Source organism: Apium graveolens, chromosome 4 (genome assembly GCF_009905375.1).
Source record: "Apium graveolens cultivar Ventura chromosome 4, ASM990537v1, whole genome shotgun sequence".
Lineage (NCBI taxonomy): Eukaryota > Viridiplantae > Streptophyta > Magnoliopsida > Apiales > Apiaceae > Apium > Apium graveolens.
The window spans coordinates 246,638,847-246,710,935 of record NC_133650.1 but is presented as its reverse complement, the minus strand read 5'-3'; the positions used below and the strand labels follow the sequence as shown (position 1 = coordinate 246,710,935).

The following is a 72,089-nucleotide window of genomic DNA, read 5'->3' as shown; positions in this document are numbered from 1 at the left end:
TGTGATTTGATTGAAGACGGTTCTGAGTTCTTAATAAATATAAACAATGTTACCACTAAAACTCATATCTAATTTTCTTTATTGAGTAATTTTGTTTAAGTTTGTTTAAACTTCATGTTTACGGGACAACTCCAGCTCTAATTAAAACAAAGAAAGAAAGTGCAAATAGAAAGCCTGGAACTATTCCATCCGTGTACCAAAGAATTGAAAATGCTAACAAGTCAACAAACATGCCATGAAATGAAACTAACAATGCGTGCACTCCTCTCTTTTGAAATTTTATAAAATATAATGCCGCATATAAAACAACAACGCGTCACAGCCTTAAAATATTAAAGATCATTCAACAACCTTTTATTAAACATTTCTAAGCCAACAATATAAATCTTCTTCCGACAGATGTAAATATTTTTTAATAGACTTCTTTTAAAGTTCGAAACATAATAAATTTCAATTTCTAGGCTTTAATTAACTTTTAAGATTATGATGTACGGTAATGTTTTTTTTATTATCATGAAAATTCAAGATTTCAAATTCATCACTGTCACCAACAAACAAGAAGATAGAATGCTTCAATGGCATATTTTAAGATATAAACTGGATTAGTTAAATAAGTTAGTTTATTTTTTATTTTTTTTAATTTCCCCAGAGAATTCTATGCATAAATTAGCAGTGTTTTTATATTCGTCGTCCACTCTCGATTTAGGAGACTTCCGTTTGGCTCTAGAAAGTAGCTCAAAGACCAGAAAATTTATTTATTGATGTAGTTACAACTTACGGGATTGAAATTAGAAACATGATAGCTTGTACTTGAAAATTGTAATATACATCTTTAATAATAATGGATCTGTTGAATGAAAGGTATAAAATGGGATTAAATTATAACAGGAATAGGGTATCTGTTACGAGACTCCGGAAGGCATGCATATATGCATGTTTTTTGTCAAAAAAGCATGTCCAAATGGCATATCAATTAAATATAATTAAATTTAATAAATAATTATTATACTAATATACTGTGAATTTGAATATAAAATTAAAGTTAGTTGACAGTAACAACTAAATACCATCATAATACTCATTTAAATTAGTAACCTTTTAGATATTAAAATATACTAGCTTTACAACCCGTGCGATGCACGGGTCTTCATTAATATTTTTATATTATTTAAAATTATAATAATTTTTTTGGATCATTACCTTATTAGTATATTTATAAATATTTGTTGTTGGCAGGATTCGAACCTGAATTTTGGGTAGTGTATAAATAATAATTTAAATGTTTGTTGTTCGTGGGGTTTGAACTTGAGAGTTTTAGTATTGTATAAATAATAATATAAATATTTGTCATTGGCGGGGTTCGAACATGGGAGTTTAAGTAGTGTATATTCTTTTAGTATTTGAATCGAACGGTCCTTATCACTTGATTAAAAAGATCCAACAGTCATAAATGGGGATAACCAAACCAACCAAAAAAAGGCATACCAAATTATACCTCATTCCGGTTATTATATTATAGTATAGATGTAAATATTTTAAAATTATATTTGTTATTTCTGGATATTTCTAATATTAAAATATTTATTAAAAAATAAAAAAATAGTAAAAAGACATTCCGAATCATGAAAATGCATGTCTGGCTAAATAACGTTATGACATGCCCATCTTGGCATGCACGTTCCGCTATGACATGCACCCTAAGCAGGAGTATCTATTATTTCGATATGATGTACATTATTTCACACGAGTGAGATTGAGCGAGAATGCTGATACCCGATGTGGCATAAATTTTTGAGAAAAATTAAATTGAAATATACATAAAATGAAATATTTGTAAATGATTTGAATTATTTTTTTCATAAATAACCTGTATCCGCTTTCTTTTGACATTTAAGCGAGAAACATAATTATAAATTTTTCTCCCATGAGATTCAAACCTATGACCAAACCAATTGAACCAAACCTTGGAAAAGTTAGTAGACGTTAAAGAGGACTAATTGGTTATAAATAATTTATAAGTCGATTATAATTAGAAATAACAAACTAATCTGATGTGACAAATATCCAAAATTTAGATTTACTGAATTTAAATTATTTGAATTTAAATTTGTATATACATTTCAAGAGTATCGAACCGACGATCTGAAATTGAAAATTCAATTCAAACCCAAAATGCAACAAAAATCGGATATATAAAATAATATATACTATATTTCAGTATATTTAATATTTTATATGTAAGATATATATTTTATATTTTTTTATTTGAGTGCTAACAGATTAATAGTCAATACTTATTTAATAAATTATAACTCTTTTTCTAATCTCAAATTTATTATTTAAGATGTAATATTTTTATTTACAAAAAAATTCATTTGTGAAAGAATAACTAAATATCAATTTTTTAACTTATCTCTAATTTCACTCATCATATATATTAGGGTTAACTAATTATTGACTTAATTTTTTAATTTTCAGTATCGTATAAATTTAATAAGGTATTAAATATTAATCACAAACCTCACCAAAAGAGGAGTCTCTCATCTCTAGCCCTTCCAAAAATTATTAAGTCAATAATTTTTAATTATTGACTTAATTTTTTAATTTGTTGGTTGATTATAATTCTAATTTTTTTATTTTCTGTCGATTTTTGTTTTCTTTTCAATAAATGTCTCTTTTTATTAAGAGTATTAGTATACCGTTAATAGATTTCTTTCCACCCATATATTGGGTTTATTCTCTTCATATGAGAGTCGGTTCATTTTAGTATTTAGTATTGTAAATATGTCGGAATTAATATTTTTTCATTGATTTGGATCGTAAAAATGTAATCAATGGTGTTTACTTGTATAAGCGATATTAAACTTTAATATATTATTTGCAATTTTAGATATGAAAGAAAAAATTAGATCCGATTCAAAATTTGACAAATTTTTATTAAATAATCTGAAATATTTGTACGAACCCGAGCCAAATCTGAGCTGTTGCCATTTATAATCAAAGCAGTATATAATTAGAAAAATTGAAGATAACACAAAATTGTGTTCCTCAGCTTTTTTGTGCGTAAAATTTGGAACTTTTTTTTGATAATATGTCTAGTTAAATATTTTTTGGATATCATGATTAAAAAAACAATTAAAATTTGATGCGATAATTCTGTTATACCTGCCGAGTCAATACGTTTAAAGGCGATGGGTGTCAAACTATTCCCTCCGTTTTTTATAATTTGAGAAAAACTAGCTCACTTTCTTTATAACTTTTATGCAATCAATTTATCTTCAGGAGAATTTATGCTCCTTATATCTGAACGGAATATTTTTTAGAGAGAGTGTTGGGTCTGTTGGCTATATGTAGTAACGTGGATAAGGTTCTTGATCATCACCGATTGAAGATAAAATTTTTCAAAATTAAACAACCTTGTTATATATGATCTGTCCGTCAGAATAATTAAAATTTGATGCGATAATTCTGTTATACCTGCCGAGTCAATACGTTTAAAGGCGATGGGTGTCAAACTATTCCCTCCGTTTTTTATAATTTGAGAAAAACTAGCTCACTTTCTTTATAACTTTTATGCAATCAATTTATCTTCAGGAGAATTTATGCTCCTTATATCTGAACGGAATATTTTTTAGAGAGAGTGTTGGGTCTGTTGGCTATATGTAGTAACGTGGATAAGGTTCTTGATCATCACCGATTGAAGATAAAATTTTTCAAAATTAAACAACCTTGTTATATATGATCTGTCCGTCAGAATAATTAAAATTTGATGAACAAAATATAACATAAATAAAATCAAAAGCTTTTCACCAAAAATCATAATCCTTGCGCAAATTTCGCATAATGCATCCCAGATCCTACATTTATATTGCTGTAGTGAACATTTTTAATTAACGATTATTTGTCAAAATATAAATTTAATCAATTGAAACATATTTGAAAAAATAATCAAAATTATGAGTTCATATGTAACTTCTTTGCATATTTTTTTTGTCAGGATGTGTAACTCCTTTTCAGTTAACCAATATTGCGATTATATAGTCTACAATATCACGTTCAATAAACGGGTAGAGAAAATAAATAAAAAAATCTCAAAAATTTATTAAACAAGGATAAGCCGAAAATTAAACAATAAAAAGGAGCCTATCCCTAAATAGATAAATAAAAGGAAAGTGAAAATTTTACTGGAAAATAAAAAGTATAGTAACTGTGATCCTCGATCTCTTTTTTCTTATCCATTTAACAAAATTTACCTTTTATTTAATGAAATTAATCAAATTGATAATATTCTCAGTTATTAATTAATTTTCAAGACTATCCCCAATAATTTAAATTTTTAGTGATTAATTTAAATTATAATTCCACTCATTAATAGTAAGGGGTCGGGGTCGGGGTCGGGGTCGTTTGGATCAAATGTTTCAAGGAACAAAGTAGAGATTGGTTTTTTATAAATTAAGGCGGTAACCAGGGAGTGTTACGAGAATTAACTTTAATTCTATTATTTTAACTTTTATTTAAGTGATTAAATGTAAATTATAATATCAAGATAATCTATGAATCAAAAATATATTAAAATATAATAAAATTAATATATTTAATTAAATTAAAATTATTAAATAAAATATTTTAAATTATAAATATTTATTTAAGCATTCAATCAAACATATAATATCAAATATGATATCTCATTCTCGTATTATAAACTTATTGATGATTTCAATTCAATATTTACCATTAATTTTTAATATGGACAACATTGCTGGAATTTACATTAATAAGTAATATATATTATCATAGTTGTAAAAATATTTGGAAAAAAATCATGACAGTGAAAATCAATCCTTTAAAAAGTTGTTATGATTCTAAGTTCCACCAAAATGATAACAATATCAATATTTTAACATATACTTCTTTCTTCCGTGTTCCAATCCAATTATTTACATTTTAAAAATTTTTAAAATAGTAAATTTTTATAATATAAAAATTAATTACATTCACAACATTCTTTTACTAAATTCATTTTATACATTATATATTGACTGATTTTATCATTTTACTCATTTCTTTTTACTGTTTCCCACTAATTTATATTTTCTTAATCTTTATACTCAAAATTAATATAAAAAATTGAGTGTGACGGATGGAATATATTATTATTTATTATATTATTATATAATAAAAAGATGTATAATTTTTTTTTGAAAGCAAAAAAAAAGAGATGTATAATTAAAATACACTAAATTTTATGCGCATTTTTAATTATTTGGCTCAATGTGATTGTTGTATAGATGCGTAGGTAGAAGGAGCCGATCACGTTTTATAAACCGCCTTGCTAATCTATGAGCTTGGTTTTAATGTGTCCTTGGGTATCCGATAAATGTTAACACTAAATTAAAACATGACAAAAAAATATATAAATAATGTGTTCATGTGATTAAATTGAAGTACGGGAAACTTCCTAGTACATGTTTTTCGACTTAAAAGTTAAAAGTTACTGTAACAAATTGGAATCAAATATCTGATTGTTTCAAACGATACTTGCACCGGTTTTAAATGATAGTTGCACCAGTATTGCATCAGTGTTTTGATAAGTTGGGATCAGTGCCGTAAAAATCGGGAATCGGGAAAAATCGGTCGAGTTATCGATTTAGGATTAATTGAAAATCGGGGATTAATCGGAATAAATATCGGATGTCTTATAATATTAAATTATATTTAATATATTATTAGATTATATTAGTTATTTATTAACAAATATATATTTATTATATCATAATTTCTATAATTATTCATTTTTAAATTAATATAGTTTTAAATTTTAATGAATAATTATATATACTGCAATAAAGAAAAATTCGTAAAAATAAATCGGATTTCAAAAATCAAATCAATCAAAAATTTTGTAGGGAATTAATCGGGAGTTTTTAGAATAGTTGTCGGGATACATTGATCTAATAGTCGCACCCGCGTCTGCATTGAATATTGCTTGTTCCCAGCCTCTTTAAATTAAGAAATGCCACTTCACCTTCCTAACTTTTCTTTAAATTGAGGAACGAACGGATGACATACACTAGCCACCTGAAACATGCTTATATTATTTTTGCGGTCAACTTTAGACTTCCATCTTACCAAAAACCGTAGCAATGACATGTTTATTATCCGAGTATATCCGATAGGGGTTGTCAAAAGGGTTCTAAAAAATATTCCAAAAATCCGATTTTTGTCAAAATAATCGTATTTATATTCGAAATAAAGATGATATTATTCGTATCCGAAACAAGACGGATATTATCTGTATCTGAATCCGACAATTGCGGATAAGAATACGGATATAGGCATATTCGTATCTGATAATATCCGAATATGAATAAATATATAAATATAATATTTAAATATTTATATAATTTATATTTTATTTTATTAAATTTATAGTGTATATGTGCATATATGTATATCTATATATATATTAAATAATATGTTTATATAAATTTTATATATCAAAAAATTATCCTAGTTCAATAATTTAAATATAACAATTATATTAAAAAATAAATAAAAAGTAATTGTTTATATAAATTATAAATAAGTTTAAATCACTTCAACTTAAATTTTAATTTTTAATTTTTACTTTATATTTTACATTTTTTTTGAAATTTTTAAATAAAAATAAAAAATTTGAGTAAAAATCGGATTCCGATCCAAATATTATCTGTATCCGGATAGTATTCGTCGGATTCGAATCCGGATATTATCCTTTCAATATTTCCAGATTCAGATATGGATACAAATTTTCGGATTCAGTTCTGGATACAGATATAGGCATATCCGTATCCGAATTATCCGTTTAACAGCCCTAGTTGCCAAGAGTTTGTCATTGTTTATTTGACATGGCAACCTAAATTACCAACTAGGGATGTCAATTTGTACCGAACCGATGAATACCCGATCCGTACCAATTCAATCACGTTTTACTGAACCCGAATATTTCGGGTTCGGGTTTATGTATGATTTTTAAACCCGAACTCTTTTCGGGTCGGGTTTAGGTTTAAGACATAACGTTTCGAACATGACCCGAAAACCCGAAACTCATTTCGTTCCGACCCGAATCCGAACCGAAACCGGTGTTAATATATAAATAATATTTTGTATTTTAAAAGTTTTAATATAATATATGATATTATATATTATTAATATTAGTAGTAAAAAGATTATACTTTTTACAAATTATTGTATTAAAATTTAACATTAGTGGACTACTGGAAGACCCTTAGGCTGGATTTCATTTTGGGATCGAGATTCACCTGGCGGCGGCACAGACTATTCGCCAGGCGGCGACAAGGATTGGGCGCCAGGCGGCGACAAGGATTAGGCGCCAGGCGGCCACACGGACTAGTCGTTAGGTGGCGATACAGACTTGAGCTGCTGTGTTTATGTGGGATTGCTGATTGGTCTAAATGTGGGCGATACTGAGCTAGGAGCTAAGTTGGGAGTCCAAATGAGTAAGGCATGGTCAAAACTGTAAGCACATGGGGGCTGAGATACATATACATTATATACATGCACAAGTGCTAGAATATGCACTAGTGGGTTGCTGGGATAACTACCTTGCAGTTATGGTTCAAGACTTGGTGGGAAATAACTGATTGGAGGCATTCAAAATCAGGGAACTGCTTGTAACCACCGGCAGTTGCTTCTGCTGGGGCTGTGTGGGATGCGTGGGCAGTTGCCTTGGGGCTGTGAGGATCAGGCTCCTTTATATAAATAGATAGGCATTGTGCAAATGTAATCTATGCATGTAGGCTCGTATGCAGTAAACATGTATCCATATGTTAGGCAGTAGGGAAAAGTCTGTAAACATATGTTGGGTTGTATAATTATGCTAGGAAGTAGCACAAGTCTGTAAGTATAATCAAGTTATATTCTTTTATTGTTGGTCAATAGAAGGTTGGGCATTCAGGCTCGTAATCTGTTGTGTCTTACATTTTCTTGGTAATTAGACACACTTGCACACACGATTGGTTCTTGTTGTGCGTTGGTTCAATATCATATCCGCTGTGCTTGGGTTTGCTGGGGTTGCCAGTATTGTCGGGGCTGCTGGGGCTGTTGGGGCTGCTGGGTGACAACCTCTCGGGAAGGCTGACTGCTTGGGCTCCTTGGTCGGCGATTGAGTAGGTCGCACGGATCAGAGAATTCAAGGTTGAAAATATGACCCTGTGACAAGTGGTATCAGAGCTGCGTTGATCAGTTCGGGATTTGACATGAGGGCTGGATCATGTGGGAGCAAAGTTGATTTTGCTCGATTTCAAAAAGTTCTGGGCAAGTCCATGGTTAGAAATCTGGTGCCATTGATAAGGAAATGTAGGGCCATGAAGTATGATCTGGGTGGTTTTAAAAATGCTCTTGGAGAGCAGTTTGACGTCTATCAAGGCAGGATGCTGGAGACATTTCATTGGGTGATGATGGAGATCACTTTGGGCTTGAAACTTCTGTTCAAGGTGGGTAAAGTGCAAGGATTGCACAAAAGTCGTCTCTCTTTGGTTGAGGCGCATCTGATTTTTGAGGCAGTCATGGCGACTGTGACGCAGCGTGGGGGCTTTGGCGTCAAGGTTCTGCGATGGGGGCTGGACTATGTTGCAGGTTGGTGACAAGTGTTGGAAACACTAACCACGGTTATGTGGTGTGCAGATCGGTGGTGGATGATTTGTTTATGGCGATTGGCGTGCTTCATGGGTATATGATTCTTCCGGGGACAGGTCTTGTTAAGGAAGAGCGCTGATCTTGGGTTTTGGTTATGTTGGCTTTTGGATAGTTAGCTTTGTTGGTCTATGTTTAGCCTATGTTCGCTTATATGGATTGAAGTGACTTGGAGGGATATGATGATGGTTGAAGCATGTTCATGTTTTGAGATGACTGAGTTCCTATTGGTTTGACAAGGGTAAGAAGAAAATGTAGAAGGTGTGGGCTGTTCAAGTATTGGTCGGCGACATGGTTTGTGGTATCAGATTATTGTTGACGACGCATCTCTACAAGACAACAAACTTAGTATTTTTCTGAAAGGGGGCCTAAGTCAATGTCTCTAAGGGTGGGAGACACTGCTGGAACTTAAGTCAGGACGATATTGGATATGTAGGCGACTGTGCTACTACACATGGTCATCTGAATTTTGGTGATTAAAGGGGAGAAATATTGGAGGTTAATCTAATCAACTGGTGATAGCTGATTGGGTTTGACAGTGGCAGGAACCGCAGACAGATTTGCATCCTTGGTTCATAGGCGCTGGTTTTGATACTAGGGGAGACGAAGTTCTCAAAATTGTTGCTGATTTGATGAGGACATCAAACCCAGGAGGTGTGGGAGGGTTTGTAAGATCCTTAGGCTGGATTTCAGTTTGGGATCGAGATTTACCTGGCGGCGACATGAACTAGTCGCCAGGCGGCGACAAGTATTGGGCGCCAGGAGGCGGCAAGGATTGGGCGTCAGGCGGCCACACAGACTAGTCGCTAGGCGGCGACACAGACTTGAGCTGCTGTGTTTATGTGTGATTGCTGGTTGGTCTACATGTGGGCGACATTGAGCTGGGAGCTAAGTTGGGAGTCCAAATGACTAAGGCATGATCAAAACTATAGGCACATGTGTGTTACTTGGGGGCTGAGATATATATACATTATATATATGCATAAGTGTTAGAATATGCACTAGTGGGTTGCTGGGATAACTACCTTGCAGTTATGGTTCAAGACTTCGTGGGAAATAACTGATTGGAGGATTTCAAAATCAGGGAACCGCTTGTAACCACCGACAGTTGCTTCTGCTGGGGCTGTGTGGGCTGCGTGGGCAGTTGCCTTGTTGGGGCTGTGTGGATCAGGCTCCTTTATATAAATAGATAGGCATTGTGAGAATGTAATCTATGTATGTAGGCTTGTATGCAGTAAACATATATCCATATGTTAGGCAGTAAAGAAAAGTCTGTAAATATATGTTGGGTTGTATTATTATGCTAGGCAGTAGCACAAGTCTGTAAGCATAATCGAGTTGTATCCTTATATTGTTGATCAATAGAAGGTTGGGCATTCAGGCTCGTAATCTGGTGTGTCTTACATTTTCTTGGTAATTAGACACACTTGCACAAACGATTGGTTCCTGTTGTGCGTTGGTTCAATATCATATCTGTTGTGCTTGGGTTTGCTGGGGCTGCTGGGTGACAACGCTGACTGCTTGGGCGCCTTGGTCGGCGACTAAGTAGGCCGCACGGATCAAAGAATTCAAGGTTGAAAATCTGACCTCGTGACAACTACTATCGTTAAACATATTTTCGGTAGTAGGATTTGATACAAGTATACTCTAGGCCAAGATTGTTGTGTTTTTTAACCAACAACTTCATCCTTGGAATTTTGATTCATTACCAACTTTGAATCTTCTAATTTAACCAAAAAATTTCAATATCGTTAGATCTGTGAGCCCTTTGCTCTAATAAAATCCTATTAATCCTTCAATAAAATTTGTGGAAATTAAGGTGCAATTTGGTAGAGATCTATAAATCCGAAACCGAACCCGAATAAAACCCAATCGGTTCGGGTTCGGGTTTGGTAATTCGGGTTTTTTGGGTTCGGGTTTAGTTTTTGTAAAACCCGTTTCGACCTACCCGATTTCTAACCCTATAACCAACCTATTAAATTTATGGGGTTGTCAAGAGATTGGCGATCAAAATTGCCAAAACTTAGCAAATTCCTCATTCAGTTAAATGCAAATTTTGTCCAAAAAAATATATCCAACTCTTTTCAATTTTCAAATTCCCAATTTTTTTTATTTTACTAATGTAGGGACCATATTGACAACTATTGAGATTGCGAAATATATGGAAAATGTTTGGTGCACAAAATTGGATACAAAATTTTGTACAAAATGTCATGTGTTAAGTTTTAATTAGAATGACTCAACAACCCCAATCAAACATCCGACATTAATTGTCTTGTCATTTTGTACAAATTTTTGTACACAATTTTGTGTACCTAGCACTACTCGAAATATATATTTTTTAAAAAAAATTCAAAGATGATACGGAGGAGAGATATAATAAAAAAACTAATATATATATTTACTTGGACAAATTTTTTGGGCAACTTCTATCAAAGATACTCTAATATTATTGTTAATTTTATATCCCGATCTTTAACATTTTCAAATTAATATATTTTTCTTCGCTATTTTATATAGGTTCTAATAATTTATCCACTCATTTTTGCATTTTCATTAACCTTGTTAATTTTGTTCCCCACCCAAATGTTAATAATCGGGTTAACCTTGCAACAACTGCAACTGCACCAAACCTTACCCAGAGAAAAAGTATTTCATCCATCAAAAAATTCTTCTTCCAAAACTTACACATGCTTAACTAAATCTTTCACATTTCATCAATGCAACAGGTTCAATATTTCAGTCGTCGCATCAGACGAATCAGGTGGCATCCTGGTTGTCCTTGGAGATCAGCAAATTTGAACCATTCTGGGAAAAAGGGTAGCATAAGTCGTAAATGAGGTAAAAAACTGACTCTGCCATTGTGGGGAAGTACATAATAATAACAGACCACTAACCGCATCAATTTCACTTCTGCGTAGGCCGGAGGTGATGAGAGTTTCCCAACAGAGCTTAAAAAACTTGAAAAAGGAAAGTATACAATGAAACTAATCATCAAAGAGGTGAATGTTAAGAACAAGATTCATATCTACTGGGCTACCAATATTTGCAAAGATTTCGTAGCAGGAAATGAAGAAAACCAGAAAGCGAGCGTGGAAGATGTTACCATCCAGGTGAACACACAAATATTTCCATTTATTAGTTTACTAACTATTGACCTTATAACCATCATCCAACCTTACTAACCACAAACAATTAGGGTTCAACGTCTTCATACCACTTGGAGGGGATGTCACAACTGAATTTCAACTCGCCGCAAACCATGCCACCAAGAAGCATGTGAACCTGTGTCCCAGAGATGAAAACCTACATTTTGCATGGGAAGCTCTCAGAAGATTGTAAAAACCAGAAATTTTGTCACCTTTAACAAACTTTATGAGTCTCAAACTATGTAACAGCTCACTAACTATCACTGTTTTTTGCATTTACTGGAAAGAAAATGACCGGAATTTCAAGTCCACAAAAACAACAAATTATGTTACACAAATTTCTGGCAGAATTCATCTCCAACATGATTAGTGAAGCAAATATTACATCAATAACTGAATAGAAACTTAGAGATATATTTTAATACATTCATAGATAACCTTAAATAATTTTGGGGCGTTCAACATGGATCATAAAAAAACATTGCAACCATAACAAATTTTGTCTTCAAAGTAAGAAACTACTTCTTATTCTGTAATTTTTTTTAAAAAAAACTTTAAACCCGGCGAAGCGGGCTACAATACTAGTTGGCATACATAATTTGACGGGAAAATGTAAATTTTATTAATTAAATAGTAAAATCTTTGCTTCCCATGAAAAGATTTGAAACAAAATAGAAGTGAATTTTTTCTAGAAAACATGTAAGATTACACTACAAAAAACAGGGTAAAATCGACCGGACATAACTGACCGACATCGATTTGGTCACCTTAAAACCGACCGACGTCAGTGGTCGGTTATATGCCAACTAAACGACATCGTATCGATGACGTGGAACACATAAAATCGACCATCCACTGGTGGTCGGTTTTACCGAAACAAAACGAAACCGTTTTGCTAATGTGTCACTTTAAAACCGACCACCTACATGTGGTCGGTTATATCCATAAATTCTTCAGGTTAAAACCGACCATATCTGGTGGTCGGTTTTGTAGAATAATAAAAAATTAATTTAAAGTACAAAGAAAAGTACCCGTTACATATAAAACAGTGTCGTTTTATTCTTCTGCCTAAAACAGACCGCTAACGGTCAGTTTTAACCTATTTTTTTAATTTTTTTGTTATATCCCTCATTTCTTGATTTTGGGCAAAAAATTAAAAAGACACAAGTGATTGAGGATTGAAGTGGAGGAGTTTTTAGAAAATTGTAAGTTCTTTCCATATTTTATAATTAATGTGTGTGTGTGTGTTTATGTTGGTGTATGTATTAAATGTTGTTGTATGTATTTAATATTTTTATTTTTTTTATATAATGTTTGTTGTGAGAATTGAAGTTTGGTAGTAGATAATTTGTAAGTTAGTTTCATTTATTGCAATTATAGTGTGTGTGTGTGTTTTATGAAATACATAAATAATTATGAGATTAATGATAAATTATTTATTAAATATATTTTTTTTTAATTTTAAAAATATTATTGTAGATGGAAATCATTGATCGAAGTTGGATTGGTAATCAATTGCGAAACGATAAAATTTCATTGACCCCGGAATATAGAATTAGTGTAAATTTTTTTTTAAAATTTGCAAGCGAAAATGGAATGGAAGATGGTACAATGAAGTGTCCGTGTAAACATTGTAAAAATTTGAATTTGGTTAAAGATTGATGATGTTAGATTTTATTTGCTCGCTAAAGGGATGCTTGAGGGTTATACCGTGTGGACGTCGCACGGTGAAAAAATAAGAAGAAAATTTAGTCGAACATCACATCACCGTTATTGTGTTCGGGAACCTTCGAGAGTAGAAGAACCGGTAGATTTGAATGCGATGTTATATGATTTAGCCGGTGAAAATTATCAATATTATGAAACTACTGATACGGGAACTATGAATGTAGAAGAAGCTCCAAATGATAGTGCTAAAAATTGTACAAGGTTATTGTTGAAAATGGAGCACCTATTTATCCTGGAAATACAAAGTACACAAGATTAAGCTTTACCACCAAATTATTGGAATTCAAAAATAACTCGCATTGTAGTAATAATGCTTTTGATAGTTTGCTTAAACTTTCTACGGATGTGTTACCAAAAAAACATACATTACCCGAAAGTTATTATGCAATGAAAAAAATTATGAAGGATTTGAGGGTTGAATATGAAAAAATTGATTTATGTGAGTATGAATATATGTTATTTTATGGAGATGACAAGGATAAAGTTGTGTGTGATATATGCGGTGAAGATCGTTATCGGGATGTTTCTAGGAAAGATGGTAAAAAATCTTAAGACACTTTCCTTTGATCCCTCGATTACAACGCTTATATATGTCGGCACATACATCCGATCACATGAGATGATACAAAAATAGAGATGTGAAGATGGAGAAATACGTCATCCCGCGGATGGAGAAGAGTGGAAAAATTTTGACTGTCGGTATCCTTCATTTTCTCAAGAGATTCGTAATATAAGGCTCGGTCTTGCGACTGATGGTTTCAACCCTTTTGGCCCTACCGGGAAAAAACATATAGTGTATGGCCCGTGGTGATAGTTGTCTACAATTTTCCACCATCGATGTGTATGAAAAAGCCTTATATGTTCATGACCGATATAGTTCTAGGTCCAAATAGTATTGAAAAAGATATTAACGTTTGTCTAAGGCCTTTCATCGATGAATTGATGATATTGTGGAATACCGAGGTGAAGACATACGACCAATCTTTGAAACAAAATTTTACAATGCGAGCGACTATTATGTGGATAATTAGTGACTATCCCGCTATGAGTATGATAAGTGGGTGATCGGGCAAAGGAAAGATGGGATGTCAAGTATGTCTTGGAAGCGTGCAAGGGTTTCAATTAAAATATTATGGAAAATGTAGTTTCTATGGAACGAACCGAATATTCCTTGAATCAAATGATCCACTCCGTCAAAAAAGTAATTTGTTTGATAACGAAGAAAGAAGATTATTTCGTGGTCGTTTGTCCGTTAAGGGTGTTAAGGAATTGCTTGATGGTTTAGTTTTTCCACCACCTGGAAAGACTAATTCGAAGGCAAGGAGTGTCGGATACGGGGAAGAGCATCATTGGACTCATGTCCCAATCTTTTACGAACTCCCTTATTGGTCATCACATAGTTTACGATATTCAATTGACATCATGCATACGGAAAAAAATGTTTTTGAAAACATTATTTTTTACTATTATCAATGCAGCAAAGTCAAAAGATCATAAAAAAACAAGAGCAGGTTGCAAGCATTTTGGGGTGTTACCACATTTGTGGATCGATGAGAAAGGAAAGTCACCTAGAGCACCTTATTCTCTTACTAGAAAACAACGTAAACTTTTGTGTGAATGGATTAGTTCACTAAAACTTCCGGATGGTTATTCCTCAAATATATCACGTTGTTGCAATGTTGAAGAGTGTACATTTTATGGATTCAAATCGCACGATTGTCAAAAATTATTGCCTCTCGCAATTCGTGAACTTCTACCGGCGCCTATTGCCGATGCAATCACGATAATTTCTAACTTTTTCCAAGGTTTATGTTCATCCGTGGTTATAAAACCCGGCTTGGAAATAATGAAAAAATTGGTTATCAAAGCGTTGTGTTTGTTGGAAACGATTTTTCCTCAAAGTTGATTTAATTCGATGGAACACAGGGTCGTTTTGCATGTTGCACAGGGTCCAAGGACAAAACTGACCGAATAGGCGGTCGGTTTTAAGTCTGTTATAAATAAAAAAACCCGTTCATTCTTTCTTCTTTCTCTATCTCTCTATTCTCTCTATTCTCTCTATTACACTCAAAACCGACTTAATTCACTAAAAAACTTCGATTCAATTGCGTTTAATTTACGAAGGAGCCCAAATCATCTCTCATTGCCTCCAGTTTCACTCTCGATGTAAGATTTTCTTACGATTCCGCACATTTTTTACTCGATTGCATATATGTGTGTATGGGTATGTATTTTTTGTGTTTATATATATGATTCGAAGTTAATTATATATTTTTTGTGTTTGTTAAAGTATTATTCTCACTTAAATTGATGTGTTTATACTTTATTGATTTTCAGTTTTTAAATAAAGTTTTGCATGTAAAACATTCGTCGGTTATGTCAATTTATTGAATATAGGTTAAAGTCATAATTTTTGGGTGTTTCGTCGATTTGTTTACTCTTTTTAGAAGTATAAATGTATTTTTAGGGTTAATTTTTAGGGGTTTGCTCTCGTTAACACATAAAAGTACTCGAAATGGATAATTGCACTTATATGTTAGTTTGTAACTATAATTTGATGTATATATATACATTTATATGCCTATATATGTTAGTTTGTAACTTTAATTTGATGTTAACACATTCCGTACTCGTAATGGATACATTTAATATGCATTGTTGTGATTCGAAGTTAATCATATGTAATGTGATTTAACATGCATTTTTATGTGATTTATGTGATTTTATATGCATTTTTTATGTGATTTTAAATGTATAAGTTAATATGTGATTTTGTATGTGATTTTAAATACATTTTGATGTAATATGATTTTAAATACATATCGGCTAATATATTCTTATTATTTATTTTAGGATATTTTTGCTTGGTTGTTGATGTTGATGATGATTAGCCTCGTTGTTTTGGCAATGGCGAGGAAAGGGAAAGGGAAGGAGGTTGAGGAGGATAAGGGGAAGAAGGCCAAGGGCAAGGCCAAAGCCACTAGTACTACAAAGGGCAAGGGCAAAGGCCAAGGCCAAGGGTAAGGGCAAAGCTAGCGTGCATTTGCGGGATGACCCGACGGATTCAGATTCAGACCCGAATGATCCGACTCGGCACATGACAAATGCTGAGGAGCGAGAATGGCGAGGAAGGCGACCTCGATCACATTCGAGTGGCATATATGGAGAGAAACCGCCATTGAAGCCATATCGCATTGATATCTCCGATGGACAGTAACTTAAAAAGTTTTTAAATTGCATTATTCCTATATGTTTATATTTTTGGTTCATTGTTCAATATTGTTATGTGAATTGTTAATGTTTACTATTTTCTTTTGTTTAAATGTAGTATTGAAGATGATACGGCTAATAAAACGCTTTTGGCTATGATTCAGGAGAAGTGGCCTCTTGGGCGTTACACTTATACTGATATCGAAGAACGTCACCCGGGTTGGTTGAATGCAAGAGTTGAGGAGTTTCAAGTAAGTTAAAATTCAATTTTTTTTTTGCAATTGTCATTTATTTCTTGATTTTATGATGCATTTATCTTTATTTTTTTTGCAATTTTAGAAATATTATAGGCATGTTAAGGGGCAAAGCCGTTCAAGGGCCCGAAAAATTGTGGAAGATCACATTAAAGTGACGATAAAAAGGACTTTGAACGAGCTTAAGAAGAGGGTGGAGCGAAAAGCAAGGGAGGAGGGCATGATCAAGTTGTCTTTGAAGCCGCCTTATTGGTCCGTTCCTTTTTGGAAGGACCTTTTGGAGTATTGGGAGAAGAACGAAGGACACTTACACCGGTCATCGGTTGGATCCGCCAACCGACAACAAGTTGAAAGATTGCATAGTGCCGGTGCAAGGTCATTCAATAAAGTTCGGGAGGTAATATTAGTATATTCCATCACACACACATACATACACATTCACCATATTTAATATAATCAATTAATTATTAGGACGTGCTAATATAAGTTGTTTAATATTTTGAAAGGTTTTGATGAACAAAAACAAGAAAAAGCCGACGAGACTCGAGGTGTGGGATAAATGTCATAGGAAAGTTGGATCCGATCCGGAAAATCCTGTCTACACTACACCGGCCGCCATGCGTATTGCGGTAATTTTTATGTGATTTTATGACCATTTTATGTGATTTTAAATGCATCTTTAATAAGTGAATTTATATGTATTTTCATGTGATTTTAAATGAATTTTTATGTTATTTTATGACCATTTTATGTGATTTTAAATGCATCTTTAATAAGTGAATTTATATGTATTTTCATGTGATTTTAAATGCATTTTATGTGATTTTAAATACATCTTTAATATGTGATTTTATATGTATTTATGTAATTTTAAATGCATTTTTATATGTGATTTTATATACATTTTTATGTGATTTTAAATGCATCGTTAATATGTGATTTTATATGTATTTATGTGATTTTAAATACATTTTTATATGTGATTTTATATGTATTTTTATTTGATTTTAAATGCATCGTTAATATGTGATTTTATATGTATTTATGTGATTTTAAATGCATTTTTATATGTGATTTTATATGCATTGTTATGTGATTTTAAATGCATCGTTAATATGTGACTTTATATGCATTTATGTGATTTTAAATGCATTTTATATGTGATTTTATATGTATTTTTATGTGATTTTAAATGCATCGTTAATATGTGATTTTATATGTATTTATGTGATTTTAAATGCATTTTTATATGTAATTTTATATGCATTTTTATTTGATTTTAAATGCATCGTTAATTGTTTTAAATGAATTTGTAGGAACGCTATGCCGCCATTCTCGAGCGCATGCCCGTGGAGGTCATACAAACGGGTGATCCGGATGAGCCGTGAGATTGGTGGATGGAAGCCTTGGAGGTCCCCCCAAGGTACAAGGCCGAAAAAGAATTATGTGATGGGGTTCCCCAATGCTCGGGCCACCGATCTCTTGCCTACACTTGCTACCCGGTACCGAGATTCAACACGGAATGAAGCCGACTCATCCTCACCCGCTCCGAGACAACGTGAAGCCATCCCCGACAATGTATATCTTGCCATCGTGAGGAATGTGCTTACGGAGATCCGTGCTAATCCAAATCAGTTTGCTCGCCAACTTTCCGATGCGGAGATAGCTACATTCGCACGTACCGCTCTCGAGGCCTCAGATCCATCCTCTGATCCTAGCCAAAGGTTGCAATGAAATAACCTTATCGGTGGCGAGATCGTACATATCGTGAGCTCCTTGATTGAAGATATCGTCCAAAAGACGGAAGCTCGTGTTGCGGAGGTATAATTTTTGACCTTCTTGTTTATTTATTTGTTTCATTCACATGTAAATTTTGTTTCTTCTTTTTAACTAGTTTAATTAAACTTGTGTATCTAGGAAAACAATCGGCGTGCTATGGAAGTCGATAAGGATTACACGTCCGAGGATGAGACCTCCGATGACGAGGACTTTGATGATGGCGGCGGTGATGGCGGTGGATCGTCCGATGTTGATTTGTCAGATTAGTTTACATTGATCGGTTTTAAGACTATTGTAATTTGATGGTTATGGGATGTAATATAATACGTTATGATGGTTTGATACTTTGTCGGTTATTTAGGATTGATTATAATGATGTAATGATACGGTTTAATCCTCCGGTTATCGGAGTTTGTGAATGTTTGCGTTGGATTTAATTACTATGGTTTAATTGTGAAATTTACTAGTTTTTGCGAATGATTTTGGGTAGTATAGTTTAATGATTATCATTGTTGTTTGGTTTGGTTGTTTGGTTGTGATTGGATTGGATTTGTGATTGGTTTGTGTATTGATTTGGTTTGGTATACAGGGACTACAGAAAAACCTGCAATTTTTTTTAAAATCAGACCTTAAAACCGACCGAAAATAGGCATAACCGACCACTTTTGACCATTACAAAACCCAGAAAACCGACCGTCTCCTTTAGAGGGTGGTCGGTTTTAGGACGGTCGGTTATGACATTTAAGTTAGCTTCTGAAATAAAACCGACCGATATGCACATTTTGACCACGGTCAGTTATGAGTTCCAGTCAACTTTTTAAAAATAGACATAATCGACCACCTACGATCGGTTATGACTCAGTGGCACATGTTGCCACGTGTACACAGTGACCCCACATTTGAATAAAATGCCCAGGCATTTAACCGACCACTATGTTGGTCGGTTATGAGGGTTAAACCCGACTAAAAGTCATAACCGACCAGGCTAAAACCGATCATGCCCTGTGGTCGGTTATGACTATTTTAACCGACCGTTTTGCCTCTTAACCGACCGTTTTTGACAGTCGGTTTTGTCCTGTTTTCTTGTAGTATTAATAAATTAATATTTTTTTTAAAGAATTTCAGGCTAAAACTTTGTATATGTAGAAGAATGTATATACATGTATCTACATGCTCACCTTAACTGGCTACGGAAAAAAAACATTTACATGCTCACCTTCACGTAGTCGACAATATGACAATATGATCCTAGCTTACCCAATTAGAAAAATAAGAATTATCCGTTAGTTTGAACATCAACACCACACATTAAGATAGTACGCTATCAACATATATACAGTATTAGAATCTTCATACCTAGTTTCTCCCCATGAATAAGTGGCCCTATGTTTTGTAACACATCAACTTAACAACTTTGACATTCCTGTAAATCCTATATCAGTACTATTCTATTCAATAAAATTATACGTTGCAGCCTATCTGTCACCAACTCTTCCTTGGATTCATTCAGCTATTTATAGGGCCACTTTCATCACTATCAATTCCATCCCAATTACAAAATTAATGATGAAGCTTCTCATTTTATTTATTTCTCTTCTTTCGATCCTCTCACTAGCCGCATCCAGTAATCTAAACTGGTGGTGCAACCAAACCCCCAACCCCAAACAATGCAACTACTTCATGAGCCATAACCGCCACCGCAACTTTGAACCTAAGAATAGGTCCGAGTTCCGAAAAATGGCAGTCCAATCAGCCCTTGATAGAGCTCTTAAGGCAGAGACTCGAACCAAGGAGCTTGGCTCCAGGTGCCGCACTGACAATGAAAAGGCTGCATGGGCTGATTGCTTAAAGCTATATGAAGGCACCATATTTCAACTCAACCAAACACTTTCCAACAAGTATGGTACTGAATTTGATAAGCAAACTTGGCTCAGCACTGCCTTAACAAACTTCGAGACTTGTCGAGCCGGTTTTGTTGAGCTCGGTGTATCCAAATTCTCTGTTTTGCCTCTTGTGACATCCAACAATGTGTCAGAGCTAATTCGTAACACTCTGGCTCTCAAAAGTACTAATGATGCCACCGAGACGAAAACCTACAAAGATGGGATGCCAACATGGGTATCCCCACGTGACAGAAAGTTGTTGCAGTCTTCCACACCCGCGGTGAATCTCGTGGTGGCTCAAGACGGTTCAGGAAATTATAAAACCATCAAAGCAGCTCTTGATGCTGCTGCAAAGAGAAGTGGTACTTCTAGGTTTGTTATACGAATAAAAAGCGGTGTTTATAAGGAAAATTTGGAGATTGGGAACAAAATGAAAAATATAATGCTGCTTGGTGATAGCATGAGAACTACCATTATTACCGGTAGCCGAAGCGTAGGAGGAGGTTCTACTACCTTCAACTCTGCAACTGTTGGTAAGTATCCCTAGCTGCACGCCTGCACCTTTTTTTAAAGTTACCATTTTGTCAACTGTTTTACTACGCAAACTGATGTCTATTTATAATTTAACCCTATATAATCTACCAAACCACATCTATTTTGTCAACTTTTGTTTTGGATATGTTTAAGAAACCATATTATTGAATAATATCCAAGTATTTTACTAATAAGGCGTGGTAGTAAGAGAATTATTCAACTTTAACTTGTTTTTCCAAATGACCAAATCATATTTGATGCTGTCCTTACTAATTATTTTTCTTTTAATTAGTCAAATTGATATATAGTTAATTATACAGAATCATCACTTGCATAGTTTTTTTTTTAATTCTTACAGAAATCAGACACCTCCTCAAACAAATTTGATAAAGCAAAACTTTTTCCAACTTTCCTAGTTGGCAGATTATTCCATTAATATTTTAAAATACTAAACCAAAATTTAGAATATGAATTAAATGTAATCTAAAGTTTCTTATGCTGAATTGCAGCGGTAACTGGAGAAGGATTCATTGCTCGTGGAATCACATTCCGCAACACAGCTGGTCCACAGAACCACCAAGCAGTGGCACTCCGATCAGGCTCTGACCTTTCGGTATTCTACCGTTGTGGCTTCGATGGATATCAAGATACACTCTACGTTCACTCACAACGTCAATTTTACAAAGAATGTTACATCTACGGCACTGTGGATTTCATCTTCGGAAATGCTGCCGTAGTGTTGCAGAATTGCATGATCTACGCAAGAAAACCAATGAATAAGCAAAAAAATGTGGTGACAGCCCAAGGCCGAGATGACCCTAACCAAAACACAGGAATTGTAATCCACAACTCCCGAATCATGGCTTCCTCGGACTTGAAGCCGGTCCTAAGTTCATTTAAATCATTCTTGGGACGGCCATGGAAGAAATACTCTCGGACCGTATATATTAAGAATTATATTGAATCATTGGTGGATCCTGCTGGTTGGTTGGAGTGGGACGGAAACTTCGCTCTAGATACCTTGTATTATGGAGAGTATCAGAATTTCGGTCCAGGTTCTTCGACTAGCGGAAGAGTCAAGTGGCGTGGCTACCGTGTTATAACTAGTCTAACGGAAGCATCAAAGTTTAGTGTTGCCAATTTCATAGCTGGCAAATCATGGTTGCCTGCTACTAATGTGCCTTTTACGTCTGCTATTTGATCCATCATCTTGGCTAGGGGTAACTGCGGAACAACATCGCTACTTCTTAAAGTTGGTGTAGGTTTTGTGTACATCTTCGCCCGTTCAATTTGTTAATTACATGTATATCTGTCTTCATTTCTTTGATTTTTTGGCTGTAATTTACGTACCTGCATGCTAGCTTTTCTGTCAAATTATATGTATCCCCTAAATCATAAATCCTGTTGCTAGATAATTTTTCTAAATGACAAAACCTATCCCAGGAGTTCATACTTATTTACATTCCATGCCATTACTACCTCCATTTTACAAATGGTTAGTTTTGTTATATAACGAACTACCTCCATTTTGTCTTCTTTTCTGTTTGGTTTCTTTTTCCAATCTCTCCGCTGTCCTCCTGCAGTGTTTGTCTGGGAATGGAGGTGGAAACAAAACAGTCCTCCAAGTTTGACATGGGTCTTCATCCAATATTTTCCTATCAGAGTAAGTTGAAATTTGAATTTCAAATTCAATTCAGACAAACAATTCTTAGCTGTGTTTTAGTCCTCATCCTCATCCTTATTTTTCATACACTCACATCCTCATTTTCATCTTCACAAACAAATCTGCGAAATGAAAGAGGTTCATTTAAAGTTTTAATGATTCTATTCGAAACAGTGCTTTTACACTCAATTTTGTACTTAATGATTTCCTGATTTTTCAAATTTTCTGTTTCAGGCCAACTACAATCATTTGAAGTTAGATAATTTCTTTTCGTTTAAATCTGATTTTGGTAACGTTTTTGTTGAATTCATATTTTTGTAATTATTTTTAAGAAACTTACAGCTGATGGTGGTTTTGAATGTTCTTTTACAAAATTTGCAAGTCCAAATAAAAAGAGAAGAACAACGAAGGATGATTCAAACAAAGAAAACTCTCTGCACCCTTTTTCTGCTATGTCTAGATGCCAATCTCTATTTCCTTCAACGGGTATGTTTGTTTTCGTTAAATAGTTTTTGTTCTTCATTAGGGTTTGTGAAAATTTTTGGGTGTGAAGAATATTTGGTTAGTGTTATAATTTTTGCAAACTCTGATTTTTGTTTAAACTCTTTAGGTGTTACTGATGATGTTCTGCAAAGTAGCTCTCCAAACTCAACTTCTACCTGTAGAGAACCTTTCACAGACATATCAAACAACCTAAATCAAGGTCGGTATGGCTGCTGTTAATTGAAAGAACTCATTTGTTTTGTTTATGTAGAATTTTTAAGCATATTGTGCAGTCCCCCTTTGTGATTGTGTACTTTATGTAATGTTATTGTTGTTTTAGGTCGTAGCTCGAATAAGGCTTCCAATTTTCGAAGTAGATCAATCAATGAAAACAACATCACAACCCCATCCAGCCAAGGAGGACGACCTAAAGGTCCAGTTTTAGGTGAATAATTTGTTCCTTGAAATATATATTTATGTACCTTTCGATGTTGTTTTACCAGGCAGAATATGATAAATTTATAATATGATATGATTTGTTTACTTGAAAGGTACTGCTCAATCATGTATCACCTCCACTGTACCTACCGATAAGAAACAGAAAAAGATTAAACCGAGCAGAATAAAAGAGTCAGCTGCTGATTTATTTGGTAAAGATGCATTTAGTGCAGAGGTCTCAACTCATGAACAAGAGAATGCTGCTGAGATGTTTGAATTGTTGGATGACGTCGAATTGTGTTTCGAATCTGGTATGCTGGTTCTCCTTTCAAATTGTCCTCTTAAATTTCCATTTTTTAGATCCTTTTTAAACTTTGTTGATGCTACTCATTATGCTTTTTTATAGCTCTTGGAAGTGATAGTGATGAGGAAGAAGTTATATTCCCACATGAAGGTACTCATACAACAGAAGGTATGTGTTATAAAATGAGTACTTGATGTCCAAACTTGGTGTCCTTATCTGTGAATTTTTTAGATTTAGTAATGGTGACAAGTAATTTCATTCAGTGGGTGTTTGTCATCTCCTCAGGTTACTGCAGTTTGGGGGTTCCTTCTGAGAAATGTATGAAATGTGGAGCCATATGTGGAAAGAAGAGAGGGTCAATAAGAATCTGAAAAAGGGTGTGTATGAATTTTCTATATGTTGTGGGAAGGGCCAAATAAAATTACCAGCAACACCTCCAACACCCGAGTATATGATGCAGTTGTATAATGACCCCAAAAAAAGAAACAAGTTCCGACGTTTGATTAGGATCTACAATGCAATGTTTGCATTCTCTTTCATGGGAGGTAAAGTTGACCATTCTATTAACAATGGATCGTCCCCGTATGTTTATCGCCTAAATGGACAGAACCATCATGTCTTTGGTTCTCTTATACCAGATGATGGTGATGATCTAAAGTTTTGTCAATTGTACATCTATGATACGGAGCATGAGGTGGAAAACAGAATGCGTGGGTAAATGTTGTTGATGGTGAGACGGTAGACGCTGAAGTTGTCGAAGGTTTGTTAAGTATGTTGGATGACACAAATGAATTGGTCAAATACTTCCGCATGGCCCGTGATCGTTTCAAAGAACAACCAGTACAAGATTTGAAGATTGTGATGAAAGTTTGTAGGGCTGTAACTGGTTGGGAAAATTTCATAGGGCCGTCAAATGAAGTTGGTGCAATCATGGTTGGAGATTTAGAAGATACATGTGGTGAAAGGGATATAATAATTGAGAGCAAAATTGATGGCCTTGAACGTATATCTGACATACATCCCAAACTAATGGCCTTGCAATATCCTCTTCTTTTACCTAATGGAGAGGATGGTTATCATGATGACATCCCTTATGTTCAGACTAAAAACAATGGCGGTAAAAAGCAAAAAAGAGTGACAATGAAGGAGTTTTATGCCTACAAGTTACAAATCAGGCCTCATGAAGGTATTGCATCCTTCTCAATTGGTGTTAAAATACTCTTCTCTCTGTATTAGGAACATAATTTAAAAATAGATTGTTGCTGAATGAATTATGTTTCTTTTTCCAATAGGGAATACCCCTAGGCTTGGTGGCAGATTATTTCAACAATATATTGTTGATGCCTTCTCAGCCATTGAGCAAACGCGCTTATGGTGGTTCCGTACTCACCAGAAAGTTCTACGCAATGATCTTTACGATAATATTGCCAAAAGTATCAGAAGTGGGGAATCTGATACAACTAACGTTGGAAAAGGTTTCATACTTCCTGCCAGCTTTCTTGGGTCAAAAAGGTATATGCAACAAAATTTCCAAGACGCTCTTGCGGTGTGTCGGCATATTGGTCATCCCGACATTTTTCTTACAATGACCACAAATCCACTTTGGGATGAGATTTTGGAGATGATGAAACACAGTCCAGGTTGCTCTGCTCAGGACTCTCCTGATATAATTGCTCGCGTGTTCAAGATGAAACTTGAACAAATTGTAGAGGATATTAAGAAGAAAGCGTATTTTGGCGAGTGTGTTGGAAGTAGGCCATATTATATGCAAAATGAACTATTTATTTCACCTCATTTAAATATTGTTCTGAATATGTTTATTTCATATGTTTTCAGTTATGTATGTGGTGGAGTTTCAGAAACGTGGCCTTCCTCATGTGCATATGCTCATATGGTTGAGTCATGATTCAAAGAAGAAGCTTAATGCCAATGTAGATAAATTTGTTTCAGCTGAGATTCCTGATCTTATCAAGGATCCCATTGGCTATGCTGCAGTTTCTTCCTTTATAATTCACGGGCCCTGTGGCTTGGAGAACACAAGATCTCCATGCATGAAGAATATGAAATGCACCAAACACTTCCCCAAAAAGTAAGAAATGAACTTCCAACCGTATTATTTTGATCTTTTGCCCTTCTTAGTGAATATGTTCATAATTTGAGAAATGTACAGGTACTGTGCGCAAACTACATTTGACAGTTCCAGATTCCCTGTATACAAGCGTCGCAGAAGCAACATTACTGTGAAGAAGGGAAATGCTGAGCTCGACAACCAGTATGTTGTGCCCTACAACTGTGATCTCTTGGTAAAGTACCAGTATCACATGAATGTAGAAATCTGCTGTCATGCACGGAGTCTGAAGTATTTATTCAAATACTGCCTTAAAGGTCATGATAGGGCGACAATTGAATTATCTAAAAAGAACAATGAAGAGGACCCTGAACATAAATTACCTGTCGACGAGATTAAAGCTTATTTCGATGGTAGGTACATATGTGGTGCAGAGGCTGCTCATCGTATCTTTGGATTTGATATACACTATCGATCCATTTCCGTTCTTCGCCTATCATTTCATTTGCCTGGTAAGCGTAATTGTACATTTCGGGAGAACGAGGAGCTGCATAAAGTTTTGCAAAGGGAGAAATTCAAAAGAAGTCAACTGGAAGCATTTTTCAAACTCAATGTTGATGATCAGACTGCCAGGTGCTACACTTACGATGAAATTCCAAAGTATTATGTTTGGAAGGACACGGACAGTGTGTGGACTGTACGAAAAAGAGGAACACAGATTGGCAGACTACAATACACTCATCACAGTTCGGGTGAAATTTGGTACCTGCGTTTGTTATTGTCCAAGGTTCGCGGTCCAACTTCGTTTAATTTTCTAAAAACTGTTGATGGGGTGCTTTACAACACATTCAAAGAGGTATGCCTTAAACTTGGTTTTCTAGCCGAAGACAATGAATGGAATGAAGTGCTAAAAGAATGTTCAAAATGCGGTTTTCCTCCTCAAATTCGTGAGCTTTTTGTACATATTATGACGAATTGTCAAGTCACGGAACTTGGAAATTTATGGAACACACATTGGAAACATATGAGCGATGATATTATCATGAAGCAACGCAAGTTATCAGGCAATAGTGATCGTGTTTTCTCTGACCAGCACCTTCAGTTTTACATGTTGGCAGGTTAGAGAATTCTACCTTACCAATGTATTTACAAGTTTTACATGTTAACCACACCTATGTGATTATATTTTGTACAAGTTAATAGTTGTATAACTTTGCAATTATGTCATGTAGAAATTGATAAATTGTTGAGGTCTATCGGAAAGTCATTGAAGCAATTCAGCCAGATGCTGCAACCCCCATCCGAGTTTCTGCAATCTGGTTCAGATAATTTGATTATTGATGAACTCAGTTTCAATATTACTGAGATGGAGGAAGAATTTACTAAGTTGTACGAGCATTGCAATGACGAACAACTTGATGTGTACAATACAGTAATGAATGTTGTACAAAGTAATGCTGGTGGATTATTTTTTGTTTAAGGCAGTGGAGGATGCGGTAAGACGTATATTTGGAAGACTTTAATATATAAACTAAGATCCTTAGGTAAGATTGTTCTTCCTGTTGCATCATCGAGAATAGCTGTAACTCTAATGCCTGGCGGAAGAACTGCTCACTCACGCTTCAAAATACCAATTGTATTGGACGAAGAATCTTCATGTGGAATTGCTCAGAAGTCTGATATAGCAGAGTTGATAAAATGCACAAGTCTTATTATTTGGGACGAGGCACCAATGCAACACTGTCATGCATTTGAGTGTCTAGATCGTTCACTCAGAGATATTATGAAATCTGTCAGCCTTGAAAGAGGTCAAATGCCTTTTGGTGGTATAACAGTCCTACTAGGTGGAGATTTCAGGAAGATTTTACCAGTTATTACTTTGGGTTCACGTGGTGATATTGTTGTTGCATGTATTACAAGGTCAAGGTTATGGTCTAGAGCGAAGATTTTTATTCTCAAACAGAACATGAGGCTTAAGCAGGGTCAAGACGAAAGAGAGTGTGAACTTTTAAGAATTTTTGCTGAATGGTTATTAAAAATTGGTGATGGAAAGATTACAGCTGCAGGTGCTGATTTCCCAGATTTAGATGAGGACGATATTTTAATTCCATCTGATTTTTGTGATCCCGAGTCTCCAAATACTGTTGAAAACATGATTGAATGGACATATCCAGATTTTGCTAACAAGTACCAGTGCCCCCAATATTTGAGTGAGCGAGCTATTTTGACACCAAAAAATCATACTGTTGGTCACCTAAATACAGTTATTGTTGACACTATCCCTAGAGAGTCCTATACATATTTCAGTGTGGACAAGGATGAAGATTTTGGCGGTACTGCAACTGATCTTAACTTTGCTTTTCCGCCTGAATATCTCAATTCAATTAACATTCCAGGTCTACCTCTACATGAACTTAAACTTAAGGTTGGTGTTGCTGTAATGCTCATGAGGAACCTAAATCAGACACTGGGTCTTTGTAATGGGACGCGTATGATTGTGATGAAATGCCTGAAAAATTGTGTTCAGTGCGAAGTTATTTGTGGTGCATTTGTTGGTACCAGACATTTCATTCATAGAATGGAATTGTTCCCAACAGAAACCAAATTACCCTTCAAATTATTACGGAAGCAGATGCCTTTACAAATCTGCTACTCAATGACCATTAACAAAGCCCAGGGCCAGTCGCTGCAGAGAGTTGGTCTATTTTTGCCCAAATCAGTTTTTATACATGGACAATTCTATGTGGCTGTTAATATAGTAACATCTCCAAAAGGCTTGAGAATTTTTATAGATGGCGAGGATGGCTGTGCAACAAATTTAACTCAGAATATAGTCTACAGAGAGATTTTTTATAATTTGCCCTATATTTAGATTTCCTGGTAGCCAGATTTTTTGGGGATATAAGCATAATTGTTAGTACTGAAGTAGTTGTTTCACTACATTTTGTTAGTTATATGTTGGAGAACTTTATGGTGCTGCCCACGAATACATTTTTGGAATACATTTATGACATTAAAGCAAAGCGTGTTGAATTTTATGTTTTTTCTACGCAGATTTTAATATTTTCTCCTCCTTTTTTTGTCAGACGAATCAGATTACCAAAAAAAAAAATTGGCGTGATGAACAGAAGAGGGTCTTATATAATAGCACCATGAAGAAAGAGCTACATCCATACATCATAACATAAAAAAAACCCACAAATATGGAGTCATTGTATAATGTAGAATTAGCAGTTTCACATACATAAACTAAACCTACAGATATGGAGTCTCCATTCAGAGTGTAAGTCACAGAGTACCATAGATTAATACAATTTTTGGCATTCAGTCATAATTTCTGGAAATCCCTACACTGAAGATGACTAAACCTGCTTCCTTACTTGAAATGTCCTATCTCCGATATAATGAAACATTAGTTGCTGCCCAAGTAACAAGTTATTTTGTTTTGCAAAACCATCCCAACCTACTCCAAATCTGTAATTGTTGTTTCCACGTATTGCGTTTACTATCCATCATGTCCTTCACATCTGCAATTTTAAAATATTGTGAAATTTCTTTCAACTATTATTTCAGCGTAGTTCTTGGGCGAATTTATATAGCCACCTGGACGTTGTCACATTTAAAAAAAAATATTATGTACGAAATAGTGCGAACAAGTTGGCGGAAAATATACTATCATCTATAGTAATAGTGCAAAGCAAATGAATGATTTAGAAAGACAAATTATTTAAAGCCGAACGTCACCTTAGAAAAGTATAAGGTATGTGCAGCAGTTGTCAAGCGTAGAAGCAGCTATGTAGCTACTTTTCCATACAGCTACTGCAGCTGATAAGGACTAGACATCTTTTTTTGACATTCAAATGTACTAAAGAGGAATGTATTTTCTTTAAATTATGACCAGCAACAAAAACATAGCTGATATCTCCCCATTTTGGACTTCATATTGACCACACACAATGTGAAAAAGACCTTACTTATGAATAAGACACATGCCTTGGAAGTCTACTACTCTTAATTTCTAAATAACTTATTGAAGGTCCCCACTGTGACAACTATAATACTATATGTATACCTATGTATACAGATGTGTACCTATTTTCATCCATCATTGAAGTTTTTTGGCATAACAGATCTCAGCTCACAACAAACAAGTAAACAAACCACTATCTCATCATTTTCTTATGTATGCCTCATTTCTTAATTTTAAGTTATACTGATGCTTGCCTAATATTCGTGTGTTGTCTGTTTGGTTTTAGGTTTTATGTGAAGATATTGTTCAACAAATATGATAAGTTACATAAACTTCAACCAGAAAAGGCAGAGTGGTGCATACGTGTAAGAGCAATGACAGTCTGGAAAGGGATAAACTGCCAGACCCATCAATTTCGTGGATTAAATATTATCTTTATTGATGATTCGGTAAGATCTTTAACATAGAATACTTTTTACCTGTCATATTAATGTCATTTAACATTGTTACCAGTCCAACTGTAAATTTTTTGGTATGTTTACCGTAGAGTTGCCGAATTCATGCATTTGTTAGTGCCAAAATTTATGATTTGTTTGCTGAAGACCTACAAGAAGGAAAGATATACAGCCTTTCAAATTTTCATGTATGAATTTATGGTGGTGAAGAGATAAGTAGAGCTGTGCGTTTTGAGAAGCATATATACTTTTCAAACCATACCAAAGTTGTACCGGAGGAGGAGAATATTACTAACATACCACCCTTTGCTGTTGATTTATTTGACTTACATGGTCTGGACCCTTTTCTAAGTGACAATCGTTTCCTAATTGGTAAATTTATTTACTTTTTTTCCTTCATTCCAATTCCATATTTCCTACCAATGATAATCTCTCTGTTTGTGTATGTGTTATTTGGTTTAAAAATTAATCGAAGCAGATGTTGTTGGCGTAATACAAGACAGTAATGTAAACTTATACCACCACAAGGAGGACCCAACAAAATCACACATCAAATTTAAAATTACTGATGGGAGGTAATTCTTAGATTGTAATTTGTATGTTTGTTATGATGTTATCAACTATATTCATACTTTGTTAAAATATAACTTTGTTCACATACCCTGAATAGGCATGTTGTAAATGTCACGTTCTTCGATGATCTTGCTCTAGATTTGGAAAAGGCTCTGCTCAATGTAAAGGAAGAACAAATTGTGATCATTATTGCAAGTGCAAAAGTAAACTACCATGACGGTATTTTCTCATTTTGAACCTTTGAAGCTAATTTATAGATTTGTAGAGTGATTACTATCTCATTATCCATTTCTGTTGTACACTTTCTAAGTATTAGTTTGTGTACATTTTACAATGTGATGCATGTGCAGGATCGACATGTTTGAACAATTATCCTGCTACTAGATTCTATCTGAATACCAAACACTACAGTGTCAATATGCTTAAGGAAAGGTACAACAACACTACTAAAAATATTCATTCATTTTGGCTTTTATAAGATTTCATTTTTGCAATCTTAAAACTGAAAAGACCACTGCTTCAAGTTAATTATAAGAATGAAACACTCTTTTTCTTTGAATTAATTTTTGCTCATTTTGGTATGTAGAGTCCTTGAAAATTCATCGTTTATGAATATCAACACTGATATTGAAATAGAAGTTGAGGAAACACCAGAATTCAAAACTATTTCCAAAATCAAGAAACTTACAGAAAAATATGTGAAGGTGGAGTAAAGTATATTTACATACAATAGCTTACCATTTATTAAATATATTTTTAAATCCTACCAATGTCTTCTATTCAAATGTGGTTATATATGTAGAAACAAGTCAGATGCCAAGTTACTGTCAAGAAAGTTGACCAAAAGACTTCTTGGTATGACAATGTGTGTACCAACTGTCAGAAAGAAGTAGACATAGTTGAAGAAAGGTATAGATGTGATGCATGTAAACGGAATATCCCGTATCCAGATAAAAGGTATTTTACAATTACAATTTCCCAATTGTATACTTGCTGTTCGTATTTATATATATGTATATATATATATGTAATTAATGAGTCACCTTTTTAATTTAATTTATAGTTGGTATGGAAACACCTACTTTCCTTAAATTAACATACAACGTTCAATGTAGATTTAAACTTGCCACTGTTTGCAATGATGCATCTGGTGTGCTTGCAATTGTGTTTCCTTATGAAGAAGTACAACGAATTATTGGTAAAGATGTTTTCGACATTGAGTTTGATGATAATGAAGTATGTTCTAGAAATCTTTACATCATGTATAAATTTGGCTCTATAAATAATATACGCCAGGAGATGTATAGTAAGAGACATTTGTCATTTTTTCTTAGGTAGGAGATGGTATACCCTTCCCACCCTCTCTACTAGCTTTTGAGAAGAAGGAGTATCTCATCACTTTGAAGATAGAGGAAAAAAATATAAACAAATCATGCAACATCTACACTGCTACTGAAATCAATTATCCTCAAGAGATGCTTGGAAATCACTATCCATGTGAACAACTTACTACCAATAATCCTGTTGTTTCCATCGCTATAGTGAGTAACTTTAGTAATCAAATCACTATCTTCATTTTAAAATTAAGTTTACTTGCTTAATTTAATATTGTTTCATTTAATAGGCTATTGATGAATGTAGACATTCAAAATATAGTCCTCCTACTGGTAAGTCTACAACCAAAACAAGAGCAAGACCTCCCTCTGAACATGTTCCTTACGAAATGGATGAAAATCTCCTTATTGGCAAGTATAAAGTGGTCAAAACAGAAAAGGTAGTCACACATTACAAAATATATACAGTTTTGGTACCCTATCATTTGCAGAATTACTAATTGTTATTTTTCTCTTGCAAAAGTAAGGAACATTACGCTTGCTATCTTGAAGATTATGACCTATAAATGCTCAATGACCTCTCAAATTTAATAAACTCTCTAATGATGTAATATATTATTTTGTCTTGAAATGAACATTCAACGATCTCTGAAAAGAGTTGTTTGATGACCATTGATTGTTCAGTATCAATTAATCTGTACTTTCAAGTGAGAATGAAATTTTATTTAAACGTCTTCAGAAATTCAGTCTGTTATTTAACCATTTTAGTTTCTTTTGCAAAAAGTATATGAATCAATACTGAAAACTCAGCTTCCTCTTAAACCCTTCAACTACATCTACACCTACTACACTGAGGCAATTACTCTGTTATAAATTTACACTTCATACAAATAAATAAGATCAATGTTACTACCACTACAAATAGCATTGAGGTATCACATAAGTCTACATCATAAGACCCTTGATCTACACCCAATTTAATATGGCGAGCAAGAAGTTAGATTATTTCAAGCAGCTAAGGAAAGGTAAATATGATTGGAAGGTGCAAGCAAGGGTACTAAATTTATGGAGAGGTTTCAGCAAAAGTGGGGAAGCTTTCAAAGCATTCAATCTCCTACTCCTTGATAGTCAAGTACGTAAAATTTTATATGTATTGTAAATTTTGAATAACTTATTTCTTCAAATCTATAAACACTAATTTATATTTTGAAATATAGCGTGGCAGAATCCATGCATTTATCCCTGGAAGTGGTGCTGAATTACTGGAAAAAGAGGTAGAAGTAGGAAAAATCTATTACATAGCAAATTTCACTGTCAAAGACTATAAACCCGAAGACAAGTTCAGATGTATCAGGAAAGAAATTCAAATTGTTTTAGGTGAAGATACTGTCATGAAGCCAATGGATGAGGATCTGGTGAACATTGAACAAGCATGGTTTGATTTCTACGACCTTGGTGATCTTAAACCACTAGCAAATTAGCATACCTATCTAACTAGTATTTCTATGAATTCAAGTATTTATATTCATTATTGCTCTATCCTTTAAATAAAGTTTACTACAAATCCATTCGCATTTATTTAGATGTTATAGGGGTAATGGAAGATTACAACCCTATTGGAAGAGTGAAGAACAGGAACTGATAAATACAATCACAGATCAAATTCAAAATAACTGATGGCAGGTTGGTGCACTCCTACTTTTCACGCAAACTGTAAAACTAGGCAATACTCACAATATGACTACTAATGAATTCTTTATGCTATAAGTATTGAAGGACTACTGTTCAAGTAACTTTCTGGGACGAATTTGCTGAGTCCTTTGCAGATGTTTTAACAGGAGAGTTTGAGCACCCAATAATTCTAATTATTGGTAGTGCCCGAATAACAAAGTGGCAAGGTAAACTAATTTGTTAAAAATAAACTGTCATGTTTTTTCTTTATCATTCAAGTTATGTAATGTTTGTGGGTATAGAAGAGGTTATCATTTCACATGTTGGAGCCACTACATTTTACGTGAATTACAACCACCACGGTGTTGCAAAGTTAAGGAAAATGTACGTAACTTCTTACTCTTGGTAGACGTTTTAATTTATTATTAATATGTAATTATAAGCCAACTAATGTATTATATCATTAGGGTATCACAACCCCTTTTTTCACAGCACAATCTATCTACCCCCAAGAACAAATGCCGTAGAATTTATAAATTAAGGCAGATAAGAGATATGGGTCAACCTAATATTCAGGTATTCCATATATAATAGATATCTGAAACACTATCTTAGCTTTAATGTATATTTACTAATTAATTTTACCTCTAACATTTCAGACTGGGGTTATATCTAAAATCAATATAACAAGTGTGGACCAAGTGAAAGGGTGGTGCAGTACTATATATACTTCATGTTACGCAGAAAGTGTCAATTCTGACAACGATGATAAATGCAGCAAATGCCACAGGATTCTCCCGTATGCAGACAAGAGGTTCATATACATGCTTTACCTAATTGCATTTTATCAAAACGCTATCGGCAGTTAGTAATTTATCTCTTTCATAGGTTTTAAATTTATGTAACTGCAAAAGACGAGACTGACTCAATCCATCTTCTGCTAGAAGATAGGGAGGTCAGAAATATGATTGGGAAGTCTGCTTACGAATTAATTAATGAGGTCAGCTATAAAAAATATAACTTCATTCTATTATGTGTAGCAGATTTGGATAACGCAGTACAGTATTTATGTTTAATTAATCCCTGCAGGGGAACAAGGAAGATAGTTGGCCAGTTTGTTGCAATGCCATAGTGGGTAAAGACTATACAGTAAAGATCCATATCAGTGAGGCTAATGTTCTTACCAAAGATGAACTATATATAGCTACAGATATTATGGAAGGTTGGGGCATGTACAACCTAAATGAAATTGGTCAACAAAGCTACCCTCATCCTATTAGCGATAGTGAACCATCAGTAAGTAAATCTTATTAGCTACTACTATTTATAGCGTATAGTTTTAAGTACACATGATCATGATAAATGCATAATATCTGCTAACACATGTCACATTTTCTGGCAAAGCAGGCATCAGTAACAACTGTTAATCTAGCTTCCTTTGGACATTGAAAGTTGGGCAATTTCGAAGAGTAGTCGATGTATGCTTATTTGTGTTACGGTCGTATGTATTATTTAAGTATTTTCGGCAGCTACTACCATTTTCCTAAGAAGTCAAAGGGCTACAACCAGTATTGTAACGATTATGACATTTGTTACATGCTGCATAGACAATTCAATCATCTATTTACCTAGCATTGTTTTTACTAATTCTGTACCTAAATTAAAGACATGAACTTTAACAGAACAACATTACTTGAAAATGATTAGTAATATAACATCCAAATCAATTTTTAATTTGTAGATAAAGAAGAAGGTATTAAACAATAGCAATCTTAGCATAATATGAAATCTTACTGTGCCATTCTAATGACTGTCACAGTGAAGTGACGTAGCGAGTCAATTGGGCATTAAAACAAACATATGTCCCCAACTTGGAGATCACTGTCCTGTCGGAAATCCACCCATCCATATAAATGGTTGTTCGCTTCCAATCACTTCTCCTGCGTATCTGAAGCCTCCAGCTACGGTTGTTGTTGTACACCATAATATAATCAGTTCTACGCCAAACGGATATTAGGCTTCTAAATTGGCATACAACATACTACAACCAAAGATAACCAAACAGGAGTTGAAGAAGTGGCCATAATAATTTGGGAATTGACTCAACAGTAGTAATGAAATTTTGATATAATATAACTTACCACACCATAATTGTAATGGTACAAATGAAAATCTTGCACTTTAACTTCAAATGTAGCATAAACACCACCACTATCAACACTTTGTCCTAAAATCAGACAAATGAAGCAACCAAATATGACAAAGAGTATAACAGTTACATCAAACTTTAATCAACCTATATTAATGAACCAACTGTTAAAATTTACCAGCAACAATTGGTGCTCCAGGAAAGATTAGTTCAACGTTGTTATTGTCAAAAAGAGACACATTGAACAGAATTCCACCATCAAATGTTAACAGCATCATGTGAAATGAATTGAACCCCTAAAATATCGCACATAGACCTAAAATCAACCAACTTACATTTGTCCCGATCATACAGGCCATCAAATTTCTTCCCATTACTGAGTACAAAACGTAAATTTGACTTGATCAACTTAGCAGAACAGTGGTCGAGAAAGGATTTTGGTGGATCCTAATATGTAAATGGACAAATGTCAATAAGTTGTAGCAGTGAAGCAAAAATCATTAGCTACTCCATTATAGTAAATTAAGAAACAACAACAAAATGATACACATACTATTTCATCAACAATAGGTTCCTCTGCACCAAGTAATGTTATGAATTTCCATCCACCACCATTAAGAGTAACTAACCAAAACCAAAAAGTAACACAAAATAATACAATATTAATAGTTGAGCAGAAGTAATAACCAAAACAATTCGGACAAGTCAGAAAATAAATTATTGGGTCAATAAATATAAAGATCACTTCGTAAAAAAGGTTCAAATTATAATAAACAAAATTTATTTATGTAGTAAGTTAGACAATTAATTTAAAAATATAAAAAAAGCAAATATAAAATACGGAACAATCAAAACAAGACAACTAAATCTTCATTATGACATATTTACAATTTAAAACCCATGCGTAGCGGGCATAAATACTAGTCTCAATAAGAGTTGCAGAAACTGTCAAGTTGAATGATAGCTTTTCTGTCAAATTACATGTAATTATGCATATTGGTTTCATCTTCAATTAATATAATTATACCTTCTCTTCTGCTATGTGATCTATCATTCTATCATGTAAAATGCCACTTATACGTAATCAAGAAATTAGATTGTATCAAATGCAGTTGAATCAAGGTATAGTAATTCGTTAATTACTTTGCCAATCTGTGGTTTAAAGACTTCTTCGAAGAATAAAATAGTAAATCATATATTTATTAAATCTATACTTTTTATTAATAAGCAAAATCATGTGTAAAATTATCAAAATATCAAATTTTGGTACTCATTATATTATTATATAATTATTTTTAAATTTTTTTATTATTAAATCTTAAGTACTAACACCAATTAACTTCTGCTCTATGTATACTTTATTTTCTATTAGTTAATATTCATCTCCAGTCAACAAAAAGTATACATCTCAGCGTCGATTTACTTTTAAATTGAAAAATATTTTTTAACAATAATTAAGGTAAATGACTTTATTGATATTGCACAAAAGTACCAAATTATTATATTCTGGTACTCTCTATAAATTTATATAAATTTTTTTAAAATTATATATTATTAAATCTTAAATATTAACATGAATTGACTTTTACTCTCTCTATGCTTTATTTTCTATTAGTTAATATTTATCTCAGGTCGATTTTACTTTTAAACTAGCATAATAACCCGTACGAGTCACGGGTCATTTTCTAAATATTTTTTGTATATCATACAATTATATTAGTAAAATTCTTGATCGTTTTCTTATCGATAAATATTGTATAACGTCTAAAACATATCAAATATAAGTTGAGTATCTATCAATGTGTATGATTTTCATGTAAAACATTAATAAAGTTCATAACGTTTCTAATATATCTCATTAATCATAATACATATTTTCTTGTTTGTGTCATGTAATTTGTATTTACTAGATGAATACAAGCAGGGTAGTCACTATATATGTAAAAGGAAAAAAATTGAAGTTAATCCATCAAATATTGTTAATATATTTATAAAAAGAAACAAAAAATGAACATATACTTATATTGCAGAGTCGAGTAAATTTTTGGAGTTTTAGTCAAATAAACCCGGAGTAATGAGATATTTTATTATTAAAGTCATTACTAATTTACAATTACCTTGCTTAATTTAAAAGGATTAGTAATGCATAATTAAAATGGTCAAGATCTGCAATTGTAATATTGAACAAAGTAAAATTTACACTACAATTAATATAAGTTTATTTTTTAAGAAAATGTTGTTATTCTCAAACAATGCAACAAGAATTACAGAAGGGGGTTGAATGTAATTCTTGTTATTTTTTCTGATTTTAAAACTGTTCTTACTTAATAATATAACTGTGTAGATTTTTCTATGTTGCGAAATGATAAAGATATGAAAATCAAACACAAAGAAATAAAAACAAGGCTTTAAAACTTTCTGGTGGATTTGAACTTATCCACCAGATATATATATTAAGATGATAACTCTGTGATGCTTGAATAGCACACAGCTGTTTACAAGTGAACTTACAGAATTACAAAGAGATGCTTAACATATATAGTCTTTTCTGTCTCTCTGAAAATAATGCTTACTTGCTTAGTTGTTTGTTCTACTTGCTACACTTTGTTTATATACTAACAAGTTACATGATAAAAAGACAAACAAGTAAAACAAAAAATTGTTTCTAGCCTAATTTCATGCTGCTTCATTACACTATCTAACATCTTTGAATATCTTCATAATTGCATGGAAATGGTAATGCTTCTTTATTCTCTAAATCCTGCAATTAGGCTGCCACATTCCATTTACAAACACCAGACGCATGTGACTGTGTTGTCACTGTCAACTGCTCTTTTGAATATGATCATCCGTCAGGACTATGTTGGTCATCCGTCGGATTCCTTGTTGATTATCTGTCGGGAGCCTTTGTAGATCATCCGTCGGGAGCCTTTCTGCCACTTGACTCTATTTTACTTATACAGAATTACAAGACATCTTATATTTACAATTAGCCACCCTATTCTGCATATCAATCTAGTAGTCAACATGACTTAAAGAATCCTACAGCATCTACTCATCTAATGCATTTTTGTTTGCAGACATGTGTTACAAGACTTATTATTATATAAGCTACACTCTCGATGAATGTTCAGTAGTCATCCATCGGGACTATAAAGTTCATCCGTCGGGACTGTTGTAGAACATCTGTCGAGAGCTACAAAAACACTAAGTTAAATCTACTAGGGTATTTTGTTCAATTTATCATCAAGTTCACAACATATTCCTAACAATCTCCCCAATTTATGTCTACTGGAATTGTAGCCATAAATTAAGAGAAACTTGATGATAACAAAACACCCTAAATATACAGATTGAATTATGATAGATAAACTAGTAAGTGCTACAATTTATTTGAAAATTGAACAGAGTAAAGTGTACAAAGAGTTCTCATAATCATTTTCAAGGTGCTCCTTTAGTCTGAGCAGATGTGATCTATCTCCTTGATTGTTTTGATTTCTTCCCAAGATTCCTGTTGTTTTCTTCTATTTGATTTTGGAGTTGTTTGTGAAATTCAAATTCTTCAGCATTTGATATATCCAGCTTTTCTTGCATTTCCAATAGAGTCTCATTGCTTGAGATGCTCAATTGGTCATCCAGTTTGAAGAATCTTCTAACACCTTTTTCATCCATGAATTCTATCATCCAGTAAGGCCTCAAGTGCACTGTATTTCCTGTGAAGGGAATTGATAGAGTCCTTGGGAGTGCATCTGAGGCTTTTCTGCTCCTTAGTTCTTCTATCTTCTTTAGAACCTTTTTCTTGGAAGTCACATTGAATCCAAATTTTTTCTTGAAAGATGAGAAAATCTTTATCAAAACAGAACAACTTTCTTGAAGAATCCTGTGAAGGGGACATATGATCTCTTTCCCACCCTTGTATTTGAACACCAGTCTTTTAGAGAGATTTCTGTGAGCATCAATTGCTCTTACTTCTTCTAGTTCATCCATGTAGAGATTTATATATGAAAATTCCGTGATGTCACATATATATAGAAGATCTCACTTGTTGACAGTTGGTTGAGTTTTGGTTTAGGTTTTGGTTTTCGTTTTGAGACTCACATGCTTGACTTTCTTGATTGCTCTTATCTTTGTCTTCTTTAACTTGTTGAAGATTGGTAAATTTAGCTCAAGAGGAGGCAAGCTATCCCAGTCTACTGGCTCATCTTTGGGAACTATTGGCTCACCATGATAATTCCTTGTAGGATCCACCTTAGATTCCTCCTGCACCACTGAGGGCTTGGATGTTAAAGTTGTAGATGTAGACTGGTTGAGATTGTAATCTTCCATCTCATCATCATTGAAGTCCAATCTTCTTTTGGCCTTGACTTTGTATCTAGGCTTCTTTGTCTGTTGAGGTTCCTTGTGCATTTTCTGATCCTGAGCTTCAGTTATCACAGGTTGCTTCTCAGAAATCTCAGTTGCAGTTTTCACAGCTTGGAGCCTGGCTACTATAGCAGCTTGCTTTTTTCTTCTGTTTGAGCTTCTTAGCATCTAAAGCAACTTGCTTCTTTTCTTGTTCAATTCTCTCATTTTCTTCCTTCTTAGCTTCTGCAAACTGAGGGTGTCCAACCACCACACATATTTCTTTCCTATTCTTGTAGATTTTAGCAATTCTTCTCTTTAGTATAGAGTCATTTGGATCCTTGAAGAATGTAATGGACCTTGCCAACAACTTCTTTTCATCTGGCCTTGGAGTCTCAAATATAAGATCCAAGGGATTCTTGTCAGATGACTTTGGATAATTTCTTTTGGGTTTCAAAACCAAGTTGGCTTTGGAGATTTTATACATGAAGGTTGGCCCTATTCCATATTACCCAGACTCATTTCATTCACTGAGATTTGCTTGACTTGAGAGAAGTGATGAAAGATCTTGCCTGGTTTCTCTATTTGACCAAATTTCTGCTCAATCTTTTTGTCAAATTTCTCCCACTTTTCATTCAGTTCAGCTGCCTTGAGATTGATCAAATCTATACTATCCATCACTGGTGGTTTAGTGAAGGTGATTTCTGGAACAATTACCTTGTTGACATTTATCTTTAGCACTGCCTCCCCCTCACTTGCAACACCTTGACTAACTAAGGTAATTGAGCCTTTCTCCCCCTTTTTGTTAGCATCAAGTTGAGAAGTTTTATGTTTGGTATGTGCAACCACCAGCTGTTGAAGAAGCATAGTTTGACGAGCTTGATTGAGTCTGATTTTAGTGAGCTCACTCTCTAGGTTAATCACCCTTCTACTAACAACATCAATTTTGGAGTTTGTTTTATACTCCTTCCTGAGTCTTTAATGTAGATCTCTCACTGTAGCTTCAGGAAGCTTAGACTCCATTCTGTCAGATACATCCCTCTTGATATCAGCTATGGAGGCTTTGAGTGCATCTACCTCCGGAGTCTGTTTGAGATTTGATATTTGATGTAATTGAAGAGAGTTAAGATGAGCTTGTAACAGACTTTTGGTGTTGGCATCTATGGAGGCTTAAAGAGCTGTATTGGTCTGTTTGATGAGAGAAATCAGGGTTGACTTGAAATGATGCTCACTGTATTCTTTGCTAAACATCCATGATGGAGTGTTTGCATTCCTGCTTGAACCAGCTTCTCCCCCTAAATCCATGGGCTCCTCTTCTTCATCATCTCCACCACTGTCTCCAAATTCACCACTGAGAGAATCATAATCTACACCAGTTGTAATAGGCAAGGCATTGACTGCATCCTTAGCCCTTTGCATAAAAGAAGTTGTGTGCATCAGATTCAAAGTTCTCTCAGTTGCCTCATTGCCCTGTTCAGCTAGAATTTGATAAGCTGGAACAGGATGAGTAAATGCCTCAGCATCAAAAGAAACAGAATCTAAGACAACTTGATAATCTTGCTGAAATAGCTATTTCTTGTCAGATTCATTGACATCCATTAACTCACTAACAATAGGCTCTTCCCAAACTTCAGTAGCTGCATTTCTTTCATGTTCTCTATATTCTTGCATCAAGGGCTCCCCTTGGCTCACCACCCTTACACCCTCACCTTCACCTTCTAAGGTGGAACTCCCCTCACTCACTTTTGCTAAGCTGGAAGAAATAGCCTGCATAATTTCTCTTTTTTCCTCTCCTTTTGCTTGAGAGAAACTCAGCCTCTCACTATGTTCACTTCTTTCCCTCAATCCTTGGAGTGATTGTACAACTACTAGCTCATCTACACTTGTAACAATTGTTGAAAATTCAGCTTGTGTAGTGAGTACCGACGGATGAGGAATATCCATCGGGGTAGTAGTTTAGATAGTCGACGGATGACTGCTGTTAGGCACATCCGTCAGGATACAATCACTAGCCGATGGATGAACAATATCCACCGGAATAGAGGAAATGATAGAGTTTGGAGTTAAAACTATTATGGACTCTGTGCAAATTGATGATAATTTAGGCACATAAGTCTCAATAGTTCCTGAAAGAATTGGCAAGTGAGCCAACAAATCATCTAGAAGATGATGCTCACTTGCACTGAATTTTGGCTTCTCTAACAGAGTTAAAGAAGAAAAATCAGGAATTGATGTGTGAATCATATCCATATCCAGAGAATTGGTGGGAGAGTTTTGCGTATCTAGTGTGTGTAAATGTTTATAGTTAGAGATATTGGTTGTGACTCCACATTTATTGGAGACACATCAAACTGAGTTTGAGAAGGTACAGTGACTAAGTCTTTAGCTGCAATTTGCACTGTGTGTGATCCCTGTGCATCCCCAAGTTTTCTAGACTTCTTCTTTCTTATATAAGTCTGGGGTGAGTCTGTGTCCCTAACCCTTTTATCCTGTGCTCCTGGTTGGGAGCTTGTTTCAGTAGTAGCATCCTTTTGGGAGGATGAAACTAGAGATGTGCTATTTTTCTTATTAAGCACTACAGTTTGTTGGGAAACTGTGGTGTGGCTAGTTTTGGGTACACTCACCTCACCATTTTTATTCTTAGGGCTTCTTAGATGTTCACCCTGTCCCTCATCAATCTCACCACCCTTCACACCCCCTCTTTGTTTTTGGTAGATTTTGAAACTAGCATCTTTTGAGAGACACCATATTGTGGTTTCTTTGATTTGGATTTTGAAATTTTGGATTTTGTGGCTTGGGTAGGCATTTGTTGGGTCATTGAAATAAATGTCATAGCCACATTCAATGGCAAAGAAACTTGAGAGGTAGAAGGAGTAGGGACAGAAGTATTTACCTCACTTACCTGAGTGCCCTCCATGATAGGCAAATAAACAAGGGCACCTCCTTGTGGTGATTGGCTCTATTTAAATCTGCAATTATTCTTCTTTCTTGAACCCAACAATCTAGTTTGTTGGTTGGGTTCTCAATCACAAGATCCTCAAAAATATGGTTAGCAATAATTATAAAGAATCTAGCATAATAAACATTCCTAGATCTCTTTTTAATCTCCCCTAACTTGTAGCCTAACTCAAACATGATAGCATCACTAAAATTATAGTAATTATCAGTAAGCAGCATGTAGAGCATGTTAAGCATAGCAGTATTGATAGAGTTAAATTTGATTATTTTACCAGAAAACACCTTGGTAACTATATCACACAGAAAGCTCCACTCTTTCATACGACCTAGCCTCCTAATTTCACTTAATTTAGTGGTAGGAAGTGCATAGCCAATCGAATTAAGCAAGTTAACTAAATCAGCATCTGTGTGTGGTTTAATAGTAGTGTTTTAAGAAATTTTAAAGCATGCCTGGATAGTATCACTGTTAATACAAAATTCCTTACATTTAATGGAGAGAGTTATAGTTTTGTCAGTTGCCCGATACACAGCAGTAGTCCACATCTCCTCCACAACTTCACAATAGATTGTGGGTGATTTCAGCATGGCATAGTTAAGCTTGCATCCCTTCACAAAATCCATCATTTTATGATAATCTTCAGAGGCTGAAATCTCTTTGTTCACAAGACCCACGAAGTTGTTCTTCTCATAAATAAATCCTGACTGAGACATGATCTTGACTACTGGTGCCATTGTTAAGCAAGGAAAGTTGCAGAAAGAAAGAGGGTTTTGCTTTGAGGAAGAAGAGAGCAGTTAATTGCAATAGAGAAAGATAAAAGCTAAAATGAACTTGATATTAGGCTTTTATATATTCTCAGATAAAATAGGATAAAAATTAAAAGCAAAAATTAAAGACGCAATAAAAATGGCCCAAAATAGCCATTTAAAAGTAAAATAAACTGTCAAAATTCCGTCAATTATCCGTTATGATATACTTACAGATTGAACAATGGTTTTTTCGTGTTGTCAAAGAGTTGTAAGTAAATCCGATGGATAATGTTCAGAACTTTAACGGCTAAGATGTTGACAAATCGACGGATGAGAATAAAGCAATTATCCGTCGGGTTTAAATAATCCAAAAAGGAATTGATTTTTACCAAGCTATTCTATTTTGATGGATGATCAAACTTGATGGATAATGAACATCCATCGAGATGTAGATTATGACTTAGCCAAATCTTCATCCAAAATAGAAGAATCAATTAAATTTTTGGTTGTATTTCAACTTGCAAAATTATCAAAAATGATTAAAGAATAATTAAGCATACCTAACTCACTTACCAACATAATGAAGGTGGATTCATTAAGTGGCTTGGTAAAGATATCTGTAAGTTGCTTTTCACTTGGAACAAAATGAAGTTCCACGGTACCATTCATTACATGTTCCAAGTGAAAAGCAACTTTGTTCTTGAATGCTGTATTGGATTTTCATTGATGGAAATTGCACTTGTGTTATTACATAAAATATCAATTTTGTCCACTTGCAGGCCATAATCCAATAATTGGTTTTTCTTCCATAGAATTTGTGCACATCAACTGCCAGCAACAATATATTCAGCTTCGGCTGTAGAAGTAGAAACTGAATTTTGCTTTTTACTGAATGAGGATACCAACTTGTTTCCTAGAAATTGACAGGTTCCTGTTGTACTTTTTCTATCAATTTTACAACATGCATAATCTGCATCTGAATAACCAATTAGATCAAAACCAGAATCTCTTGGGTACCAAATTCCAAGTTTTGTTGTTCCCTTAAGATATCTGAAAATTCTCTTAATAGCTATTAAATGAGATTCTCTAGGATCAGCCTGAAATCTAGCATAAAGACAAGTAGCAAATATTATATCTGGCCTACTAGCTGTTAAGTACAAAAGTGAGCCAACCATGCCTCTATAGCTTGAAATATCCACAGACTTTTCAGTAGTGTTTAATTCAAGTTTAGTTGCAGTGGCCATAGGAGTTTTTGCAGATGTGCAATCCATTAAATCAAACTTCTTTAAAAGATCATAAATATATTTGGTTTGACTAATGAATATTCCATCATTAACTTGCTTAACTTGTAAACCAAGAAAGTAAGTTAATTTTCCCATCATGCTCATTTCATACTTTGCATCAATTTGGCAAACGTTTTGCAAAGTTTTTCATCTGTAGAGCCAAATATAATATCATCTACATAAATTTGAACAAGTATGCTAGAGCCATTAACATTTCTAAAGAATAAAGTTTTATCAACAATACCTCTTGTGAAATGAATTTATAAAAGAAACTTTGACAAAGTATCATACCAGGCTCTAGGTGCTTGTTTCAATCCATAAAGTGCTTTCAAAAGATAATAGACATATTCTGGAAATTTTGGATCTTCAAAACCAGGAGGCTGACTGACATAGACTTCCTCCTCTAAATCTCCGTTTAGAAAGGCACTTTTGACATCCATTTGATAGACTTTAAAATTGCCATAGGCTGCATAGGCTAAGAAAATTCTGATGGCTTCAAGTCTTGCAACAGGAGCAAAAGTTTCATCAAAATCTATTCCTTCTTGTTGACAGTAGCCCTTAGCAACCAATCTAGCTTTGTTCCTGACAACTATGTCATTTTCATCCATCTTGTATCTAAATACCCACCTGGTGTCAATAGGATTCTTTCCTTTAGGCTTGGGTACCAGCTTCCATACCTTGTTCCTTTCAAATTGGTTTAGCTCCTCTTGCATAGCTAAAACATAATAAGGATCCAACAGAGCTTCTTCTGCCTTTTTATGTTCTTCCTTTGAGAGAAAGTTGCTATATAGACATTCTTCTTGAGTTTCTTTTCTTGTTTGAACGGTAGAAGATGCAACACTTGTAGAATCCAGATCAACATTCAAAATTATTCTGAGAAACGATTTCTTATCAGACAAAATTAAACCATGATATAACTTGTAAAAATCATAATTAATTCATACAAGCACATAAAATTCTGAAATTTTTACCACAGATCTATATGCATAGAACCTATGCTCTGATACCATTGTTGGATTTTTAACGCAGCGGGGGCATGGAAAAACACTTTTACACATACAAAATCCAAATAAAAGCATATAAATCGTGAATAAAAATTCGAGGGATCGAATCTAACCTTTAAAAATAATTCGGAGACAACGATCAGAGATCCTTAGCAGTTGCTCCTCAAGTGTGAAGCACTCCACCGGTATCCACCAAGAAAACGATGTTAAGGAGGAGGAAGGAGGTGGAGAGAATTGGGTTTTCCAAACTTTTTCGGTTTTCGGGTTCGATGTGGGTTAGAATAAAATAGGGTCTATAATAGTGTATTTATAGGCAAAATTTTCAGCTGAAATTTTCCCATAAATATTATTATTATTATCCCATTTATTATTCTCATTAATAATTAAAACACCTTTTAATTATTAATCCTTTTTCTAAATACTTTAGAAATAATTCTCTCTCTTGATTTAATTTCCAAAAATTAAATCCTTTAATTAATAATATTAAGAACTTTTCTTAATTAAATTTATAATCAATTAAATCTCATTTAATCAATTAATAAATTTGCCAATTAATTATTTATTTCATAAATAAATAATTATCAGCCATTATTAATTAATTCCTCCACCATTAAATCATTCTCTTTTTATGGTGTGACCCTGTAGGTTCAATATTAAGCCGGTAGTAGAAATAAATAATAATAAAACTATTTTATCATTATTTATATAAATTCTCTAATTTATTAAATATGATTAATTAATTAATCACATTTATTCTACATCGTGAGTGATGCTTCTCAACATATCGCGACTATCCGGATAATATGAATTCACTGCTTAGAATACCAAGAACCTGTCAGTGAATAGTTACCGTACAATAAACTCCTTCTACCCTACAATGTCCCGATTAAATACAAGGCATGGATCTCGTGTCAAGCCTATCTAATTCAATCACTTGCTTACCATTTACTATGCGTAGTTCTATGCAAATTAGAAACTCCTTTCTAATTTCATTCACTCTGGCCAGAGATTCCTGAACTAGCATAGGTGGATCAGCCTTGAACATTCGCTTCCTTCACTGGAAGGGGTAGATCCTTTATTGATCATACACTATCTTTGTGTACAAATTCCTATACCCAGAAGAGCCCTAATAATTGTCTCTGGAGACTAAGAACTAAACCAAAGCATAGTTCAGTGTACACAAGATGACTATGATGACCTCAAGTCTAAGGATACTTGTACAACTATCACTATGTGAACAACTGCTGACACGTGAGTGAACTCCATCAGTTGTTCAGCTGTGCGAGTCATGTTCAGTGAACTTATTCCATAATAAGCACCTACATACTAGCTATAGTGTCACCACACAAATGTCTATGAGAACAGACATCCTTCATAATGAAGCAAGCATAGTATGTACCGATCTCTGCAGATTATTAATTACCAGTTAGTAATCCTATGACCAGGAACTATTTAAGTTTAGAGTTATCATCTTTTTAGGTCTCACTATTATGATCTCATCATAATCCATAAAAAGCTTTACTCTAAACTATGGTATATCTTATTTAAACACTTAAATAGATAAAGCCCGTAATAAAAACAAAACAAGTCTTTATTAATATCAATGAAATCAAAACAGATTACATAAAAGTTATTCCTAAATCCTAATACACGATTGGACTTAGGACATATTCCTTTCACTTTGTATCCCGACGGGCGAAGCTGATTGTCTTCCGACGGATGATGCATTTTGTACCTCGACTGATACTGAATTTTGTGCATCATTGGAGATAGACTTTTCTGCATTATCCTTAGCCACTATTTCTTGATCACTATCATTATCACTGTCATCACAGATTATCTCAACATTGTCAAATTTGAGGCTATCATGGAAACCTTAATCTTCTAGTCCTTCAATATTCTTATCATCAAACACAACATGTAAAGATTCCATAAAAATGTTTGTTCTAAGATTGTAGACTCTATATGCTTTTCCAACATCATATCCAACAAAAATTCCTTCATCTGCTTTAGCATCAAACTTTCCATGCTGTTCAGTTTGATTCCTTAGGATATAACATTTGCATTTTGAAAGACATGATGAAAATTTAGAGTTGGCTTCCTATTCTTGAACAATTGTTAGGGAGTCATGCATTTTTCTTGTTAGACAAAAGAAATATTCTGAGTGTAGCATGCAGTATTCACAGCTTCAGCCCAAAAATATGTTGGTAACTTTGTTACTTCTAGCATTGTCCTTGAAGCTTCAATAAGAGATCTGTTTTTCCTTTCGACCACTCCATTTTGATGTGGAGTTCTAGCTGCATAAAACTCATGCATAATCCCATTCTCTTCACAGAATTCTTGAACTCAGTTCAATTGTCACTCTTGATTCTTCTTACTTTGAAATCAGGATGATTGTTGACTTGCCTTATGTGATTGATGATGATTTCACTAACTTCATCTTTGGATTTTAGAAAATATGTCCAAGAGAACTTTGAGAAATCATCTACAATTACTAGGAAATATCTTTTCCTTGAGATGGATAATACATTGACTGGTCCAAACAAATCCATGTGCAATAGCTGCAAATGTTCTTCAATTATTGAATCAAACTTCTTTTTGAATGATGCTTTAATCTGCTTTCCTTTCTGGCAGGCATCACACAATCCATCCTTTGAAAACTCCACTTGAGGAATACCTCTAACCAGTTCTTTCTTGACTAGCATTCATGGTCTTGAAGTTTAGATGGGACAGCTTCTTGTGCCATAGACAACTTTCATCTTGACTTGCTTTATTGAAAAGACAAGTTACAGATTCTGCATTTATTGAGTTGAAGTCAGCTAGATACACATTGCCTTTTCTCACTCCAGTGAGAACCACTTTGTTGCTCTTCTTGTCAGTCACAACACAGGCTTCTGCATTAAAAGTAATTGAGTTGCCCCTATCAAAAAGCTGGCTGATACTCAATAAATTGTGCTTGAGACCATCCACTAGGGAAACTTCCTCAATGATGATATTATCCTTTGAAATCAAGCCATATCCCACAGTATAACCCTTGCTGTCATCTTCAAAAGTAATACTTGGGCCAGCTCTTTCTCTAAAACCAGTAAGCAGGGTGGAATCTCCAGTCATGTGCCTTGAGCAACTACAATCCAGATCCCAAAGATTCTTTCTGTTTCCCTACACACATCAAAATAAAATTAAGTTGATTTTGGTACCTAAGTTTCCTTGGGTCCTTCCTTGTAAGTTTTTTTCTTTGGTTTCTTAGGTTTGACCTCATTTGACTTGGGTATCAGATTCATCCTTTGTCATTTGAGTTGGGCCTTTGAAACCATTCACTAAAGCAGAATTGTCATGCATATTTTGGTTAACATAAAAAGGCATGCTATGTGCAAACATGTTATTCCAGTAAGGCATGCTAAATGGCATTTGAGGCATACTAAATGCAGCATAATAATGATTAGGTGCAAATGACATATTAGCAAATTGTGCATTCAAATTCTGTGTAGGCAAAACATTAACAGGCATTACAGGCATGTTAGGAAATGAGGGTGGTGCAGATATAGGAGCAGGCATAGCAAGTTTGCAATTAATAGACAAATGATTAACACTACCACACTTAACACATATTTTTTTTGTTTTTCCTTTTTGACTCTGCTTTCACTTCAATTTTCTCCAATCTATCATTCAATTGCTTGATAGACAGATGTGTTAGTGTTTGTGCATTAGAGACAACACTATTATATTTATATTATGAAACATTTGGATTATTAATTATTATTATATGGATTATTCTTTAGTAATTTATTATATCTCTATTTTCTGCGATAAGATGTTAGATTAATAAATGTCCTTAGAATATGATATGTAAATCTATATCTCTAAGTACATGACTTAGAAATGAGATTATGAGAATAATATTGATATTCCTAAAGATCCCTAGTCAAGTATTATTATTAAGGGACGATAATAGAAATATCAAGACTAGTGTGTTTGTTGGCTGATGATCATATCTCAATGATCATAGGTTTGGTGATACTAAAGTCAGAAAACAGGCACATGTATATACATGGTGCCGGATTGACTCGTTGTGAGATACTACGTGTTTATAGTGTCATAAGTTAATATCACAGTGATAATGATGTATTGGTCCTTTGACCTAAAATCATTATATTTCTATACGAGAATTAATATACTTTGATACTATTAAAAGTTATCCTTGACCGGGTAATAATAAAAGTAGACATTGGGTACATTATGAATCCTATGAGAAATATGAATGATCTAGATGGTATTTAGCCCTCCTTTATTAAAGGAGTGATATTATTGACCTCTTGATTGAGTAAGACTATAAATGCATGGCCGTGCTCAAATACTGATTTATTTAATAGTATACTCATTGATCAAGAAAAGAAGGATTGAACGTTAACAGAGGATACACAATGCATGCCTCGAGTTTGATCTATAATATAAGGCTTAAGGGATTATATTACATTATATATTATTCACGAAAGGTTTAATTGATCACCGATTTAATTATTATTACTTGGGTATCAATGATGTATTACTAGATACCGCTCATTGTTTATGATTTTAAATTAGATTTAAAATTGTTGCCAACGTAATAATAACCTAAAGGGTCGCACAAAGAATGATTGAAGGATTATTTAATTTAAATTCGGATTTAAATTAAATGTAAGTAATTTGAATTATTTGTTATTAATTAAGTGTGACTTAATTAATTAAATAAATAGGAAATTCAAATTTAATACTAAATCCGAAATTAAGTTATTGGATGATTAAGTGAGACTTAATAATACAATAATTAGAATTTTGAATTTAATAATAATAATAACTCAAAAATTCAGTTTAGGGTTGGAGGCCCATTAGCTCTTGTCTATATAATATATTTTTCTAATAGAATTAGGGTTACGTATTTTATTTGATAAAACATAAACCCTAGCAGCTTGAAGAGAGATAGAGAGAGCAAGAAGGCGGCCTCAAGAACGTGCTAGTACACACCCATCCTCCGGGAGATCATTCGTGTGGATACCTTCAAGGCGTAGATCGTTCCAGCGACGGGCTACGTGGTGATCATTCAAGACCTCCATCTTTCCATTAACGTAAAGCTTCTTAAGGTAAACATACTGAACTACGAATTCAATATTGATTTTCGCATGGATCTTGCGGAGGGTTTCGATTTTTAAGATTTAAATTTACATTTTTCGTTGCGTTTATGTGCTAAAAACCCTTCAATGGCATCAGAGCTACTTGCGAAAAGTTTTTAATTCATTTATATGTTTAACAGTTTTTGATATATGAGCATTCTCAATGATTTGATGTTGATATAATATGCTTGTATATGTATGGTTTTGAATATATAATCATAAGATGATTATGTAATCTATATATATACTGATATATACATGATTTATGTTTTTTCTAATTATGAGAATCGTATTAGATACGAATTCTGAATTGGTTGCTGCAGATTTGCAGAAATCTGGGTCTGGTGTCCGATTTACGCAAATGAATACACTATTCGATAGGTAAGCGAGCGTCTGAACAAAACTTATAGCTAAAGTTATCATCGACTCGTCTGTAAGGCGTTTGACGTCGTTTACTTCCCGTAAATAGTGATTCTTGTTTTTTCTGATTTGATTCTGATTTTTCTGATTTTTGTCATATTTCTTTTTATGATTAGATCACGGATAATATGATATGTTAAGATCAGATTATGTATTTTAACATGCTTTTATGTATTGTATGAGCATGGTGGATGGTTATGGCCATTCGACCTTAGTGTAATGGTTTTGGTTTTAAATACGACTTGCATGTCGTCAATCTTTGTAATCATAAATCTCGAATGTAACTTGAGTTATTCTTGTAAGTTCATTAGATTAGTTTTACTTTCAATCATTTAATGTAATTGAAGACTCAAGAAGGCTATCCAATGGAGGTGATTCAAAGAAGAAGATGAGGCATACAAGAAGTCTAAACAAAGAAGAAGACTTATGTAATAAGTAGTTGTATTTATTTTCATCACCACATTAGATTGACCTTGATCTTTATCATGAGATTGATAAAGATCACATAGGATGGGGCCATAACCAAATATATTTACTTTATTGCACTTTACATATTGATATATGAATGTATGCATAGAATAGTTAATGATTCATGCTTTAATTAGATTAATCATGCATCAATGTATGTATTAGATACGTCACTCGTGCATTGCCTAAACAAGATAAAATATGTAACGACTCAAGATTTTAAAATTTACAAACGATTATGAGATTCTCATGTTTATGAAACACGGAATGAAATACGAATCTTCTTTATTTCCGACATGGGGCGATTTTGTCAACAACGGGTTTATAGAACTTGTAAGGCTGAGGGTTTTAAGCGAGACCGATGTGACTCCTCCACTACCTGGAAATCAAACCATTGGCGAGTATTGATTTGAAGTATTTTATTCAAGGAAAAATTGGGAATCTCTTTATTATGGGATCATGATCATTATAATACTAACAAAACCCTAATGTTTATATTAAGTTATTTAGATGCCTTCTAATATGTCCAACGCGTTAACCCCTAGATCAGTAAGGAGTGGGTTCACCAGACGAAGTACTCCCATATATCGTGGGATGGCGTGTTAAAGTATATGATACTTTCTAGACCTTTGGGTTTTAACTTAACTAAGTTACCATAATATTATTGTGAACTTAGAGGCATAGAGTTTGGTGAGATTTATTGGATAAATAAGAATAAATGTTATTCCACTAAACTATCCAAGAGTTATATAGTTGATATAATTGACAAATGTTGTCTACTTTATTGAATCATGTTTTAGGAGTAAAGCCAAAGCTGAACTAAAACGTTGTGAAAATTTGGATCTTGGCTCACTAGAAAGTATATAGAAGATACTCTTTCTGAATTAATAGTTAGGGCTATTAATTTGATAAAATAGTGGGAGATATATATTTTGAATATATATGAATAATCACCTGAACATAATTTAATAATCATCTGTAAACTAATTTATCTTATGCATTTTAAACATTGTAGATATCAAATGGAAATCAATTCAAACAACTTCTCTGTGCGATCAGTCCTTGAGAAGGACAAGCTGACATGAACAAACTTCCTTGATTGGCAGAGGAACTTGATGCTTGTCCTCAAACAAGAGCGCAAGCTCTATGTCATAGATATCCCTCGCCCTGCACCTCTCCCTGAAGGAGCATCCCGTGCTCAACATAATGTTTATCAGAAACATATCGATGATGACACAGATGTTCAATGTCTCATGTTAGCAACCATGAGTGCTGAACTTCAGAAACAACATGAGAATATGGATTCTTATGATATGATTGAGCACCTTAAATGTATGTTTGAAGGACATGCTCGTTAGGAGAGGTTTGATACTTTCAAATTGTTGCATGCATGTAAGCAGGGAGAACATGATCTGGTTGGACCGCATGTTCTAAGGATGATTGGGTATATTGAGTACCTTGCCAAGTTGGGTGCCCCGATTGCTGTGAGCACCAGATTGACCTAATTTTGCAATCTTTAAACAACAGTTATTCTTAATTTGTGATTAATTACAATATGAATGAGATAGATAAGAACCCCACCGAACTGTTGGTTATGTTGAAAACTGCTGAGACCAACGTTCAGAAGGCATCCCCTGCTCCTATGTTGATGGTGAATAAGGGGAAGGCCAAAGGAAAGGGTAAATGGAAAGGCAAGAGGAAGATGGGATCTAAATCGAATGCCAATCCAAAACCTGATCCGACCAAGGCTTTGAAGCCTAAAGGTAGTGTTCCAAAGGTTGGTGATTGCCACTATTGCAAGAAACCAGGTCATTGGAAGAGGAACTGTCATGCTTATTTGGAGGATCTGAAGAAGAAGAAGGTTGTTGTTACTGCTTCTGATTCAGGTATTTATGTTATAGAAGTCAATTTGTCTACTTCTACATCTTGGGTATTAGATACTGGATGTGGTTCTCATATTTGTATAATTGTGCAGGAACTGCAGGAAAGTAGGATATTGGCGAAGGTAGAAGTCGACCTACGAGTTAGCAATGGAGCAAAGGTCGCTGCTTTAGCTGTAAGGACTTATCATTTATCGTTGCCTACTGGGCTTGTTTTAGAACTAGATAACTGTTTTTACTTGCCTGCGATTTGTAGAAACATTATTTCGGTTTCTTGTTTGGACAAGAAAGGTTTTTCGTTTTTGATTCAGAACAATAGTTGTTCCTTTTCATTCAATAATATTACCTATGGGGTTTCACATTTGTTTAATGGTTTATATGTTGTTGATATAGATACTCCTGTCTATAACATAAATAATGATAATAAACATATTAAGATGAAAGACTCAAATCAAACATACCTTTGGCATTGTCGTTTAGGTCACATAAATGAGAAATGCATTTCCAAATTACATTAATATGGTTACTTGGATAAGTTTGATTTTGAATCATACGAAGAATGCAAATCTTGTCTCATTGGCAAAATGGCTAAAGCTCCTTTTACCGGAAAAGGTAAAGGGGCCGCCGAATGATTAGGACTTATACATAGTGATGTATGTGGTCCAATGCATACGATGGCAAGAGGTGGCGTTTACTACTTCATTACCTTTACTGATGATTTCAGTTGATATGGATATGTGTAACTTTTGAAGAACAAATCCGATTCTTTTGAAAAGTTTAAAGAATACAAAGCTGAAGTGGAAAAGCAAACAGGGGAAAGTATAAAAGTTCTACGATCAGATCGTGGAGGAGAATACTTAAGCCTCAAGTTTAAAGGTTTCTTGAAGGAGTGTGGTATCGTATCACAACTTACTCCTCCTGGAATGCCTCAATGGAATGGAGTTTCTGAGAGGAGAAATTGTACCTTGTTGGACATGGTGCGATCGATGATGAGTCTAGCAGATCTTTCAATAAGTTTCTGGGGTTATGCTCTAGAAACAGCTGCATATACACTAAACCGAGTTCCGACTAAATCGGTTTAAAAGACTCCATATGAGATGTGGACTGAGAAATGTCACAACATGTCTTTTATGAAAGTATGGGGATGCGAAGCATTTATGAAATGCTTGGTGTCTGACAAGCTGGGACCAAAATCGGATAAATGTTATTTTGTGGGATATCCTGAAGAAACTAAAGGGTATAGTTTCTATAATCCTACTGAGAATAAAGTGTTTGTTGCTCGAACCGCTGTATTTCTTGAAAGAGAGTTACTTTCAAAGAAAATTAGTGGGAGGACTATAGATCTCGATAAAGATCGAGTTGTACAAAATAATATTGAACCAGAGTTGGAAAATGGGCAGGAAGTACATCAAGATGTTCCTGCTCCTGAAACACACGTTGTTCGTTGATCTAGTAGGGCTCGTCATGAGCCAGAGAGATATTATGGATTTCTCTTGACTCAAGATGATGATGTAATGCTCATAGATAATGATGAGCCTCTTACTTACCAATATGCTATGAACAGTCTAGACTCCGAGAGATGGCTAGAGACCATGAAATCCGAAATGGAATCCATGTATCAAAATAAAGTATGGACTTTAGTTGGTCCACCTGAAGGGGTAAAACCTATAGGATGCAAGTGGGTTTTCAAGAAAAAACTGACATGGATGGTAAAGTACAAACCTATAAAGCGTGACTGGTGGCAAAAGGTTTCAAACAAGTTCATGGTATAGACTATGATGAGACCTTTTCACCAATTGCTATGGTCAAGTCCATCGGGATTTTGCTAGCAATAGCTGCTTACTACGACTATGAGATTTGGCAAATGAATGTCAAAACCGCTTTCTTAAATGGGAGCCTTGAAGAGGATGTATACATGATACAACCTGAGGGTTTTGTTGATCCCAAGTTTGCTAAGATGGTCTGTAAGTTGCTTCGATCAATTTATGGATTGAAGCAAGCCTCAAGGAGATGGAATCGTCGTTTTGATGAAATAATCAAAAAATTTGGCTTTATTCAAAATGAAGATGAACCATGTCTTTACAAGAAGGTTAGTGGGAGCCATGTGGCATTCCTAGTACTATATGTAGATGACATATTACTAATAGGGAATGACATACCTTCTCTACAGGCTGTTAAGACTTGGTTGAGAAATAGTTTCTCGATGAAGGACTTAGGTGATGCTATCTATATATTAGGGATCAAGATCTATAGAGATAGATCAAGGAAATTAATCGGCGTAAGTCATAGTACATACATTGATAAAGTATTGCATCGTTTCGGGATGCAAGAGGCAAAAAGAGGATATGTCCCAATATCTCATGGGATATTGATCTCAAAAGACAACTGCCCTAAATTATTAGATGACAAGGGTCGTATGAGCAAATTTCTATATGCTTCGGCAATTGGATCTATAATGTATGCGATGATATGTACTCATCCTGATGTTTATTATAGCTTGAGCATGACGAGCAGATACCAGTCTAATCCTGGTGAGGGTCGCTGGACAGCTGTCAAGAATATTCTTAAGTACTTGAAAAGGACTAAAGATTCATTCTTAGTGTACGGAGGAGATGAGAAGCTGGTTGTAAAGGGTTACACTGATGCCAGCTTTCAGAAAGACAGAGACGATTCAGTATCTCAGTCAGGTTTTGTGTTTTTCCTTAATAGAGGTGCTGTAAGCTGGAAGAGTTCAAAGCAAAAGACAGTAGCTGATTCTAGAATGGAAACTGAGTATATTGCTGCCAGTGAAGCAGCCAAAGAGGCTGTTTGGATACGGAAATTCATAAGGGGACTTGGTGTGGTTCCACCGGTCACAGATCCAGTTGATCTTTACTGTGATAATAATGGAGCCATCGCGCAGGCTAAAGAACCAAGGTCCCATTCATGGGCAAAGCATATACTTAGGAGATATCACCTCCTTTGAGAGATTAATGAAAGAGGAGATATACATATATGTAAAGTGCATACTGATGATAATGTTGCAGACCCACTGACTAAGGCTTTGTCGCAGCAAAAGCACGAAGGTCATACTAGTTCCATGGGTATTAGATACATGGGTGATTGTATCTAGTGCAAGTGGGAGATTGTTAGTGTTTGTGCCCTAGAGACAACACTATTATGTTTATATTATGAAACATTTGGATTATTAATTATTATTATATGGATTATTCTTTAGTAATTTATTATATCTTTATTTTCTGTGATAAGATGTTAGATTAATAAATGTCCTTGGAATATGATATGTAAATCTATATCTCTAACTACGTGACTTAGAAATGAGATTATGAGAATAATATTGATATTCCTAAAGATCCCTAGTCAAGTATTATTATTAAGGGACGATAATAAATACATTGAGACTAGTGTGTTTGTTGGCTGATGATCATATCTCATTGATCATAGGTATGGTGATACTAAAATCAAAACATAGGCACATGTATTAAATACATGGTGCTGGATTGACCCGTTGTGAGATACTACTTGTTTATAGTGTCATAAGTTAATATCATAGTGATAATGATGTATTGGTCCTTTGACATGAAATCATTATATTTCTTTACGAGAATTAATATACTTTGATACTATTAAAAGTTATCCTTGACCGGGTAATAATAAAAGTAGACATTGGGTACATTATGAATCGTATGAGAAATATGAATGATCTAGATGGGATTTAGCCCTCCTTTATTAAAGGAGTAATATTATTCGCCTCTTGATTGAGTAAGACTATAAAATGTATGGTCGTGCTCAAATACTGATTTGTTTAATAGTTTACTCATTGATCAAGGAGAGAAGGATTGAATGCTAACAGAGGATGACACAGAGCATGCCTCGAGTTTGATCTATAATATAAGGCTAAAGGGATTATATTACATTGTACTTTATTCACGAAAGGTTTAATTGATCACCGATTTAATTATTATTACTTGGGTAACTATGATGTATTACTAGATGCCGCTCATTGTTTATGATTTTAAATTAGATTTAAAATTGTTGCCAACATAATAATAACCTAAAGGGTCGCACAAAGAATGATTGGAGGATTATTTAATTTAAATTCGGATTTAAATTAAATGTAAGTAATTTGAATTATTTGTTATTAATTAAGTGTGACTTAATTAATTAAATAAATAGGAAATTCAAATTTAATATTAAATCTGAAATTAAGTTATTGGATGATTAAGTGAGACTTAATAATACAATATTTATAATTTCGAATTTAATAGTAATAATAACTCTAAAATTCAGTTTAGGGTTGGAGGCCCATTAGCTCTTGCCTATATAATATATTTTTGTAATAGAATTAGGGTTACACGTTTTATTTGATAAAACATAAACCCTAGCAGCTTGAAGAGAGATAGAGAGAGCAAGAAGGTGGCCTCAAGAACGTGCTAGTACACACCCATCCTCCGGGCGATCATTCGTGTGGATACCTTCAAGGCGTAGATCGTTCCAGCGACAGGCTACGTGGTGATCATTCAAGACCTCCATATTTCCATTAACGTAAAGCTTCTTAAGGTAAACATACTGAACTACGAATTAAATATTGATTTTCGCATGGATCCTGTGGAGGGTTTTGATTTTTAAGATTTAAATTTATGTTTTTCGTTGCATTTATGTGCTAAAAACCCTTCAAGATGACCTACATTGACTCTTTTGTTCTTATTCACTTGACTTGTTTCTCCTGGAACAAAGTTCTTAGAAACTGATCCATACTTTTCATTCAACTTAGCTAGCTTTGCTTTACTAACTGGTTTACTTATACTCAACAGATGTGGCTCATTGTCTTTCGACGAATAATCCTTTTGATTATTCGATGGATAATTTTCATCATTCGTCGAATCCATATCAGTTGAAAGTCCTTCAACCAGATTGGAATCAAGCTTCTCCTTGTTCTTTTTTCAGGCTGCATCACAGAAAGATTCTATACCTTGAACTTTAGTAATTTGAGCATGAACATCTCTAGATGATTTTCATGCCTTAATCACTTCATGTTCTCGTTCAAGTTGCATTCTTAAAATCTCCTCTTTCTTTAAGGATTCAGTTAGTTCATCCTTAGCAATCTTGCATTTTAATTTCAATTTTTTAAACTCAATAAATTGAGTCTCTAGGACATTATTTCTTTCAATTAAAACACATTGTTCTCTTTAATTTTACTGTTTTCTTTGGCGAGGGACTTAAGTGTAACACGCAGGTGATATAGTTCAGTAGACATGTCATTTATTGCATCATTACACTCAGCTTTAGATAAATGTGCTAGGTTTGTTGTGATTACCTGATTGCTTGATGAACTGGTCTTTGTTTCATCTGACTTGGCCATAAGTGCTAGATTGACATAGCTTGTATCTTCATCATCTTTTAATCCATCTGCAGCCCAGTCATTCTCTTGTGTGATGAAAGCCCTTTCCTTTTGTTTGAGCAACTCAAAATATTTCTGCTTATAATCAACTGGCTCAAACTTTTTTTTACCAGAATCAGGCTTTCTACACTCACTAGCAAAATGACTAGCCACATTTGAAACCCTTGAATGTAGACTTATCAACCATGTTTCTGTTTGGCTTAGCTGGTCCAAAATTCTTCTTGAATTTGAGCTTGGCAAATCTCCTAGATAGAAAAGCAAGATGCTCATCTATGTCATCCATGTCATCTTGACTAAGATGGTCTTCTTGTTCAGCTACTAGCTCTTTTCCCTTGTCTTCACAAACTCTAGGGTTTGGTGTAGATTTAACAGCTTCAACCTTTATCACCTTCTCCCTTTCTTGCTCAGCAACTAATGCAATGGATCCTCCCTTCTTTCTTCCTTTCTCAATCTTCTCATCTTGCTTTATTTCAAGCTCATAAGTTTTTAGAATCCCATACAGTCTATCCAAGGTGAACTCCTTGTAATCTTGAGAATTTCTCAATGAGAATGTCATAGGCTTCCATTCCTTTGGCAGAGATCTAAGGAATTTGAGGTTTAGTCTTTTGTTTGGTAGACTCTTCCATACAGTTTTAGAGCATTCAGTAGGTTTTGAAATCTACAGAAAATGTTAGTGAGTGACTCACCTTCTTCACTATGGAAATGCTCATATTGCTGAATCAATAGTTGCATTTTGTTTTCCCTTATCTGCTATGTTCCATCACATATAACTTTAATTGTATCCTGTTAGGCACAAAACATGTGCTAAATAATTTACGCAAGTATACGCGTTTACAAGTAATATAGAATGATTTCTAGTTCATTCCCACAGAGACTCTGATTAATTATATCTAATTAACACTTACTCACCAATGTATGATTATTCTTCAATGTCAAGACAATAACAATTAAGGTTGATTAACTAATATTAACTACGAGAATTAAACACTTGAATTAACAATATTAAACACACATGAGATCATAACTTCATTACTACTTCATTCAATAGTTATTGTTATTACCCTTAGCATGTAATGGTGATGATATTAATCGAACAACAAGAAACTGATAAACGCCAACTTTCATTGTACGAATACCATTCTACCAAACATCCACAATTAAGATAGAAGTTGAATAGGCATCAATTATGTTGAGACCCTATATGTCAACAGAATTTGACAACATAATGATTTAAGCGCAAGTTATTCATTATGATTACACAAGGCAAGTAAAATGGTTAGAGTTACCCACTAATCATGCATACAATACACGAACCTATGCTAGCATGGCAAGTTCTAAATCTCAAGATTCACTGTAGTTTCACAAGAGATTAACAAGCTATCTTACGTGTTCGCGATGCACATAAGACGAATAAGCACAACCTATGCTAGATATCATACAATCACCACATACCAAGGAGTTAAACAATTAACTAAAGAAATCCATAGTAAATCCGCTATGATCCCATGATTATGATTAGCCCATAATAGAACTCATCGTCACCATGGGTTCATATGAAAGCATGATAATAACACAACGATATAAACTAATAAAAATACTTAATAAATAATGAAGTACGTCACAAGAGTATTAAGGTTCAAAGCATAAAGAAAACTAGCATCCACTGTTACAACGAATGAAAAGAATCACAAGATAAACGTATGCTTCCTCTTCTTCGTTGTTGCATGCTAAAATGGTCTTCTTGATCTTCTTGCCTTCTCTCCCGATCATCTTTTATGAAGAAAACGTCTTCCCAAAAGGTTTATATAATAACCCAAAAGAACCAGCATCCACAGAAGTCCAATCGTAATAGAATTATAAAAACCAGATTCTGAAAATCCGCACCCAGGTGGCCGCCTCCTTCTTCCAGGTGGGCGCCTGCTACCAGGCGGTCGCCTGCTCCCCTCAGGCGGGCGCCTGCATCACTTCTGGAAAATTCCTATTTTGCTTCTGTTTTTTGCTAAATTCTTCGCACATCAACCCGGGAATGATTCCAAGCACTTCCTTAGGCTTATTTTGATGAAATCCACCTATCTAAGCTAGTTATGCCCTAAAATGCAAAAACACTCGAAAACGCGTCAAATACACAAAATACTCGAGTTCAAACCACCAATTCAAGCCGTTATGTGATGCTCTAAGTGGTATAAAATGCCACTTATCACACCCCTAAACTTAAATCGATGTTTGTCCTCAAGCGTCACAGATTCAAACTCAGAATAAAATATGCATGAATGCAATCTATATGAATGTAGCGATCCCGATCGCGATGGCTAAACCAACCAACACATGACATATTAACAAATGCAATTAGGCGACTAAGATCAATTAAATTACGCAAGTTAACATACAACTAGAAACGTGGTGTGTGCGAATGCTTAACAGATATGCTTCAAAACTAGATCAATCACCATAACTTAATTATCCTCAAGGCAATCACAAGCTTATACGAAGAATATATTCTAGACACAATGAATTATAACACTTCAAGATTATTGGATTTTATTACAGAATCATGCTTTTATTCAACACATAAATAAATGCTTATTTGATCGTGCAATGAGTGAGGTCCACAAAAGACTTATGCAATGGTACCCATTTAGCGAGCGTTAGGTTAGCGGATCCCAGGCTATAAAAGCCTTAGGTCACTAGGCACAAAGTCCCCTAAGAACTTAAAAACTCGAATACTAAAGAGCCCACTCGTTATCAATTGTGCATTAAACCATTTTTTTTTCCTTTTCTTTTTTTTTTCTTTTTTTTATAATTTTTTTTACAATTTCTGAGCAAGTGCGTTTCGCTCCATCTTGCTCAACCCTAGACTACTCGTATACAATACGAGCCAACTACTAGCCATTTGACGCCTAGCCACAAATAGCTATGAATTCCAATTTTTATCTTTCCATATCTTTTATCATTAAGAGCCTATCATGCATTCTAAGCATAAGAAATAGATTAACCTCAAAAACCATCAAACCACGACAACAATCTAGTCCTTAAGCATACTCTAAGACTTAGTGAAATTACAAGTGTTTCTAGCATGCATGTCAACCTAACAAGATTCAACATCACTCTAACGCTATCACTACACTGACATCAATATCACATATTAATCAGTAAAGCAACACAAAGGGATCATAGTGTATGCATGAGCTATATGACATGATAATTAAAGCTATAAAATAAAAAAAACTCTATATGGAAAAGATATGCAACTATATGAATTAAACTAACATGAAAATGCAACTACATGACACATACACAAATTTGTTCCTTAACTACCACCCCCAAACTTAAAATCTTCACTGTCCCCGGTGAAGGTAATAGAAAGGAACACAGGGTATACCTACTCAGAAGAATCATCATCATCACCCTCAGAGGGTGGAGTGTCAGGAGGTGGATAAGCAGAATCCTCACCATAAATGGGCCACTGGATGTCAGCTCCAAGGCCTCTAAATGCAGTCCCAAGTGCTTGGGTGAGCTCTTGCGTAAACCTATTCTGCGACTCATACATCACATCCATCCTCCTGGAAAGCCTCCTGTACTGGACATCAGCCAATCCCGAACCATCTCCTCCCTGGGCTCTCGAAGGACGTGCCTCTCCCCGAGCCTGACTGGGCCTAGCCATGGTAGCATTAGCTGCTGGAACTCCTCCTGGGAGGTAATATCCCAAACCATGTGACTCGGGCTCTCCACCCGTCTACTCCTGCATCACATTCAACATCGATGAATCAATAGGAGCGGCCGACATCTGCAGCTGCTCATAAGACGACCACTGACTCCATATGCCTTGCAAAGCTTCGTGACAATAGAGGCATACGGGATAGAGTACCGCGACTTCCCCCTTAAAAACTTCAAAATCCCTTGGTAGATGTACTCACCAAGGTCCACATAATATTCATCATTCAGAATTCCCCATAACAACTGTAACGCCCTACAGACCCAAGGTATAAGTCTGAGGGTTACCAGCTAATCACCAAACCTATACAATCTGATTAGCAAATAATAAGAAATGAATCTAAACCCCTTTAACACTAACCAGGATCTTTTTAGGTTGAAGTATGAAAACAAGAACCACTAACTACTTTATTACAAACTAAATCCAGAATATTACAAACTCTCTTTATTACAAACCATTGTCTAACCAGTTTTAACTAAGTTCATCTTTTATTCAAATACACACACTAACTATTTACACTCCACCTGTTCGGGCAACTCAAAGCTTTCTTCCTGGATTGGGATCAACACTTTGGGTATGAGAGGATCCCGAGGCTTAACCCGCTTCTTTACCACTCGAGTCCTGATGGGTTTCATATTCCTTCTTAACTGAAAACAATAAGGTGAATAACAACAAAAAGCGGTGAGCCAAAAATTGCTCAACAAGTCCGCAAAATATAAACTGTGTTAAAGCATTTTAAATAAATTGGTAACCCGGGCATATCTGCAAAGATATAACCCAACGAAAATAGAAAGAAGGCCATTACTGGCGAGTACAAATGAACTAAACTGGACACAAGTTCGTATCTATACTCTGCTGATCAGTCAGAATATAATGCAGATTTATATCTCCATATATAGATCCAGTCGGGTACCCAGGCACTACGGCCCATCTCGAGGCACCAGTCATATTCCGGTCCTTAGGATTAAGACACACTTAATCCCCAAAATATCGTCATCCAGTCCATCGCTTATCAACCAGAACAATCGGTATGCTTTGATATATTCTAATCACCAGAATATATCAATATCAATGTGTAACAGATGAATTATGAATCAAGAATCCAAGAAAACTGAGAAATCAAGAATCGAAATGAAATATGAATAAAGGAATAGCAAGTGTGTATCAGTGTTTATGAACAAGAATCAAAAGAGTGCAAATGTGATGAGCACCTGAAGAATTATCACTATTCTGAAAGTAGAATAGGGGAAAAACTTGCCTTCTGCGCGACTTAGTGCAATTAAGTCACCTTCATCTTTCACCGACCCAACCTGCCTTGATGGCTTAGCTTCTGTTAGAGAAATAGACTAACTTAGTCATTTCGTGCTTCAATTGCATCTTGGATCGGCTTTACACAGTTCCTATTGTCTACCCATGCACTTATGACCGATTCATGTATTACATATTAGCAAGTAAGACTCGATTAACCACATAATACACATAAGCACATAAGCACATAATCATTTTTATGATTAAAAATAATTTTTAGGATCAAAATCGACTAGCTGATCGCTCAACTGATCATCATCTGACTCGTTTCCCATTTTTCGGAATTTTTCGAACTCGTTTCAGCACGCTATTCGACTGGTAATCAAACAAGTAATAAATTCAACTAATTTCTAGAAGAAATTAGGCTTTAATATTATTTTTAGTGAAAAGAATTCATTTTTCTGAGTCAAAGGGCTTTCGTTTTGCTCGAATCGGACTAACGGTCTAATTAATATCAGTTAAACACTGATAATTCAATTTATTATTCAATATGAATAATTATTACTAATTTTTAAAACCCTAAAATAATTTTTAAATAATTATTTAATAAAAATCAGAATTAAAAATGATTTTTCTATAATTTTTGGAATTAAAATGAATTTATTATGATTTATTGAAAATTATTTGATTAATTATCAAAATAATTAATCATTTTTTAAATAATTAATAAATAATTAATAATTAATTAATAAATAAATAATAAATACTTGAGAAAATAATTAACTCTGATTTTTAGAAAATATTTCAGAATTATTTATAATATAAATCAATTAATTAAATAATTAATTAATTAATTTATAAAATAAATAAAACTGATTTTATAATTAAAATAAAATAAAAATAAATTAATTCCCAGAAACATTTGTCAGAATTCCAATCCTGACAAAAAACAGATCAAACTCGGGTTGCAACCGGGTCACCAAGAACATCCCGGGTTGGGGATGAACTGGCCGGAAGTTGCCCAGAATCCGGCGACCGGCCAGGATTCCGGCAACCCTGATTCATGCCCAAAACAGCTTCGTTTGATACGGTTTTTAAGTTCAATTCATTCCAAATCACTTCCCCAATCTGTTTCAGGCCAAACTCGACCAAAAACATCCATGTAACAATTTCTCCGGCCAAAAACGACATGAATTCCGGCCAAAATCCTATCTTTTGATTCCGTAAACGAAACTTAACGTTCTATATTGCAAATCAAAGCTAAGAACATATACAATCAAAGCTCTATCATCTCAGGAACCAAATATTCACAGAGATCATCGAGTTGTAATTTGAAAATTCGGTATAAACCCTAATAATCGTGAATCACTATACAAGCATCGTTTGTTCAATTAAACACCATGAATCGACTGTAAATCATCTAACAAAGCTATATCAATCATCAAAACATCATAATAACCCTAGAATGAAAAAGCCCTAATTCGAACATAAACCCTAGAAATCGAAAATAAAAAACAAGGCATTAAAACATGAAATTGATGCAAGAAACAGAAAGAACGGATCAAAATCTTCGATTTGAGTACTTGAATCACACGATTTGATGCAGAAATCAGCTGGAAATCACAGTTTAATTATCGACCCGATTCTGGAAATCCCGACCCAGTTTCAAAGAAATCTAATTTTTAATTATTAATTATGAATAATTAAATAAAAATTAGGCTATTTATAGGGGTGAAATTAGTACTCCTAATTAAAATTAAGACCCTAATTTTACACTTTTTAAGATTAATAAGCCACTAATTTTATAATTTTTGGGTATTAAAATTTAATTATTAATTATTTTATATATACAATATATATGCCAAAATTTCTCAAAAATTGTGAATAATGCAAAAATACAAAGAAATAATATAAATGAAAGTCCTATAATTTTATAAAAATAAAAATGTGATTTTTGTGGGGGTTTTAACACCCAATGGGGCCCGGAAAAGTCATTTTTCACAAAACGAGAAAATTTATAAAATGCCTATTTGTTCAGAATAATACGATGGTAAAAGCCGTTTGATGAAAAATAAGGCCCATTATTTTATTTGAAATACTTGCTTTAAAATCATGGTTTGGGTCGTAAAGCGTTTGAAATGAAAGCGATAAATGTAAAAAAAAATATCTGAAAAATATCTTAAAAATACCGGAATGACACAGAATACACATAACACGTAGCAATTAGGGTTTGACAGATAATTACACATAAATGACACATTAATACACATAATTTATTATAAATATGATATAATACAGACGTAAATTTCCCAGACGTTACAACAACCTAGCCCTCTCCACTGTAACCTCATGTGCATGTACAGAAGGAAGAATATTAGCACACATAAATGCATTCCAAGCACGAGCTTACCTGTTCATCGCAACAGCAGGGAAATTACGATACTCGTTGGTTCCCTTCTTGAACTTCCACACTGTGCCGGCCGACAAAGAGTAGCAATAATCAAGTCCATATCAAAGTCCTCAGGAGACTTTTCATTCCAATTCTCCTCCTGTTGTTTCCTTTGTCGCTACCCAATAACACGGCGAATCGCCTCAGGCTGATAATCAATAGTCAGCCCACGAACAACAGAAAACCCATTCTTGTCGGCTTTACCGTTCGCATAGAACTCGCGAACGATACTCATCGGAACCGCCTCAGGTGACTCACAGAATGTAATCCATCCCTTCTCAGCAATCATTGGTAACAATTCACCATCCCTCCCTGATGGAAAGAACCCCCTCTCCCTCATAATAGGCTTAGTCAGAAGCTTGGTGTACTCTTCTTCAGCAGCCCCATCCAACAATCGGGGCCTCGCAGCAGTGTTCCTCGAAGAATCAGCAGTCAGAATAGTGATGCTGCTCCCTACAGTTCGTGATCTCTTTGGGGCCATTAGAATTGAAAATAAGGGTTAGAGAGTTGGGTTTGGTGTGTAGGAGAGATTTCGTAGAGTTGAAACTGTATGGGATGTGTATGGAGAGGTTGTATGTATATATAGGGCAAATTAGGCCTAGAATTTGATTAGGAGTGGGGATTGTGGCTAAGTATGGGGGTAAAATCGTGGGTTAGTGGTGATATGCTGCTGTGGTTTTCATTTTGTGTTTTTGTGCTTTTTTATATAGGCTGAAAACGAATTTTTCAAAATTTAGGGCCGCAGGCGGTCGCCTGGCACCAGCAGGCGGGTGTCTGCTAGCGCGCGGCCGCCTGCTCCTAGCAGGCGGGCGCCTGCAAGGTCTCTGGAATTTTTTTTTTCTGCCAACATTTTTTTGATTTTTTTGGGTTTTTGGATAAAGTACTAAATTCTAAGATGTTCTATGGTCTCATATCTTGGGTTGCCTCCCAAGAAGCGCTTCTTTTACGTCATTAGCTTGACATAGAGTAATGCGATCAAGTTGATAATAAAACGGCACTAACCACTTCACGGTTTGCCATATCCCCATAATAGTGCTTCAATATCTGACCATTTACTTTGAATGCTTGGCCCTAATCGTTCTAAAAAATCTCCACCGCTCCATGTGGAAACACAGTTTTGACGATAAATGGTCCAGACCACCTTGATTTCAACGTCCCAGGAAAAAGTCGGAGACGAGAGTTGAATAGAAGATCTTGTTGCCCCGGCACTAATAACTTAGGCGATAGCTTCCTGTCATGCCACCTTTTTACCTTTTCCTTGTACATTTTGTTATTTTCGTACGCTTGAAGTCAAAATTCATCAAGTTCATTTAACTGAAGCATTCGCTTCTTCCCAGCTGCATCTAGATCAAGGCCTTATGCTCAAGCTCCGCAGGTAAATGACATCCCTTACCATAGACAAGTTAAAACGGGGACATCCCAAGTGGAGTCTTGTATGCTGTTCTATAAGCCAAAACAGCTTCATCGAGCTTCAAAGACCAATCTTTCCTTAACGGACAAACGACTTTCTCTAAAATGCGCTTGATCTCTCTATTAGACACTTCAACTTGACCATTAGTTTGCGGATGATAGGCAGTAGCAATGCGATGATTCATATTATAGCATTGCATCATAGAAGTGAACTTACGATTGCAGAAATGCAACCCTTCATCACTTATGATAACTCGTGGCGTTCTAAATCTTGTGAATATCTTCTTATGAAGAAAACTCAACACTACATTTGCATCATTAGTCAGTACAGTTTTGACTTCTACCCATTTCGAGACATAATCAACTGCCAGCAAGATGTACTGATTATTGCAGGACGGGATAAATGGTCCCATGAAATCGATTCCCCAAACATCGAAGACCTCAACTTCAAGCATCACATTTAAAGGCATATCATCCTTTCTGGTAAGATTCTCAACTCTTTGGCAACGATCACACCTTAACACGAACTGATGTGCATCCTTAAATAACGTAGGCCAGAAAAAACCTGCTTGAAGAATACGAGCTGCTGTCTTTTTACCACTATAATGTCCACCTTAAACTGTGGAATAACAGTCTCGTAATATCCCCTCCGTCTCACAGAATGGGATTCATCTCCTGATGATTTGGTCAGCTCCTTGTCTAAACAAATATGGTTCATCCCACATGTACCACTTCACCTCATGCAGAAACTTCTTCTTTTGAGCCGTATTCATATTAGGAGGCATTATATTGCTAACAAGATAGTTCACAATGTCTGCGAACCATGGCTCTTCCTCTGGAATTGCGAACAACTGCTCATCCGGAAAAGATTCGTTGATCAATGTCTTATCACGTGAAGTAGAATTGGGATTCTCCAATCTAGAGAGATGGTCAGCTACTTGATTTTCAGTACCTTTTCGATCCTTGATCTCTAACTCGAATTCCTGTAGCAAGAGAACCCAACGAATAAGTCTAGGCTTCGAATCCTTCTTTGAGATCATATAGCGGATGACAGCGTGATCAGTGAACATTGTCACCTTTGTCCCAAGTAGATAAGATTGAAATTTTTCGAAACCAAAAACTATAGCCAAGAGCTCCTTCTCAGTAGTGGTATAGTTCAGTTGGGCTCCATTTAGCATCTTACTAGCATAGTAGACCACATGAAAGATATTATTCCTTCGCTGTCCAAGAACTGGTCCCACTGCATAATCACTTGCATCACACATCATCTCAAAAGGTTCTCTCCAATCAGGTGTCATAATAACTGGTGCGGTGATTAAACTCTTCTTGAGAGTCTCGAATGCTGCCAAGCATTCATCATCAAATTTGAAAGGCACATCTTTCTCGAGCAAGTTGCATAACGACTTAGATATCTTAGAGAAGTCCTTGATGAAACGTCGATAAAAACCCGCATGACCAAGAAAGCTACAGATTCCCTTCACAGAAATAGGTGGTGGAAGATTTCAAATGACGCCCACCTTGGCTTTATCCACCTCAAAACCTTTAATAGAGACCTTATGCCCAAGAATGATGCCTTGCTGCACCATGAAGTGACATTTTTCCCAATTGAGCACCAAATTGGTTTCAACACACCTTTTGAGTACCAAACGGAGATTATTCAAGCATTCGTCATACAAATGTCCAAAGATGGAGAAATATAGCCATCATGCATCTCTGAAAAGTGGCAGGTGCACCACATAAGCCAAAAGAAACTCTGCGAAAAGCAAACGTGCCAAATTGACAAGTGAAAGTAGTCTTCTCTTGATCTTTCGGTGTAATGCAAATCTGATTGTATCCCGAATAGCCGTCCAGAAGACAATAATACTCATGACCAGCCAACCTGTCAAGCATCTGATTAATAAATGGAAGAGGGAAGTGATCCTTCCTTGTGGCTTTATTCAACTTTCTGTAGTCCATGCATACCCTCCATCCTGTGACTGTTCGAGTAAGGATGAGCTCGTTCTTCTCATTTTCTACCATAGTAATACCTCCTTTCTTAGGTACACATTGCATGGGGCTCACCCAAGAACTGTCAGAAATATTATATATGATTCCTGCATCCAGCCACTTTAGAATTTCTTTCTTCACCACTTCTTTCATGATAGAATTAAGGCTTCGTTGTTGCTCAACAGTTGGCTTGCTACCTTCCTCTAGCAGAATTTTATGCATACAGTACGAAGGGCTAATCCCTTTTATATCTGCTATAGTCCATCCGATGGCCGATTTGAATTCTCTCAAATCCTCAAGAACTTATCCTCATCACTACCTGAAAGGTCAGATGCAATAATAACAGGCAAAGTAGATTCATCACCTAAAAAAGCATACCTCAAGTGTTCAGGAAATGGTTTAAGCTCCAAAGTAGGTGCTTCCTCAATAGATGGTTTGAGCTTTCCCTCAGCATTCTTGAGATCAGTATTTCCCAGAGATTCAAATGGCATGTCTAGCTTTCGTTTCCAAGGAGAAGCATTTAGATATTGTAACTTCTCATTGCCTTCATCATCTTCACTGTCAAAATCCCCCAATAAGGCTTTTTCTAAGGCATCAGACCTTAGCACATGATCAAGTTCTGAAATAACTACAGAATTGACCAAATCCACCTTGAAGCACTCCACATCTTCCGTAGGGAATTTCATCGCATTGAACACATTGAATGTCACATCTTGATCTTGCACCCTCATAGTGAGTTCACCTTTTTGCACATCTATCAAGGTACGACCTGTAGCCAAGAAAGGTCTTCCCAAGATTATGGGAATCTTCTTATCTTCCTCAAAATCCATAATGACAAAATCTGCAGGAAAGATGAGCTTGTCCACCTTCACTAGCACGTCCTCCATGATGCCTCGTGGGTATGTAATCGAACGATTAGCCAATTGTAGAGACATGTAGGTGGGCTTCAGATCAGGCAAATTTAGCTTTTTGAAGATAGACAACGGCATCAGATTGATTCTTGCTCCCAAATCGCAAAGGCACTTGTCAAATGACAACTTGCCAATGGTGCAAGGAATGGTGAAGCTACCAGGACCCTTAAGCTTTGGAGGTAACTTTTGTTGCAGCACGACACTGCACTCTTCCGTCAGAGCAACGGTATCAAGATCATCCAGTTTTACCTTCCTTGAAAGAATACCTTTCATGAATTTCGCATAACTAGGCATTTGCTCCAGAGCCTCAGCGAAAGGTATGTTAATGTGAATTTTCTTGAACACCTCCAGAAACTTACCAAATTGCTTATCCAGCTTTTGTTTT

The 72,089-nt window shown here is 34.7% G+C and overlaps 5 protein-coding genes across 5 annotated transcripts; all 5 read left to right on the top strand.

Annotated features, from left to right (window-relative positions):
• Positions 1-20,353: 20,353 nt before the first annotated feature.
• Positions 20,354-22,687, top strand: LOC141720775 (pectinesterase-like). Its single transcript, XM_074523382.1, has 2 exons — positions 20,354-21,230; positions 21,741-22,687. The coding sequence occupies exons 1-2, from the start codon at positions 20,378-20,380 to the stop codon at positions 22,430-22,432; spliced, it is 1,545 nt and encodes a 514-aa protein (XP_074379483.1). The 5' UTR covers positions 20,354-20,377; the 3' UTR covers positions 22,433-22,687.
• Positions 22,688-22,738: 51 nt separating this feature from the next.
• Positions 22,739-24,542, top strand: LOC141720776 (uncharacterized). The gene is made up of 8 exons (XM_074523383.1): positions 22,739-22,894; positions 23,129-23,183; positions 23,277-23,380; positions 23,505-23,597; positions 23,718-23,822; positions 23,929-24,126; positions 24,222-24,287; positions 24,405-24,542. The coding sequence occupies exons 3-8, from the start codon at positions 23,347-23,349 to the stop codon at positions 24,488-24,490; spliced, it is 582 nt and encodes a 193-aa protein (XP_074379484.1). The 5' UTR covers positions 22,739-22,894; positions 23,129-23,183; positions 23,277-23,346; the 3' UTR covers positions 24,491-24,542.
• Positions 24,543-24,883: 341 nt separating this feature from the next.
• Positions 24,884-27,667, top strand: LOC141720774 (uncharacterized). The gene is made up of 5 exons (XM_074523381.1): positions 24,884-25,305; positions 25,412-25,870; positions 25,956-26,208; positions 26,290-27,305; positions 27,420-27,667. The coding sequence occupies exons 1-5, from the start codon at positions 24,891-24,893 to the stop codon at positions 27,665-27,667; spliced, it is 2,391 nt and encodes a 796-aa protein (XP_074379482.1). The 5' UTR covers positions 24,884-24,890.
• Positions 27,668-27,778: 111 nt separating this feature from the next.
• LOC141719485 (uncharacterized) lies at positions 27,779-31,550 on the top strand. The gene is made up of 4 exons (XM_074521867.1): positions 27,779-28,994; positions 31,091-31,187; positions 31,283-31,388; positions 31,536-31,550. The coding sequence occupies exons 1-4, from the start codon at positions 27,779-27,781 to the stop codon at positions 31,548-31,550; spliced, it is 1,434 nt and encodes a 477-aa protein (XP_074377968.1).
• Positions 30,457-33,096, top strand: LOC141717087 (uncharacterized). The gene is made up of 10 exons (XM_074519197.1): positions 30,457-30,606; positions 30,705-30,984; positions 31,091-31,187; positions 31,283-31,404; positions 31,536-31,617; positions 31,772-31,889; positions 31,988-32,142; positions 32,301-32,421; positions 32,520-32,726; positions 32,810-33,096. The coding sequence occupies exons 5-10, from the start codon at positions 31,604-31,606 to the stop codon at positions 33,017-33,019; spliced, it is 825 nt and encodes a 274-aa protein (XP_074375298.1). The 5' UTR covers positions 30,457-30,606; positions 30,705-30,984; positions 31,091-31,187; positions 31,283-31,404; positions 31,536-31,603; the 3' UTR covers positions 33,020-33,096.
• The last annotated feature ends 38,993 nt before the right edge of the window (positions 33,097-72,089 follow it).

Bases quoted from the DNA above. Each gene is read 5' to 3' on its own strand.
- LOC141720775 (XM_074523382.1), top strand. From the start codon at position 20,378: ATGATGAAGCTTCTCATTTTATTTATTTCTCTTCTTTCGATCCTCTCA. The intron at 21,231-21,740 runs GTAAGTATCCCT...GCTGAATTGCAG, and splicing joins CTTCAACTCTGCAACTGTTG to CGGTAACTGGAGAAGGATTC.
- LOC141720774 (XM_074523381.1), top strand. From the start codon at position 24,891: ATGTTGGATGACACAAATGAATTGGTCAAATACTTCCGCATGGCCCGT. The intron at 26,209-26,289 runs GTAAGAAATGAA...AGAAATGTACAG, and splicing joins ACCAAACACTTCCCCAAAAA to GTACTGTGCGCAAACTACAT. The intron at 27,306-27,419 runs GTTAGAGAATTC...TATGTCATGTAG, and splicing joins TCAGTTTTACATGTTGGCAG to AAATTGATAAATTGTTGAGG.
- LOC141719485 (XM_074521867.1), top strand. From the start codon at position 27,779: ATGCCTGGCGGAAGAACTGCTCACTCACGCTTCAAAATACCAATTGTA. The intron at 28,995-31,090 runs GTGCAACAAATT...TAATCGAAGCAG, and splicing joins TATAGATGGCGAGGATGGCT to ATGTTGTTGGCGTAATACAA. The intron at 31,188-31,282 runs GTAATTCTTAGA...TACCCTGAATAG, and splicing joins TTTAAAATTACTGATGGGAG to GCATGTTGTAAATGTCACGT.
- LOC141717087 (XM_074519197.1), top strand. The intron at 31,890-31,987 runs GTGGAGTAAAGT...TTATATATGTAG, and splicing joins TTACAGAAAAATATGTGAAG to AAACAAGTCAGATGCCAAGT. The intron at 32,422-32,519 runs GTATGTTCTAGA...ATTTTTTCTTAG, and splicing joins TTGAGTTTGATGATAATGAA to GTAGGAGATGGTATACCCTT.
- LOC141720776 (XM_074523383.1), top strand. From the start codon at position 23,347: ATGTCTAGATGCCAATCTCTATTTCCTTCAACGG. The intron at 23,823-23,928 runs GTGAATAATTTG...TTTACTTGAAAG, and splicing joins ACCTAAAGGTCCAGTTTTAG to GTACTGCTCAATCATGTATC. The intron at 24,288-24,404 runs GTATGTGTTATA...TCATCTCCTCAG, and splicing joins AGGTACTCATACAACAGAAG to GTTACTGCAGTTTGGGGGTT.